We start from the raw sequence: 72,089 nt of genomic DNA, 5'->3' as shown, positions 1-72,089 counted from the left end.
CATGGCCAGGTGTCCCCAGGGCAGAGTTGTGCCATCTCCCAGTCTGGACAACAGCAGATCAGCAGCTGTTAAGGAGGAGAGTGTCTTCCACACCTGCCCATGGACTGCTCCAAGCCTTTGCTCATTGATTCTCACAGCAATATCCTCATGCAAGTTTAGATCTGTTACCTCTATCAGTTACTCCTTTTTTTTTTTTCATAAACCTGCCCAAATGTCCTTCATCTAACAAAAAGTACATCCCTAACAACAAAACACTGTTGTTAAAAATGTACTGTAAGTTTAAATGTGTGCCTTCTCCACCTTCTGAGCTTACTGAACCAAAGCCATCTCCATCGGTGAGGATGCACCAGCAGGGAAAACAAACACAACCCAGTCAGAGATACTGCCAGAAAAGGGCATGGTTTATCTATTCAGTTTAGTCTTTCCTGTCTGAGTATTAAAATCTGCTAGACAAGGTCTCAGACCTCATATGCTGTGAGTTTCCATTCAAAAGGAGCACTGAATTTTGCTCTGCTTATTCTTGTCTAGCATACCTGGTAGTGCACACCTCTCTCTCCAGTGTTTTCTAGTTTTAATTTACTATATTCCAGAGTTCCGAAATTCCACATGAACTAGGCACTCTGTTGGTGTGAACCAGATTTCCTACTGATTCTAGGACATCACAACAACTGATGATCTGACCTTTCAAGCTGACCATCTTAGATTTGTCCTTCCAGGTCTGTCTGGGTAGGAGAAGATAGTTTTTTCTTTCCAGTTTAGGAATTCTGCCCTCTCTAAACTGTTTCTAAAACCACTCCCTGAGATGAACAGAATTATTTCATACTGGTAAGATGTGACTTTTCCCTAACAGCCAGATTAAGACATAGTCTGATGAAACGCAAGGCCTGATGTTTGCTACATGAGAACAATATCTATTTTAAATGTCAATTCATTAACATCTTTACTATAAATCATTTGGACAACTGCAGTGTCTTGGTTTTGTTCCCATATAAAGGTCAAAGTGTTCCAGTGAACAGAATTTCTCTACAAACAGTAGAAGCTAATACTCTGCATGACTAAACACCTGATAAAGAAAACACATCACTTGGAGCAGATCTGCACACAGCAGCAGAGTTCATAAAAATCTTGGATCAGGCTTTCTGATATGCCTGTCTGCAGACAGTATGCCTGAAGGGCAGCAGAAGTGGCATAAGTGGCTTTCTGCCATCATCTCACACTGTATCTTCCCTACAACTTTATCTCAGATCTCATTTTATCTGAAAACCAACAGCATTTATGACAGTAAAAGCACATGCCTTTGTATCTTAGTTTGGTCTTGATGCTTTTTTCAAAAAAATGATGCTTTTTTAAAAAAAAGTTTATGCTTTTTTTTAAAAAAAGAAAATCATCTTAGAAAGACCATTGGATGGTCACACAAATGACAAAACAAAAAGAAAGGTCCAGTTTTGATCTCACATTTATTTTAATCTTCACAAAATTAACGGTTCTGAAGAGACAGAGGGGATGCCTAATCAGGATTATTGGGGTGTTTGTTGCTTTATGGCACTATTTAGAACAGTTTTATCAGGAAAGCTGAACGCCAAATGTACTGCAGAAAGCTTTCAAGACAAATCTTTTGTTTTAAGACCATAAAAGGCAAAAATAAACTGCCTTTTTCTGTGTGATCAAAGACCCAGCATAAGAAGTGTCAGGAGGACCTTAAATGCCAGTTCCTGTACTCCCAATGTGTGTATCTTGGACTTCTTCCAATGTGGGAGCAAGGCAGATTTTTATTTTTATTTTCTTTTTAAATGGAAGAAAGCTGCCAAAATACATAAGGAGAAGGATTAGAGCCAGTTGCTTTTTGTTGGTTCTTCGGTGGGAACACTGCCAGGCAAAAGCCGTATGCTGAATTCCCAGGGAATTTTGCCCTCAAAAGCCAGCTTCTGGATTTCCCTCATTTGGGAAACTCTCCCTGAAAGGGATATTCACATCTAGGAATTAGCTCAATGCAGAATTTTTGTACTGGCAAATTGGCTGCTGGCTATTCAAATCCTGCTCTGCATAGCAGCCTTTGCTGTTTTTTTTCCCACTCTAGGTTGGGATGGCTGGTGAGTTGGACATGTTTTAAAAGCAAAATTGCAGAGCAGCCTGGGTAATCCAAAGTGTGCTCTCACAAAAGCAGGAAGACAGACCATTGCTCCTGGTATCAATAGCTGCTAACGCTGAATCTCCAGGGTCACTTGCCAAGGCTGAACAATCAGCCACAAACACATTATTTCTGTCTTCTTGGAGCCTGTGACGGTATTGCAGCTGTTACCCTGTAATGAGACAGAGGGCTATCTCTCGCTGCTAATTCACCCTGTGCCAAATATTTTCACTGCCTTGTGCCTCTTTGCTCTATTAGGTGGTCACATCAGTGGGGGAAGAAAGGAATATTTCTAAAGGAAGCTGCAACTTCCCAGGATCTCCTTGCCATCTACATAAGCAGAGGCAAAGGATGTGAAAATCAGACAAAAAGATGCAATTCTGAGAACTGTTTTGACATGGCCATGATTTTATCAGCTCAAAACCAAGATAATCTTGGCAGGAATCACACTTCTTATTCTTCATGTGTCAAGGAGAGATTTCCTTGAGACTTTGCAATAAAATCCTGTACTGTAGAAAGGCTAGACCCATGATTAAAACATTATATGGGGCATCTGCATTCCTCTTGCTAGAAGATAATTTTTTACATGTCTGTGTATCACTTCATGCCTTTATACTTCACTCTGTAAAATTGGTACAATAACATTTATGTACCACAAGTAAATTCTTGAGCTGTTTTGAGACATTCAGGGGCTGTAGTGGTAAGAACAACAACAAAAAGTGCTAAGAAATAACTATATATATTACAGATATTGCACAGAAAAACTAAGCAACTTGTCAGACATTTCAGTTGGCTTCAGTAGATAGCAGAGAAAGAATGCAAGAGCATACATCATTATCCAAGCATGAAAGCTACATAATCCACCTTTAACCTACAAACTTCTGTGATTTTGAAATAGATTGTTTCTCTGTTCATTAGTACAAGACATTATTTATCTTTGCAATTAAGTGCAAATGTTCTTATTATTGCCGAACCCTGATGCTGAAATGTAGCTCTTTTAAAGTTAGCAGTAATCATTTGCAATACAGTAAGCAGATGGAGACCCCATCAGAAATCAATGTCCCATTGTAATAGGTCCTGTGTGTCTAGACAGTCAGAGACAGTCCCAGCCTTTGAAAAGATTACAGGCTGAATAGACAAGAGAAACAAAAAAATGTGGAGAAGAAGCCAGCAGACCACAAATGAAGTGTTGTGTTCAGGTTCCCAGTGCTGGCTCCTGACAAAACAGAGATGAGGATGTGCCTGGGGGTGCTGTGGCTGAGTGCCTCACACACCACCTCCCACTTAGGTCTCAAAGTAAGGTCTGCTGAGGGGCTCCTGCTGCCAGTGAGAATAACAGTGAAAGGAAGATAACAGGATCAGCCAGGGACTCTGCAGCGGAGGAGACCTGACATGTTATTTATCTGCTGTCTGCAGGAGGGAATCGCGTTTCTTTTGCATAGATGAATGTGCACAGAATTAACTTCTGAAGATGCAAAATAAGAGTTTCTGGTTTCCACCCAGGTTTACCTAGTGATTACATTAAGTCCAGAGATGATTGTAGCTGCATCTGAATAATTATAAATAGTAAAAACTAATTAGTGCACATACAAAGCACCTGCAGGTGTAGTGGACTTGCTTTAACTAGGTCTTGTTAGGATTTAGCTTCTGTGAAAACAGTAAATATGACCTCCAAAATTGCTTGCAAATTTCATTCAAACTTGGCAATAGTTTTCCCATAATATCTGTGAAAGTATGTGGTTGATAGAAAAGACAGAAACAGTGACAGAATGTCTCCAGCTCCACAGCTTTATCCCACTGGATATTGGAGCCTCCATGCAGGCAACACAATAGGAATTGGGGTTTCTTTTGTTCATTGCATGACTTGTCTGTAAATGCACCCATTGTACCTCATTTCAATACTCCCTTACCTACCTTGATTCTCTTCAACAGCATTGGATTGAACATTCGTTAAATCAGATCTGGGTTTTTTATATGTCTGCTTTAACTGTAAGGGTTGGGTTTTTTTTAATAGACATTGGTTTTCTTCTTAGCATGTTATCCTGAAGCTTTGAGAAAAACCTGAAGTGCAGAAACAGTCCTGTCAATGCTGGCAAAGTCACTTATGAACAAACAAAATCAATAATGATCTGAAAATGTATGTCTTAGGCTAATCTCACTGGTCCAGCACTTTCACAGTGTAATTATCATGAACACACCCTGAAAAATCTGTCCTTTGAACTATCATGGCAGGTCCCTAGGGCTGGGTTTTGCTGGCACCCCAGCTTTTGGCAAGGCCAAGTCGGATGGGTGCTGGGACAGGCTGCTCCTCCTGCATGTCCTGCCTGTTCCTGCCTCCTTTTTCAACCTGTCCCAAGTCTCCAAACAGCCAGACACAAGTGGTGGGAGGTAGCTAAATGTCTCTTGGGGATAAACAGCTCTGACAGCTTGCTGCCTGGATGCTGGATGCTGGTGGTGGTGCTGGGCAGCAGGAGCATTTCAGGACAAGGAATGTGCAGGTCATATGTGGGCAGTACCTACGTATTGCAGATGCCAGAGGAATGTGAATGAATGGTAGAATATTTTTCTTCGTTAATCTGAACATAGAAGTCTTTCAGTGATTCAGTTTTCTCAGAAAGAGGAAATTGGTTTGATAAATCATAGCTTGGTTGTTTGCAATGTCAAGAGATGTAGGAGGTACTGCTTTGTGTATATGTGATCAGTTTAATGCAGCAGACCTACACATCTACATCCAGCTGCAAAAATCACATCAGTGCTGTTGCTAATCACCTGCAAACAAACATTTCCTGAAAGCTTTACATAACAGACTGTGCTATAGGGACATCGTGATTTCTTTTCTGAACAAGACACTGAACCATTGATATCCTTTAACTGATGTGCTCAAATGTGCTGGTCCAGATTGTAGATTAACTGCCCTCAATGTTTCAGTCCAAGGCTCAAACAAATTTCTCTCATTTCACTACAGTTTCAACAGCTGAGTTACATAACATTAAACAAAACCTGGCATAGACACATTAAAAACGGACCATGCCTTTCTTCTAGTGAGGTGGTAACTTACAATTAGATAGCAAATGTCTATGTTCTGGGAGATGGATTTGGGGAAAGAAACACTAATTTCTTATAAGAATCTTAGTCACAGATGAAGACTCCATTTTCTTTAGCACATAACTTTATATTTAAGAGTATGCTTCTGTCCACTTGGGTGTATATTAAATAAGACAGTTTTCTTAATTAGGAAATAAGACATAGTTCTTATAAGTAAGTCCATTTTGCACTTTTCTTATTTGTGTCTGTGTGCAAAACAACCTGTTAACCGGTCTGCTTATAAAATCTGTTTAATATTAAGGACTCTCTACCTTATTCTATATCACATTGCAAATTCTGTTCTCATTGTTGTGCATGCCTGTGACCTTTTGCCTCCAGATTCAGTTGAAGTCCCCTGGGAGGTGACAGAAAAGGAAAAAAAAAACCAAAAAAACTTGGCCAGATATACCAGTGGAGGGTCATTAAATCCTGGTGATCAGCTATTCAATTACAGTCCATTTAATCATACAGCAGCAAAATAATTGGCAATGGCTCAAGGTAAACTAATTATTCCAATCTGAAACTCAGCAGGGTAACAAGTAATCTGTGGATGAGGTGGTGATAGATTTTGAACATCTGACAGGTCTGATCTGGAAGGCTCCTGACAAGGAGACTAATGAAAATCCAGGAAGGATTCTCTTTTCAGCCATGTCAAAAAATGAGGAAAGAAATGGGAGCAGAAAAATAACTGCTGGAAGGAGACGAAAAGAGCACTTTCAGGAGGAAAAGAGGAGAGGAAGGAAGGTGGACCCTTTAAAAGCCTCTAATCTAAACTTTAAGATTACTTGGCCACAAGGCCACAGATGTGGGCTAATATGTACAGTTTGCCCCCTTTTTTGTTGGTGTTTTTCTCCCCTCTGCATTTCTTGCATCAGCCAAAAAGTAATTAGGCTTTCTGGAAATCATGTGTGTCCTGGGAAAACCATGTGGTAGGCTCAGAGAACTCCTGGACTTGCAACTGAGGGAAGGAATTATCTGGAACATGCTGGGTGTCAGCACTGGTCCTGGAGGGTGGCCAGTGAAAGTTTTGCCACAAAGATTGTAGCATGTCCAAGAGACAGAGGCAGAGCCTGGAGTGGCAGCAGTGTTGACACTGGGACTCAAAAGATAGTATTTGGGTCATCATCTGTAGGTTAGAGACAGCACAGACTTTTCCTCTTTTTCAGGTAAGACCAACAGTGCTGTCTGATGAGACCCTAATCAGCTCCACTGCACTGTAGGGCAGTAAATATAATTCACTACAGGGAAAACATACAAGTTAGTTGGGTACTGTTCTGGTACAGGGTGGAAATTCAGATGTTCCTCAGTAAGACCTCAGAAGTCAGGAGACATGCCAAAATGTTTGAGGGAGAGTTTTGAAAGCAGAATTTCCTGGGATGGATGTACAAATCTTGCCTACTCTTCCCATGTGGTAGCACAAAAGCTCGCCAAAATGCAGAGAGGAATGTACCAAAACAACAGAGCAATAAAGTAGAAATTATTCAAGTGGGAGCTGTGAAGAAGTTATCACATCTTGCTCTGTAAGGCATAACCTGGTGAATAGCTGCAAATACCAGAAATTACAACAAAATTTTATCATTAAGAAAAAGTGGTTTTCCAATGCCCCTGAAACAGAAGTCAATAGCTAATGCCAGAAGCCAAAGCTCAAACATTATGAACAAATAACTCAGAATAAAAAATTCAGTGTTTTGGGGAAAAAACCCTCTCTCTCTACAGCAACTACTGTGATCTTTACTGGAGGGGGACAGGGCTGGCAGAGATAGAAGAAAAAGAGAAATAAAGCATAAGCTGAAGGGATGAACTATGTACAAGTGTTTATTAAAGTCATCACGAGAGATGTGGGACAGCTTTGTAATCGGACTACTTGTTTCTTATTCATTGCAATTCTTCTGCAGAAACCAAAGAGGATCATAAAAATGACATAAAGGTCCAGGTCGGAAGGGGACTTCAAACTTCCAGGGAAAGCAGTGCCTTAGATTAGGCTCTCCAACTCCTGTTGAACTGAGTCAATACTTTCATCAAGAACAGTACACCACTTTTCTGGCTCCCATAGCTAATTACTCTCAGGGTGCTTTTTTTTCCCGTTGAAATTGGGGAAGATATCTGTAGATGTCCAATTTGTGGAAATGGTCCTTAAATCAACTTTTCTCCACTTTTGGTAGTTTCACATTTGTTTGTCATTGCTTATCAGTGTAGAGACTTGGGGGCTGATCTCACCCATGAAGACTGATGTGAAGGCAGCACTGAGTCCTTTTGTCTTTCTAGTTAACTGTCCTCCCCCTTCAGCAGCACACCTACAACTTCCACTTTGTAACATACCAGTAACTGCTTTTTTTGCTGCTTGACATTGTTTGCTAATGTAAGCTCTGGATAAATTTTTACTTTCCTAACCACATTTCTTCTTGCAGGAGCAATATTTCTGTATTTCTTTGTGGAATTCTCATCTTTTCTGTCTCATATCTCTCTTTTGTGTTGGAGCTCTTCCAGTGGCTCACTGTTTACCAGGCTGTCTTCTTGTTAGTACTGGTCCTTTTTCTGATGAAAGGTGTAGATAATTTTTATGCTTTGAAAGTGTCTCTGAAAATCTTCCAGTACTCTCTAGTTCCTTTGCCCTCCAAGGCAGCCTCCCATGGGATCTCTCCTAACACTTCCATGAGGAAGCTAGCATCAGCCTTCAGGGTCTTTATTCTGCTACTGGTCTTCCTCAAGCTTCCTTTGCACCTTATGCTTCACAATCTTACAGTCACTATAGGCAAAGCTGCCCAAAAGTCTTCATTATTGGTAAATATAATATCCAGAAAAGCACTGAGGACACCCTCTGTCCTAAGCACAGAAATATAGATGTCTTCTGCACCCCTGTGTTGTTTCCCCAGCAAATACTGGGGTAGCTGAAGGATGGATAGCAGCTTCCATTTGCCACTTCAGTGAACTGCTGATAATTAGATGAAGCCTCTTCTGACAAAGGGGTGGTTTTCTTGCAAAAGGCATGAGCAGAGAGCCTGTCCTGGATGCCTGTGCAGGGTTTGCTGTGGATGCTATTTCTCTAGTAAGTTGAGGTAGAGAAAAAAAGAACTAGAGGTGTTTCCGAAACATGATCATTCATACCTAAGACAGGCCTGATGCAAATGTATGGCTGCAGGTGAACACTTGAGACTCCAAAACATACAGGAGGAAAAGATCCTTTTCACTGACAAGTAGGATAGGGATAGAACTATGAACCAAAGTCAACTGCTGAAGGAACACAGAAGGCCTTTTAATTGTCATTTACTCCGCATCAGGCGCAGAAAGAGACAACGGAAGCTGACTGAACTTGCCTTCTAAGCATAGTTACAGCCCAGCTGCACTGCCCCCATGACAAAAAAGGAGCTGAGGACATCAATATAATTTGGCTGCCAGTGAACCTCACCTCTGTTTGACCCTTCCTACCATTTCACCAACTTTGATGATGGCAGAGAAAGAGCCTGTAGCTAAAATGTGCTCACAAACTCAACTTGTTCTCCTGCAGCAGAACTGCCAATTCGGGTGTTACCACCCTCTATTTCCTAAAAAACACTGTTAGGAGATTGAACTAAGCAGGAATTCTGCTGGAACAACAGAAAGCCCTCTGTTATTTGTATTGCAGCAGCAGCTAAGGGCTCAGATGGAGCTCTCTGCCCATTCTCAGCTGGTAAACCCCGTGTCCCAGAAAAGCAGACTATGAGAGTGGTGTTGTGGAGGACCTGCTCTGTCACAGGGGCAAGTGCACATGGAGCTCTGAGGTTTGGGAGATCAGTGAATGCAAGCAATGAGACCTTATCCAGCAGCCTGAATCAAAACCTGGTTTTGATGGATTCCCCCAACCTGCCTTTTCTTCTTTTTCACACCTGCATGTTGTTCTGAGAACAAACTTGGCTTCCAGTAGCAAACTACTGAGTCAGTCACTTGATCCCTTAAACTGCCAATTCTCAGTACTTATTCAATATTTAATACCAGTATTTGACATTATGTTTCCTAGAGTTGTTACTTTTGTTTACCTTGGTGGTGGAGTATTAACTAAATTAATGTCTGTTAAATGAACAATTAAAAAAATATTTTAAAGAGTCTTTTAAGAAGAAAGTATTATTTGTCTTTTTGGCAATTTTATCAAGTATGCAATCATGTATACATTAAATCAATAGCATTAACACCCAATATATTTTTTATTTACTAAGAATGTTATAAATTCTGTCATACTACAGATCTGAAAAAAACTGTTGTTAACCAGCACGGATAATATCAGTGAAACAGAACTAATTGTAGAGAATTAGAATAATTATTGGGAGTAGAGCTAATAATAATAGAATAAGAATTAGTATCAGATGTAATTCTTAATGATAAGGAAAACAATTGCAGAGGAAGACACTTGAATATGCTATATAACCTCTCCCAAAAACCTCAGTAGCACTTCAAGAAACACGTAAGGAGTACATTGATCAGAATGCATCCCACTGAGGGATGTAAAAAGTTGTTGATGTTTTACCAATATCAGTAACTGAATTTATAACGGATAAACAGGAAATAGGCAAAAATTGTTTATCCAATGTATGGGTACAGCTCAAGCAACCTATGACTATGAAAGTCAGGAAAAATCCAATGGCCAGAAAAGGTCTTATTTATGACCAAGTGGACTTCACTTATCTACTTACTTGTCAGGGAGACAGAAAAAGATATTTGAGTACCACATGTAGACTTGTTTAAACAGCACAGATGAGAGATGAGCTATAACTGCCTATCAATGATTTTATCCCTACAGAAGGATAAATGCCTCGATACTTTTTTTGCTAAGAGACTATTTGAACTGCATATTCTGGGGTTCAGAAAGAAAAGTCTTCTACCAAATATGACTTCCATTGAACTAAAAGTATTATTTGGATCACACTCGTGTAATTTAATATTCCCGTGGAATTCAATTACACTCCTGTGTAATTTAATACAGCAGTGTTAAAATGGTTTTGGTAAAAAAATAAAAAAAAACAACAGAAAAACAACCACTAATTTAATACTACTTCTTGTTCTCTTTGCACCCATTAGAAGTTTTTGTTAGGAAAGAAACTGGCTCAAGAGACTTTCTATGAAGATTGGTCTGTGTGGGATTAGACGCAGACAGTCAGCTGCCTTTTGCCATCCTGGAAATGAAAGAGCAAATGGGTTATATTTTACTTCTCATAAGAAGTAAAGTGGTAATCACAAATTCTTTCTCCTGACAAAGTATGGAAAGCAGAGTCAACTAAATAAATGTATGACTGTGCAACTGAATTTATTAGATCTTATATAGTCCCAATGGGCTTTCGTACTGGCCTTTCTATTAAAGCATTTAAGTTTTGCACTGAATATTCATAAGTTATTGAACGCCATGCATAAACTGAGCCAACAGTGAAACAGAACATCAGGAAGCGATACAATTTAGAAATAATATTATTTCATTACATTTGATTAACATAGGCTATTTTACCTATGTCAATATTCATAATAGCCAGACTTTGTACATATTTGGAATACAGACATTAGTATAATATATGAACTAGAAAAATCAGACTTAAACTAAGAAATAAACCATAACCTCACTTAAGAGTATTATAAGTTAAATTCTTAAATTTTCTATAAGCACCCTGAAGGAGAAAAGTAAAATTTCCAGAATGTTAAGCTTCAGGAAAAAGATCACCAGCTTTTAAAAATATATACATATACTACCATCGTAAGTTTTTTTAAAGTTAATAGCAAACTAAATTGAAGTCTCCTAAAATAATCCTGTTGGCACTAGGATTGTTTAAACCGAGGATGTTGAAGACAAAAAGAAGCTGAGCTGTCATAGTCACCTGACAGTGACTGTGACAGGCAGACGTTTCTGGAGCTTCGATGCCATCTCCTGGATGGGTAAAAAGAGTGCAGTGATCCTGACACATCCAAGAAGCATTTTTCCATTTCCACGGGGAAATATGAGGATAGCGTGCCCCTACAACTGCTGGCAACTAACAAAGTAACTGCAGAATTAGAAAACAAATCCTTTTTAGGACTGGACAGCCCTCTAGGGAGTGAAAGAAAGAGGAATAAAAGATGTAAAACAGTAAACCAACACCTTCCATGCAAAGAGGGAATAACCATTTCAAGAAAAACGAAAGTGGACACTAAATTCACAGCTTTTGAAGAAGTTTCTCCAGCAAGACTCCTTTCAAGACAGTAACCTCTCAGTCTGGGTTCTAAAGTTAGTTCTCTCCTTTTCCTCCTGCTGGATATTTAGAGTGTCTTCTGCAATGCTGGAAATCTCTGATGAGATCTCAGCACTGCTTGAGCCATGGCAACCAGCTGCAGCAATTCTGCCTGGCTGATGTGCTGACTAGCTGAAGCAAAAAACTCTTGTGTTTCCATATATGGGACCATGTGCTCTGTCCTGTTCTCAGCAGGTGTGAGTGATTTGCTCCATATGAGTGCACTGGGTGGCACGTTTACGCAGAAAAGGATGTAATTCACGTGAACAGTCTGTCTCTGGTGCTTCACCTGGAAATATAAAAGCCCTGTCTCTTTTAAGAAGCAGCACTGCCGAAGTTTATGGCCAGTTTAGCTTTTCTGTCTCTCACCATGAGGTGCTGTTGAACATGTACTAGTTTTGCTCTCTTATCAGCTTCATTCTAAGTGTACACATCCAGGGAAGCAGAATCCTTTCAGTTTCTCATCTTACAGCAGCCATGCACCAACATTGATCAGGAGAAAGAATAACTTTCAACTCCTGAAAATCTTTTACTTTCTCTTCTCAGTGCCAATTAACCTGGAGAGCACGGCCTCTCCATTGCATCTCACCGAAGCTTGGTTAAAGTCTCCTTTGCCTGATCTTTGATGTTTGCCCTTTATGCTCAACTTGAATGAGTTTATGCTCAGCTTTTAAAGTTCTTATCTCAAGCAAATTACCTCTTTCAGGCCTTTTGCATGCCTAATAATCTTATTTGTGTGTGACAATTGTAGCAAAATTGAAGTTTCACTGTAACCACCAGTATGCAAGACTTGCAAGTAACCTGACATACAAGTGAATGCTGCATAAATTCTGAAACAGAATTGCTGCTTTTTTGGTCCTCTACTTGATCTCAGAAAACACCATTTAGGCAAGAAAGTATGAAGGCAAACCCAGCAAAACCAATCAAAATTGATTTCCCCCTTCACTGAACCTGTCCTCTGACAAACAATTAGTGGATTACTTATTTCTCGTTCTCACTGATGGTAACTTAATTTCCTCTTTCATTTTGATTTAAAAAAAAAGTATAATGAAGCTAATTTTTAAGTCACTGCGCTTCACAGAGAGGACAGAACCACAGAGAGGACAGAACCACAGATAGCTAAAATCAAAACCATTAGCTGATCATTTACTTTGGGCAGGATTAGTAGGCAGGCCTTTTTACTCCCAGTCAGACACCCTACCCACTCCTCTGAACCATGTCTTAAGCTTGCAGTTGGAAACCCAGGAACACTGAGGTAGAAGAAAAAATTTCAATCAGCTGGGAGCAAAGAAGCAAAAGCATGCTACTAAATCCTAAGGAAATCAGCCCTCTATTTTATTCATATTTAATTTTATGGGTAGCCATGTGAAATCAGAGCCAAACTTGGTATCCTCATGAGTACTGCAATCCTTCTCTGCAGTGCAGAGATGGAACAGGTGTAATGGGAAAGGGCATATGAATTAAAGGTGACATACCCTTGCCTCAGTTAGCACTAGAAAAGGCATCGCCTGAGGAGTTCAGTAGTGACCAAGCCCTAAATGTGAAATAGGCAGTTGGACAGGTAAATCCATCTGTGGGCTTGGTGGATTTTGCAGTATTCAGTTTGGTAACAGCATCCTCGGAACATGGTATTTTGCAGGCACCTGGTATTAGCACTAGCTACCATATGCACAGTAATCCTGGTGATAAGATGGACATCAGGAATACACACCATACTCACAAAAGATGTGGCACTGAAGTGTGCAGTGCAATCTCTAACACTGGAGTGACACTTATGGCTTTGGGAGACAGGGAAGGCCCCTTTGAGCTAATAGACTTACCTAAAAGCTGAACTTTCCCCACCAAGTCTGGCAGGTGGAGGGAACAATCTGTTCATCTGTTATGCATTCCAACCTTTCGCAACTCTCTAATTATTCCATCTGCCATCGTTGAATTGTTTGCTGAACCTTGAAATTGGGCTAGTAAGTAGTGCTCAACTGGACTGCGTACTGCAGTCAGCTAAGGATCTGTGCAGATCACTCTTAAACATAGCACCCTGCATGCTTCTCAGCCACCTAATGAAGCAAGGCAGTGCTTCCCAGCCAGCCTGCTGCCCCATTAGCATTCAAAAACTTGCTGTGGCAGTTGTGCGCAAATGCCTGTGAACGCCTTGCTAAAAAATGACACTGACAATGTACAAGGGAAGGTAGAAGACTCTGTGTGTGTGTGTGTGTGTGTGTGTATGTGTGTGTGTGTGTGTGTATGTGTGTGTGTGTGTGTGTATGTGTATCCACCTGTAGTTTAGGGAGTGTCTGAACACAATAACACCACATAGCCCAAGTCACCTGAAGCAATACAAAACCTATGCTTGCCAGCAGAGTTTAGGTTGCACCACCTTCCATTACACTAATATAAAAATAATCTCGAGTGCAAAGAGCCATTACAAAATTTTGGATGTTCTGCTCATATCCTTTGCAACCAGAAGCAGTATCCATTTAACTCAATGTCATCTTAGAAATAATTATCAGCACTAGCATAAATGGGGATCAGTAACATTGAGGTATAGCAAGTAAGAAGCTGACTGTAGGAAGAATAGGAAGAGGAGGCCCAGGGAGATCTGCAGTGACACAGAGGATCATTAGTTTGGGAATAAGTTATTTGCGAAACTCTTAGGGGACTCACTGGAAATTTCCTTTAATGACAGTGTTGCAAAATGTGGAAATACCTTGCAGAACCTTAGTGTATTAGCTCAAAGTTTAGTGTCCACATGGAAAAAGATGGGCCTCTGAGAAACTGGAAGAAGGTGTATAAATGTAAGCAGTATAGACTCCAAACTTATCCCTTCAGCAGCAAGAGCCAGAATTTCTGCTCTAATCTGGAGATCAGTGGTTGAAAACTGCCAAAAGAGACAGGCAAGTGTGTGTAACTGGTCCTAATGTATCTATGTGCCACTAATAAGAGAGTGCTGTGAGACGGAAAAAGTCAAGTGATTTCACAGGGAAGGTGCAAAGCAAGATCCAGAATCATGCAACGTAGGCTCCATCTCAAGTCCAAGGAAGATTAAATCAATTTAGAATGGATGGAGAGAATGAAACTAAAATAATCATATGAAAGAAGGCAAAATTACGTAAGTTTGGTATATTTAGTCTCACAAAGTGATAGCCAAGAGTAGCACAATTACTGTGCACGAATACAAATGAATGCTGAAAACCTGAGTGGTCATGCTGGCCCAAGACCAAAGAGGTTTAAACTGATCCCAAACACATTCTACTGGGGAGAGGATGACATTCAGTATCAGAAGAGGGAATTTCTGACTCATCATAATTCATTGCTCATAAGGACATAAAGGACTAAAATACCCTTAACCAAACAACAACAACAACAAAACTCCTCACTTTAATTTGTTTAAAGATTTGTTTCTAGGAAATAGGGACTCCTGTTTGATCTTATGGCCCTGTCTCATATTCCTTCATTTGACATTTGAGCTAGAGCACCATGTATGGCCACAGAACTAGAGTGTTCCTGCCATGGTCGAGTTTCTGATCTGTAGCTCTGGTTCTCCTGCGGGACTTCATCCACTCTGGCACCAGCTGCAAGGGAAAGGCCAGTAGGGTGATTTCTGCATGGTGCCAGGGGTTAAACAGATGTGGACCAGCCTGGGTTGCTCAGGGTCCCAGACAGCCTGGCTTTGAACACTTTCAGGGATGGGGCATCCATAGCTTCTCTAGTCAGCCTTTTCTAGTGCCTCACTACCATTTAAGTTAAGAATTGCTTCCTAAAATCTAATTTAAACCTGTCCTCTTTCAGTTTAAAGCCATTCCCCCTTGTTTTGTCACCACATGCCCTTGTAAAAAGTCCTTCTCCAGCTCTGTTGTAGCCCCTTCAGGTATTGGAAAGTGCTCAAAGGTCTCCCCAGAGCCTTCACTTCTCCAGGCTGAATAATCCCAACTTTCTCAGCCAGCCTCCATAGCAGAGGTGCTCCAGCTTTCTGAGCATCTTTGTGGACTCTTCTGGACCAGCTCTAACAGGTCCACATCTTTCCTGTGCTGGGGAGTCCAGAACTGGATGCAGTACTCCAGTGGGATCTCATGAGGGCAGGGCAGAGGGGGAGAATCCCCTCCCTTAACCTGCTTCCTGTACTGCTTTGGATGCAGCCCAGGGTGTAGTTGGCCTTGTGGGCTGCCAGCACACACTGCTGGCTCATGTCAATCTTTATGTCCACCAGAAGACCCCCAAGTTCCTTCCAAGGCCACTAGATTGGAAGGCATGATCTGCCATGCAGGCTGTCTTGTATCACCTCCTTGTCTTCCATGTGCCTTAACATTGTTTCCATAAGGGTCTGCTCCATGATCTCCCCAGGCACAGAGGTGAGGCTCACTTGCCTATAGCTCCCTGGATCTTCCTTTCTTCCCTCTTTAAAGACAGGAGTGACGTTTCTTTCCTTCCAGACACCCCGGACTTCCCCTGACTGCCATGGCTTTTCAAATATGATGGAGAGAGGCTTGTCAACAACATCAGCCAGTTCCCTCAGGACCTGGGGTGCATCTCATCAGGCCCCACAGACCTGTGCCTGTTTTCTTTTATTTTCTCTCATATCCAGGGTACAGGGAGGTGGGTAAAGGTGATCCCCACTGCTCAGCATCCATCAGGGCTCATTTGGGCACTGTGTCCTGTTTGGAGTCCCAGGCAGGAGACACTGACAGACCAGAAGAGCTCAGGGGAGGCCACTGGGACAGTGGGATTGAAATAATCACCCTGAGAGGAGGGTCTGTGGGGCTGGGGCTGGTTCAACACGGAACAGAGATGGGTTTGGGGCACTTCACAGCACTGTCTTGTGCCTATAGGGATGAGATCAAAGGGGTGTGGCCGTGCTCTTCCCAGTGAAGTACAACTCCTTGGCAGGAGGGCAAGAGACACTGACATCAGCAGAGAGTAGAGAGGTTCACCACAAGATTACAACGGGAAAAAATGAGAACAATTATGCACTACAGCAGGAGCCAGAAGAGGATATGGATCTTTGGAGGTTTTCAAACTCTGGCTGGACAAATGTCTGAGCATCAGAGTCTGATTTCATTCTTGAATTCATTCTTTTACTCCAAGCAGAATTTTGGGGTAGAAGCCATCAATGTCCATGCAAACTACAGTACTTTTGTGGTCTCTGTGACCTAGGAGTTCATATTGTTTTACATAAGGCTTTATGAGGACAGAGTAGCTACACATAGAAGTGAATTCCTGCTGAATCCAGAGGGCTTACTCCCCAGCTGTCAGGTTACACATATGCTAGGAAAGCAACACACTGTAGCAGCTACATTACTCCACAGCAGATGGCCTGTACAAGCTATGAACACTGTGACAAACATCTCAGAGCACAGAGTACTGTCCTCTTCTATCTGCCAGTCAGTATAAAGGGAAAAGTGTTGGAAAGTGCATGCTCAAAATCAAGTAATGGTCAGGTCTTAACAGAGAAATCTATTTTGGTGGAAATGATTAGTCTGTGCATGTAACTGTACAACTCAAGGCAAATTTGTTTACATGAGTTTTAACTGCATTTTGATTAAATTAAAATACTTTCAGATAACCACAGTGATGACTGTAACCTGTTTAATGACTCATATAAAAATAAACTGATCTAATTTATTCATAGTAGGCCCAGCTAGACCTGTAGGATTTGATTCATTACTTTTCAGATAAATATTATTCTTGGAATTGATGTTCCAAATTAATTGCTGGTGATTTCTGATGTCATTTCCATGGGAGCTTTTCATGGTGCACTCACCAATCCATTCTGCAACTGCTCGGTCCCACCGTGAAGGTGGGAAGACCCACCCTCTGACAAGTGTCAAATCACTGGAATAGAAATGGGCTTCCCTGACTGCCTGCCTTATTTGCCATTCTGATGTCTCATGCAATAATTCATCTTGTTTTGGAAATATTCAGGTGTCTGGCCTTTCCACAGCAGCTCTGTAGAACTACAAAGGACAATAGACAGCTACTGGCTTCCATTTGTCCTTGTTATCACAGGACAGGTGAGGACAAAGACAGGACAGAAACTCAAACAAAGCCTCAATATTAGAATAGTTGGCAAAGAGTCTGCAACATTGTAAAACCCCCTTACAGCCACAAGAGCCATCCCTGCAAACAGACACAGACATCAGATAACTGTCTTCAGAGGCACACATTGGCAAGTGTCAAACTTCAATAATTTTTATTGCCTCCCCTTTCAGCTGTCCAGCAGGCCAAAGAAACCAGTGATTAAGTAATGGAACTTTTCGTGGATAAAAAGACTTTTGCATTTCCATATACAGTCTCTTGAAGAACACAGCATCCAATATCTAATTGACAAATAGTTCCTGCACACAGGGATTTACAGAGTTTAATTCCAGTGCTGATCTATAGTTATGTTCAGGGCTTTGACACTGACGGGATAAGCTTCCAGAGTCATGGCTGAGCCATGGCTGTTAAAAGCCTGGAAGATAACCTCAGCTTTTAAGTGCTTAGGACAAGAAGCAGTATGCAGTCTTGTACTCAAGTTCAAGTCCCGTTTGGCCTTTCTGGGCAAACTTCATATCCTTCAGCAGCAAAATGACACTGATATGACTGTAAGAGAGCCTGTAAACAAATAAAATGATATATGAAGAGGTTAGATTCCAATTGCAGACAGTGTTAGCGTGAAGCTGGACTGTCAGCAGCAATGCTCCAGGAATAGCTTTCAGAGGCAGCGTGTCTTGCAGCCACTCCCTGAACTGAGATTCCTCTCCTCACCCCTCATCCCTTGCTTCCTAAATAAATGATGTAAAATTAATTAACAGTGATTTCAAATAAGTAAGTTCAAGTACTCGCTGTAGTTACTGCACCTAAATTCTTTGTATAGGGAAAATAAATTAAAATAGAAGGTTTTGCAACCGAATGAAAACATTTATTCTATGTTCAAGGAAAATTTACAGAATAGAGTAAGCCGTAAGTAAATTTTTTGTGGGTTTCTCCATGCCTGGTACTGATTTTACTGATGGGAAACATCACCTAAATATTCCTAATACAATTACTACACCCACATAATCAGCATAATAAATATATAAGCGTGTCAAGATGATAGTCTAATGCACTTGTCATGCTGTTATTTTATAGTGAATTCCCAGTGTTCTTGGCAGTTGTTTGAGTGCCAATCAGGCTAAAAGGTTAACAACAGAAAAGCAATTGCTTTCAAAATAAAAGACCTCAAGTTGAACCCCTGCATAAAAGAAATCTCAGTGCCTTTTTATCACTAAAGGCTGGGTTTCATTTTGATCTCACATTAGCTTTCTGTCAGTGTGTGTGAACTACAGGTGCTTCTGTGTAGACTCCAGTGCTAACATGCATGGTGTCCAAGTACTGATGGAAACTCTAACAAGAATTTCCATGCTTTTGAGCATGCTGCTGAAAATGCACACAATGACTTCCCCTATCCAAGGGAGTAGCACTGCTTCAGAGTGAGATTTCTCCAAGTCTGAAGGCTCCAGTTGCTTTTTATGACTCTTTTCTTTGAGATCATGAGGTGTGCAGATATGAGAGAGCACTTAAATCCAATGAAAAGTAAGATCCAGACCCTCTTCTACCTGCAGCTGGTAGTGGCTGAAGTGGTTACAACTACCTTGCTGCATGTTACCACTGCCCCCAGGGTCACTGTCTAATACCTCACTGTCTAATTAGCTGATTACCCTGGGCAGCTGCTCTTTACTATTGTGACAAATGGTGTGAAGCTGCACAATAAATGAGGACGACTGTGAAAGGGTGGCAGCAGTTTCATACCTCAAGTAAACCCCCAAATTATTTCTGTAGCAAAAGAAATAATGCTGCCAACTGCAGACAGATAAACCTCCTGAGAGCACACAGAATTAGATTAAGGGTGAATTAATTTACACTGTACCAATTACTGCAAACTGGAATCTAAGTACTGGTTTCATTTAGTTACGCCCCAACCTCTCTCAGTGAGTTTTTAAAGGGGCTTAGGTACTTTGATTCAACCTGGCAGTGCACAGGAGAAAACAACAAAATTCTCAGGTTGAATGACAAACTTTTACTTGCAAACTTTAAAACACTGAGGTAGAATTAGGCACCAGGCAAATTTTACAGCAACATCCAGTCAAAGTAAGGCACTTCACAAATTAGCAACTCTAGCCCATACAACTTTAAGTTACCCAAATTTTGAGATAAAGAAGTTAGGAGAAGAAAAAGACACACATTACCAGTGTGTGCTTCATTTGATCCAAAGCCCCTCTAGACTGTGCTGCCCATCTAGACCCCTTCTACGCATCTACCTGTGTAACAACTCTTCCTATTTGCCCCAGTGTTTGCCAGAGAAACCATGGAAACTTTTACCAAAAGTAGGCAAACTGTAATAATATGCAATAGGGCCTTCTTTTGTGGCTAAAGAGGTGAAACGTACATAAAATCTGAGGTGACAACACACAGATATGTACTCACTGATACTGTTATGCACAGTGAGTTCTGTAATAGCCAGGGTTTTTGAAGCCAGGAGTGCGTTTACAGCTTTGAACAGAAATGTGTAGAAAAAAGTTTCTAGGAATCACGGACAACCAGAAAGAGCTGAGGAGGACAAAGCCATGGCAAGCATGAAGCTGGAAAAACTGCAGCAGGGAGATCAAGTTACTTCAAAACAGCAGTTCTGAAAAATCAAAAGTAATTGTATGCATTTGCCACCAAAATGTCTTTTCAACTCTTGGGTCTTATTCAACCCAAGTTTTTTTATTTGCATAGAAGAGGTTTCTGTGCCCACTGAGACAGCATAGAAACCGCTGTAAATGAAGTTAGTAACTGTGATACTCTAGTCTGAACACAGGACAATTATCCAAAGTACTTCAGATGCAGAATGAAAAAAAAACACGCAATGGCTGTGAAGGAGACGCACTATGAAACTAGATATTGAGAATAATGGGGGGGAAAAAAACCTAACCTTTAATTCTGCAACTGCAAGACCAGGAGAGTCAAGAACTGCCAGATTTTATGGAGCTGAATGGGCTCAGGGAGAGGAAATACCAAGAATTTGTTTATTTATTATATTCCCCATACAATGAGTTGTTCCTGGAACACTCAGAGGGGGAAAAAAAAATCACAACTTTTTTTTCTTTCTCCTTTTTTTTTTTTCTTCTCCCTCATTCTATTTCAAAGTTCAAATAAATCATCAGGAAAACTTCATCCTTAGCAGTCACAGCCTTTGGAGTTGAGTCCCAGTATTTCTGAGGCTTTTACAAGCCCTCACAGCAGAGCTAAACAGCCATGGAGTAAATGAACCCTCACCGCACCACGGGCAGAACTGCTTCACACTCTACACAGCAACCACAAAAAGCAGAATGCACAGTTTACATTTAACATATTCTGAGCTGAAAAGGGTAGTGAAACTGACACTCAGCAGGAGGTACTTTTATTTGCATGTGAAGATCAGCTCTTACATATCTGGACCTCTGAATGAAAAGTTTGAAAACATGCCTTTTATCTGCCACGAACAGAATTAGATCTGGTATCTGGCAACACTGAAAGTGAACAAACAGCATATTTTAAGTTGTAACTATTCATGCAAAAGACAGCCAGGAGTATTTCATATCTCTCTCTCTCTCTTTTTTTTTTTTAAATGGCTCACCATGCAATGCAAGCAAGTTATTCTGCAATGCCAAGAATGCTGGATTCCTACTAGCAACAGTCAGCAGTTTCTTTTTGGTTGTGAAAGCCATAAGAGGCTCTGGCTGTCTGGCAGCTGTGTCAGAGCCCGAGGCGGACGCTGACAGCAGCAGCACCTCCAGCTCTGTGTGTACGTGTAACGTGTACCCATTCCCACAGCCCCGCAGGGAGAGGGGTCTCCCACTTTCCCTTTGCCTGCTGGCCCCTGCTCTGCCACGCTGCTGGGAGGAAATGGTTAGCAAGCCAAGCTTACTATGTTAGAATATGTTTTTTATTACAAACATTAGGCTGATAATGTGGCAGAGCAGAGCTTCTCCAGCCATTACACAATACTAGGAAATTTGGAGTTTAATTACATTACGGTATTAGGCTAGCTTGACATCAGTATCCCCTTTTGCAGAAAGACAGCCTTGTTTACAAAGAAAATGCCTTGATCCCAAACCTGCTGATGGAACAGGTTATAAAAAGATCCCACACCTGCCCTTGGAAGAGGTTGTAAGGGGGAAGATCCCACACCTGCCAATGGAAGAAGCTACAAGGAGGGAGATACCACCTTGCTGATGAGAGAGGCTATAAGGAATGGGGGCAGGGGTCTTTTTTACCAGCATAGCCTCCTCAACTTTATTTGTAGCAGTGCTCTCCCCCTACTGCCTAAGGAGCACCAGGGCAAATAGAGTTTAATAACCCATCAAAAGTCCACACTAACTACTGAAAGACTAAACTACTAAGCTCATCATGAGTGGGCAGCGTTTGCTCGCAGCTCAGAAAGCCAAATGAATCCTGGGCTGCATCCAAAAGAGTGTGGCCAGCATGTCAAGGTAGGTGATTCTCCCCATCTACTCTGCTCTTGTGAGACTTCACCTTGAATGCTGCATCCAGTTCTGCTGTCCCCAACACAGGGAGGACATGGAACTGTTGGAGCAAGTCCAGAGAAGGGCCACAGAGTTGATAAGAGGACTGGACCACCTTCGCTGTGAAGACAGGCTGAGAAAGTTGGAGCTGTTCAGCCTAGAAAAGAGAAGGTTCCATGGAGACCTCATAGCAGCCTCCCAGTACCTGAAGGAGCCACAAGGAAAGCAGAGAGGAACTTTGTGTCCAGAACTGTAGTGATAGGATAGTGAGTAATGGGTACAAATTGAAAGTTAGATATAAGGAATAAATTCTTCACTGTGAGGGTAGTGAAACATTGGAACAGGTTGCTCAGGGATGCTGTGGATGCCTCAACACTGGCAGTGTTCAGTGCCAGGTTGGATAAGACCTTGAGCAACCTGGTCTAGTGGAAAGTGTCCCTGCCCATGGCAGGGGAAGGTTGGGAATAGATGATCTTTAAGGTCCCTTCCAACCTCTTAACATGCTATGATTCTATGAAACCAGCACTGCCAGAGCTGAGGTGCTATAAACATGAATGTGTATTAATACACTTGTGTAACAAGTGATAATCAATTTATCAGCACTGTATGTCTGGGCCCCTCATTTTAAGAAGGACATTTTGGTGCTGGAGCAGGTCCAGAGAAAGGAATGGGACTGGGGAAGGGTCTGGAGCACCTGGAGCGGCTGAGGGAGCTGGAGGAGAGCAGCGGAGGCTCAGCCTGGAGAAAAGGAAGCTCAGGGGTGACCTCTCTCCCTGCAATTCCCTGACGGGAGTGTGGAGTCGGGGCGGTCGGGCTCTGCTCCCAGGGAACAAGGGACAGGATGATAGAAAACGGCCTCAAACTGCACCAGGGGAGGCTTAGTTTGGACATTACGAGGAATTTCTTCACGGAACAGGTTATTAGACACTGGAAGGGGCTGCACAGGGAGGTGGTGGAGTCATCGTCCCTGGAGGTATTTAGGGAAACACTGAACGCGGCGCTCAGCACCAAGGTCTGGGTGACATGGCGGCGTTCGGTCACTGGTCATCGTTTGGACTCGATTCCCTCAGAGCTCTCCAGCCCCGTGACTCTCTATGTTTCCATTCCCGTGTGTCTGTGCGTGTATATTTGTGCACCGCCCCCGGCGCATCCCGCCCTCACACACCACTGCCGCCTGCGCCATTGCGGGCGCCCCGACGGGCGCGTGCGCGTCTCGCCCTCCCGCCGGCACCGCCTCCTTCTCCTCCTCTTTTTCTCCTCCCCTTCCCGGCCTCTTCCAGGGGACGGGACCCGGGGCCCAGAGCGCGGAGATCACCCGCCGCCATGCAGATCACGCTCAAGACCCTCCAGCAGCAAACCTTCCGCATCGACATCGACCCCGAGGAGACGGTGCGGATATTCCTGGGCTCCCTCCACCCCGCCCCGGGACGCGGCGGTGGGGAGGGATGCGGGGATCCGTTCCTTCGCCCCCCGGGGGAAGAGAGGGGGATGGAGCCCTCCGGTGGGGATGGTGGGGCATCAGTGAGAGGATGGGACCGTAGGGGTGGTGCAGTGGAGGATTTCTGGGGGTTCGAGGAGGTGGGGGGAGGGAGGGAGGGAGGGAGGTGTGAGCGCAGCAGGGGGTGATGCGGAATCCCCTTTACCTCGGGATGCGGCTGGGTGAGGGTGACTTCCCATCGCTCAAGGAAAGGGGCTACCGCGGCCAAAGCCCCTGGCGGAAGGACTTTATCCCTTGTTTTGAAGGAGAACGCCCCGGAGGTGGGAGGTGAGATAGCCCAGGAAGTGGGAAAGGGAGAATGGCCCGGGAGGTGGGAGAAGAAATAAATAAACTCATGTAGAGCTGGGGAGGAGGGGAGCACTACAAATAGCAAAAGTTTTTCCTTTCAGGAATCGAGGTGCCCACACCCATGGATTAGCGGGTAATGGGCACAGATGGTTTATACTGGGAGTACTCGGGTGGGGGAGGGCGGTGCAGCAGAAGGCAAACGTGGTGGTCCTTCGCATGGATTCCCGCCAGGAAAGGAGGTGCTGGGAAAGCTGTGGGGCTTTTCTTGTGGGACAGGAATGTGTGTGCAGGAGAGCAGCTCGTGTTTGCTCCCAGGTGCATCGCAGGTGCGTACGCTGTGCTTGGTGCAGGTGGGTGAGTGCGGGAAGGGTTTGTTGTTTTGTCTCGCAGGGTGAGCTGCAGTGATTAATTAACCTGCAGGTTAATTAGGAGGTGAGGGAGTGCACGGGAGACTGCTGACCTCGGTGGAGCGTCCTGCAGAGGTGTTGGGCCGTGTGGTGGGATTCACAGCAGCGTGAATCTCTCTTTGGTGTGTTTACAGTGACTGTGTGTCTCTCACGATGCTGCGAGCGGGGAGGAGACGTGTTGTGCGCTCAGGTGAATGTTTTCTACCGGCCCACAGGAGCCTACTGAAAAATCCTCAGGGAAATGCAGCGTTCCGTGATAAGAGGAAGGGCCTATAAGTTAGTTGGCAGGGTTGGAAGTTGCCTTGTCATCAGCAGGGATGTTTGCTCTAAGAGCCAAGCCCAGGCACAGTTGTGGCCTTGGTTTGAAAAATTTGAGGAGGCTGGCAGGTGAAGGCTTGCCTGCAGCAGCCTTTCATGTGACAGGTGGGCAGCGAAGCTCTGGAAACTATGGAACATTGTATCTGCTTTTATAAAGTCTGTTTACCCTCTTCCCTTCCCATCTTCAGAAGAAAATAAAGGATGATTGTTAAAGTTGGACTAAGAGCTCATTTGTGCAAGCAGTGTGGCCGAGGGATGTGGCAAATGTCTTGGAGAAGCATGTGTTAGAAACCTTCAAATATTTAAAACATCTGTTCTTCCTGTTACTGAGTAAGGACTCTTCATCTTTTCTCCTGCTCCCTGTATTCACTGAGGTCCTGGGAGGTGAATTCAGGGAGAGGAATGTTGCCAGTCAAAGCCCTCACCAGTTTATGAGGCAGTAGAATGCAATGGCTACAGGTTGGATTGTGGGAAATGAGACTGCACCCTCTGTTTACAAATGTAGATGTTCTGGGAGCTCAGAATAAGAATGCTTCTCATGAGCATAATACTTCAGGTCTTGGCCAGGAATGGATGGTAAGATAGAGGAAATATGGGTAGGATTTGAGGAGAACTTTGTTTTACAGAGGGCAGGACGAAGACTTGACCTGTATGGGTAAAAAAATATATAAAGTTTCCTTGGCATACTTTTTAGAAAATTATGAAGAAATTATTGTTGAAAGTGTTTTGTTACAAAGCATAGAACTTAGTAAAGAAAAGAAAACTTTTGAGCCTTCATCTAGAAACTGAATCTTAAAATTGGAAAATGCTTTGAAATGTGTTAAGTAAGTGTTTCAAAAGTATGTGCTTGGAAGTTCTCAGCTCATTTTTGGAAAATACCAATTTTAGCTAAGTGCTAGTTTTGCTAAGTGCTGAATTTGGAGGGTTTGTATTTGCTGCTTGAGGCTCCGTACATGACTCTGGCTTCTTAGATTAATTTTCTAACATCTTGAAACAAATGTGTTTCGTGGAGTTTAGGAGACATTACTTTTAGTCATTGGACCATGTGTGTATTTCTCACACAGAGGTAGGCTTGTTTACTTGGAGCTGTGCCCTTTACTGTGACAAGGCCAAAATCATGTAGTTGTGATAGACAGAGGAAACCTGTTGCTCCAAAGTTGGATTCTGGTCTAGCAATTTCTCCCCTTATTCTCGATACCACATTAATCTGAAGAGACTTGATGTTACGGTGCAAGGTAGCATTCTAACAAGAGTTTATGCTTGTAACTAAGAGTTGTCATTAACAGTAAGGAATATTTAAACAAACCTTCCAGTGAGAATTTGAAACAACACATTTTCTAATAATTAGTTAGCCTTGTTGTGACTTTTTCTCAAGAAACTGATCTTTTTTCCCTGTTAAATCAGACAGTTGAATTTTAAACTTGCCTTCTATCATGTGACTTAAATTTTGGTTTAGTTGTGTTTTAAAGTATTGGCCAGCTGAGTAGTTTGACTGAACAAAAACTAGACTTGAAGCCATCCTGCTTGCCAAAGTGCTGGGTGAAGACTGTCAAATATTAGGACTGGCTAAAGTAGTTGAAAAGGTTTAGCCTCAGGCCCTGTTAATGGGGAAGGCTTGTCATCAAATGGAGAGATTTTTGCAGGCATGGCTGTTTTTGTTGAGTTTTGGGGGTGCCAGTGTTGCACTTGGGCTCTGTAGAATAGTGGATCTAACCATGGTGATCATTCTGGTGTTCCATTCAGGGTCCTGGGCATTCAAGCTCAACCAGGAAAAATGAAAGTGTGTATCTATCTGCACAAGCTGCTGCTTCTGTTTGTTGAATGTCTGTAATACATTGAGCATTATGTTAGCAGCAGGTAATAAGCCCCGTCTGACACAGATGCAGGCCTGTGTACCCAAATCCCTTGTCTGAGGTGACAGTGATGACCTTGTAGGCTTCTAAATGTAGCAACTCTGTTGTAGTTATCACTATGTTGACATGAAGCAGGCTTTAAAAAAATCTCAACAAACACTATTAACTTCCTTTGGAAATGAAATGCCAGGCAAAAGTAAGTCTGTCCTGTTTGATTTTCAGCTCCCCTCCGCCATTAACCTAAAAACCTGTTTGTCAAAATGCAGAGGGGTGCAAGGAACATTCGGGATGTCAGGAGTCTTTTGGCCAAGTCTCTGTGTCACATAATATAGGCTTTCGCATTTCACTGTTCCACCACAGTGTTTGAACACCCAGGGGAAGCCAGCTTGTTTAATATTATGTCAGCAGAACACTGAGCTGTGGGAATTTGAGCTTCTCTGTGTTCTGGTGCATCCATAATATGTTTATGCTCTATTGTTAAACCTGTTTGTGGGGATTTTTGGATCTTCAGTGCTAGAAGCTCCTGGTCTTTAAGTTTAGAAATTTAGGCTGGACACTACCTGAAGTTCTCTTAAATGTGTGGGGAGTGTGTTCCAGCAAAAATGGAGCGCGATCCAAAGGGTATGTAATAAGGAAGAAGTGAGGTTTGGCAAATACTTCATTTTTTCCCAGATAAAATAGGTATACTGCAAGGAAAAAGATATACTGCTTTCATTTTTCAAAAGGCAATGCAATAACAAAGAATCTCTATTTTCTGGTTTGTAGGGAATATAAAAAACATTTTGGCTTTGTAACAGCAATGAGGTGGTACATATGAGGGAGGAAGGTACTTAATAAGTGCATGGGGGGTGTCTATGGTAAAAGGACAAGTGCTTTAATTCTCTCTAGAGAGTGCAGTCATAAATTTATGGATTAGTACAAACTATAGTCTGAAGGGGTAGGACAAAAGAGAATGCTGTTCATGAACCCACACAATTTTATTAAGTTACATCTGTTTGTATCTATGCTTTATATTGAGAGCTATACTAAAGCATATAGTAAAAAAAGGAGATAAGTATTAAAAGTCTGTGTAATTTTAAGGCATACTTTGCATCAGTTCTTGTTCTGTTAGGACTAGGAAAGATGCATGGATACAAATAATGGGTTCTTGTAAAATATATCAATCATAACTGTAGGCTTCTGTTGAAAAAATCCCTCCTGGTCCAGCAGAATAACAAGGGTTAACACTATTCAGTATGTAAGTGAACAAGCTGTAAGTAGTAGAAGTACTAGTACATTTATTTATCTCATTTTTCTTTTATATAATAGAAGAAGATATAGACATAATAGATTTAATTTTGGTCATTTCAGTTTTGCTGAATATGTCATTTATTGTATTTGTTGGAAAAATTAAATTTACAAAGCAGTTCTGCAAGAATCAGAGACTGTTGCTGGGTGACATAATCAGAGTTGACTTTAAGGCTTGTAACGTATGAAGAAGTATGAACCTACTCCTACTATTTCCTTCCTACATGTCTCAAGACAGGTTAGTCCAGCAACAGTTGTGGATAAGAGAATTGTATGTGTATTTCCCTGAGAGTTTATAATTTTTAGTGGTTAGAGGAAAAGTGCTCTCCTGGTTCCTGTTCAAAATCGAGAAATACCCTTTTGGGTTAAAGATGCCTTTCTGTTTCAAGTCCTGGTATTTTTCTCTAAGTATTCTTTGATTTTAGAGTGAATATTTTTTTGCTCTTCTAGAGGATTGTTATATTGCTCTTGCATCTCTTCAGGATTTTATTGGTGAGTGTTTGTACTTGCACAGTCAGAGGAGGTGTGAAGTTGGAGGGTTTGTACTTGCTGCTTGAGGCTCCGTACATGACTCTGCAAAATCGTAACTTCAGAGATTACCAGAGTAAGAGTATCACAGAGCATTTCCTTTTTCCCTGTTATTTTCATACTTTGCAGACTGTAGCATTTATGAGAGTTGTGTTCTCTGATAATTCATGTTTATTTAATAAACTCTCTGGGGTTATTTTTTGCTACTGCTTTGCTTTGGTAGATATTCCTTTTCCTGCTTCCTGGCTAGAGTTAGAATTTTCAAGCAAGGGAAGTTGTTCTCATTCTTAGCTGAGGAAGACTAGGCTTTCACATGTTCAGGAAAATTTTCCTTGGATTCTATTGAGCATTCTAATATAATTTCCAAAGAACTTTGGGCAGGATGACACTTATTTCTTTAAAATTTAGTAAAGGAAAGGATAAGATAGGATAAATTACTTAATACAACTAAATTATTTTATACATATTAGAGTATGTTTTTACATGTTACCCATTTTTCGTTGCATTGGCTCTGACCATAATTTTACAGCTGTTTCATTTATAATGTTCTTATCCAGTTTAGCTGTCAGGAATGAAAACTTAGCTTTGTACTTACAATAATTTTTCAGTATTATGTGCTCAGCAATCCAGACTTTCTTGGAACATCATTCCCAACATGGCCAAAAGACTGAGAATTTAAATATACAGGTTGTACACACTTAAGGATCGTTCTGTACATACTTGTGTCTTATATTTAAAATCTATTTTACAGGTATGATTGGAAAGCAAGGATATGTGTCCTTCATATGGATAGCAACAGGCTGGAAGGTGTTCCCTTTGAAACTTGGAATATGGAGAGTACTGTTGATTAAAAAGAATTACAGGAGCAGATGATTGTGCTACTGGCTAGCCTCATTGCTGCCCTTGTACATACAGGGGCGTGTTTACCAACAAACCCTTTGAAAATATTTTTGTTGAATTCCTAAAACACAGGAAAATACTTTCCTGAATGAGTATCTACAGGTATAAAATAAAGTGGTGTAAACTTAGAGAGCTGAAGGATGTGGCTGACAGTGTCTTCTCCCACAGAGGTTTGTGTCTTTAGTCACAGCTCCCTTGGATGGAGTGTATTCACTGAAACAAATCACTCTTTAGTTTACAGGACATGGGGATGTGCAGCATGTCTTACCTAGTCCCTATAAGGGACCCAGATTGCTGTTCTTTGCATGCTGCCCTGCATGGAGTGCCAAAAGAACAGGAAAAGGAGAGGAAAGGACTTGCCACTGCCATGAGCACACCCAGCCAGAGTGTTGTCTGTAGGCTGACTACAGACATTCCTCATGTTTTTGTGTCAGGGGCACCTCTCCAACTGGTTTGCCAGTATGCAATAACGGAAAAGGCTTTTTTAAGAAGTGTCTTTTCATAGTTACTTGAAATGTCTTGTCAGTTATCTTCATAATCAAACCACTGTGTTGCTTTTACATTCGTAAATCAGTTTGTGTTGTAGAAATTGGCTGCGTAAAGGTACAGGAGGATTGTTCATGCCAATCAGTGTGACCAGGCAAGACTCCCTTACTTAGAGAATGTCAGATTTCTCCTTAAAACAAGCCTTTGTGGGTTCCTAGGCAGAGCTTTCTGCTTTTCTTGGAGCTTCAGATAGCTGAAAGCTCTGCTTTATGTTGAAATTGTTGTGTTCCTGTGTTAGTACAAAGCTGCATGTGCACAGCTCTTTTAGTCACCATCTTGCATCAGAGAACTGGCTGCTAGCGTCTCCTCTTTTAGGCAGGGCTTAGATCACTTTGGAAATGCAGGATGGAAGTGTGTAGAGGCGAATTCTGAAATCAGAAATTAATGCTGTTGATCTCTGTGCAGTATATAACAGCAACTGCTAGATTTATGAATTTCACCTGGATTTAGATGAGCTCGATTTTTGGAGATTAGACAGACAGAGGTAATTGCCCAGAAAGTAAAATGTCAGAGCTAAATTTGGATTTTTACCTTACCAGTTCCAGACTATTTTTCTTCCAGACAATGCTGCTGCTTTGTATACAAACTCCAGCACAGTAAATACAACTAGTAAATATGGAAGTTTATGAATGCCTTATCCTGTCTGTGAGGTTGTTTTTAAATGTCAGAGTAACTTTAAATGCCTTGTTTAATTGAATACAATTGAGGTTTTTTTTCAGGCACTTAATAAGCTCATAAATCTGACTGGCTTCACAAGACTCTTCCCAATTATCTGTTGGAGCGTGAAGTAGGGCAATAATCTGTTCATGCAACCACCAGTATGGTCTCCTGACTAAATATGAGTGTCCTGTTTAGAAAGGCAATACCAGGGAACAGTAAATGTAGGTTTGTGTCAGAAAAATCTGCTTTTATAATTTGTAAAAGGAAGTAGCTGGAACCAAATGTGTTCTTACCAGTAAAAGTACTGCAAAGCGTTGACTTGTGAGCTGAGTAGTTTCTTTTCCTCTGGAGATTTCAGTAGTAGGCACAACATTTGTTGTTAATTAGTTGCTGATCATGTAGTTCGATTAAGGGTAATAAAACCTGTTGCACTGGTCAGTTTGTTGCTTCATTAGCTGGTTTATTGTCTGACATAACTTCATTGTCCTCACCTGACTTAGAGCAGTGTCTATATGATAGTATAATGTATGGTAAATGTGTTTGCAAGGGCAGTGGGAGGGGAAGACTCAGGAATATTATGCCTAAATTCTAAACAGAAGCGTTCAGACTATTGTATCCTCCCTCAGGGAGAAGGGGGAGAGCAAAGCCTTTTGGGCTGAAAGCATTTTGTCCGTGTCTAACCATGTCTTTCCCCACAGTCTGGGAGAAACCTGTTAGTCTATTACAGAAAAAGATGAAGAATGGCAGAGAATTATAAGGTAGATTAAAAAAAACTGTTTCTTTGTTAAGAGAAACAGTTCAGTTGGTAGTGGAAGTCCTCCAGAGTTCGTCTTGTATCTGTCTCTTCACAGTCCTTTTATTCACTTGGTAAGAATTTGAGTCAATGTACTTACAACAAACATGGGTAGAGCCCTTCCCAAATCTTCGTTCGTGAACCCTAGCCATGAAGAATTTGAGTACAAATCAATAGAAGCGTGATGGAACTGAAAGAAACAAGGTTTGATTTTAGTACCTGGCTTCCTGATTGAGGGTCAGACTTTTGGAAATGGCTTTCAGATGAGCAGCATAGACTAATTGAGTCAGGTTTACTAAAAGGTTAAGCCCTGAAGATCACAGATCCTGTAGTGATACTTCTCTGCTACCTGTGTGCTAGCCGCCTGTTCCCAAGGGGAATGAATTTCCACCAGATCAGATGGAAAAAAAAAGGGATGCCTGGAGCCTGTGGAAAACTGGGACTCTCACATGAAAGGATGCTAAAGGGCTCTTGCCTAGCTTAGCTCACAAGTTTTGGTAGTGTTGCATAAATGTTTTACACCAATAAGCACCATGGGAGGTGGGAAGGCTATACCTTCTTGAATTGTAACATCAGCCCAAGAACAAATGCGTATTAATAATATATTAATTGATTTGGGCTGGAAATTAGGAAAAGGCTTCCAAATCAGAATAAACTTTGTAGCAGCCTTGTGATAGAAGTAGCAAACAACCTTATTGGTCGTCAGGTGGATCAAATTCCTGATGAAGCTTGTGGTGTGGAAGGTTGGTTTGTGGCTTGATGTCAGAAGAGATCCTTTTCAGTTTTGTATTCAGTTTCTCTGCAGATCTTGAGGAATACAGCAGTTTATCTTGCTTGTGTAGTACAGTCTGTGTAAAATATAAATTAAAATTGATGAAAGTATACTGTTCACTTTTTCATTAGGATTTTTGAAATGTGTCTTTGAATAAACTGATTATTTTTACCTCTTGTGTAAGCATATGTATCAGGTAGGAGAAATGAAAACTGGTGTGAGAGGGAAGGGAGGGTATTTGCTCAAAGGGAGCTGCTTGTCTAGATGGAACCCAAGGTTATCTGGAGAAAATTAACTGCAGGGAACAACTGGGCAACTTAGCACTGGTGACTTTGTGAAACACATTTTTAGGATGCCTAGCTGGGATGCAGTTAGGAACTGTTATTTCTTCAGAGGACCCCAGTTTTTCAGGTAGGAGTTGATCAGCTCTAAATTTTAATTACATGGCATATATTCCTGAGGACATGGAGTTCAGTCTCTCAGTAGCAGGGAGAGTTTTGCATCTAAATTCATAAAGGACAGAGGAAGATCACCTTGTCTTGTAAGTGTGATGTTTCTGAGTCTTTAGAGTAAGTGTTTGTAGATGAATTGGTGCTCATTCTTAAAGGTACTATCATAAAGTACAGGCTGCCTTTGAGATGCTGCGAAATTTATTGGGGCAGAAGAAAAATGGGATTCACTGAGGACTGAAATACATTTTGAACTCTGATCAGATTGAATAAGGCTAGGTAGCCTGAAGGATTTTTTTATGGATCTGTATTTATGAGAAAAATACATCATAACTGTGGATTCAGAAGTTGACTGTATATTTTAAGCCTGCTTTCTCAGTTTGACAGATCAGTGTGCTGAGTGTGCTTTCCCAAAATTAATTTTCACTTAACTGTGAACCAATGGCTATGCTGAGGTCTCGATTCTCAGCAACCCAATTTGCTAGTGACAAAGTTTAGGATGTGGCTTTTTTCAACAGCTCACTGTACCAGCAGCTGGAAGATGCAGCGGTCTTTCTGAAGAGCATTGAGAGGGCTTTAATTCTTTTTTTTTTAATTTCCCATTTAAAATGGAGCATCTATTTAAATCCTAATGAAGGTGGTTCAGACTACTGTGTCAGACACACAGGTTGTCCATGAGGCTGAGTCTGCTTGTGGATGCCGAGTTAGTTTTCCAAGGTGTAATTCTGTGGAAGCTGAGGGTTCATGCTCTTGACGGTCCTCAGCACATGAAGGATATGTTAGAGCTGGTCCAGAGGAGGCCACAAAGGTCAGAGTGCTGGAGCACCTGTCCTATGGAGGCAGGCTGAGAGAGCTGGTGTTGTTCAACCTGGAGAAAAAAAGACTTTGTGAAGATCTCGGAACACCTTCCAGTACCTAAAGGGGGCTTACAGGCCATTGACTTAAGAGTTGGACTCCATGATCCCTCTGGGTCCCTTCCAACTCAGAATATTCTGCGTTCTGTGATATAAGAAAGATGGAAACAGACTTTGGAGCAGGCTTGTTATGATGGGGCAGGGGATAATAGTTTTAAACTAAAAGAGGGTAGATTTAGACTAGATGTGAGGAAGAAATTTTGTACAGTGAGGGTGGTGAAACACTGGAGTAGCTGTGGACACCCCATCCCTGGAAGTATTCAAGGCCAGGTTGGATGGGGCTTGGATCAGCCTGATCTACTTGAAGATATCCCTGCTCGCTGCATGGGGATTGGACTGGGGGATCTTTACAGGTCCCTTCCAACCCAAACTATCCTGTGGTTCTGTGAATACTGCTTCTTGTTCAGCCACTGTCATAATGAACACATTTATTTTCTCAATTCCCTTGGCTCCATAGTGTAAATGGAAGTTTGCCTATGTCTGGAGAGGAGTGCCACCTGCCAAAAGGGGTGAAAGCGTAGCCCTGTCATTTGTCACAGACTTACACAGAAGGTTTTGGAAGAGAACAGTGCCTCAAGGCCACTTGGAGTACGTCAACCACATTGTAGTAAAGGGAAGCACTGCACATGAGGTGGACAGCAAAGGCAAATGGAATTGTTGGAAAATTACTATCAATATTTCACTACAGTAAATATCTGAACTCCTTCTTGTGGATCCAGTTATTGTATAGTAATTAACATGTGTATTTAGCGTGTCCTGACCTAGACTATCACAGTTAGCTGTTCAGACATTGTTTGAGAGTACAGATCTTGGTTTTGTTCCCCAGAGGTAAAAGGCTATAGTGTGGAATAGAACTCAAAGTAGAAATTTGAAACCAGTAGCTTGATTGATGCAGTGGACATGAAACAAGCCTTAATTTTCTTCCTGAAAATAGATTACACTTGTTTGTCACATTATATTTGTTACAGATTTATGACGAATATGGTAATGGGGTATAAAAGAAGTAGCTTTGAGACGTTATCTTTGAGTGATTGATACAAGTGCATAAATATAAGAATAGGTAAGCAGAGTGTTAAAAACTAGGCATTTGAAAACATAACTGGCTTTTAACATGACTTAGGGGATTAATTTGCCCTAGAGCATGCAGGACATTTAACTGGAATTGCCTGAAGTATGTAATAGTTGAAAGCTCAGGAAAAACTCCTTGATGGCTTATCCATGGCCTAAGGAAACTGTTCAGTCATAAGGTAAGTGACTTCCATCCTTAGTAATTGAAGAGGAATTAACAAATTATATTTTTAGTTTTCAAGGAAATACACTTTAAAAATAAACTTAAATCCAGGGATAGGACAGACTTCTGTAAAGTAAGTGCATGAGAATGATGATGCTTTCAGCAAATCATTATTAAAATAAGTTATGGTTTGACTGTCCTCAGGACTTAGGGATGGCAGTGAGCTGTTTTTAGTTTTCCTATGGAAAAGCAACTGGCTGGTTGGAGACTGATTCCTAAGCACTTGGCAAGTGCTGGGATGTCATGTATGATACAAATACCAAAAGCATCCTTCCTTCAACTGCTGAGGAAGAAGAGTTGGCTTCCGATTTTGGTGTAGTCGCACAGAGGGAAGCAATATGTTGTGGTCTGTATCTTTGCAGAGTTTTATGAATAAGGTTTTTTGAATATTCAGGGAAAAAAACCCTTTAGAATATGGTGTTAGCTTGTAGCAATAAGTTCATAACAGATTGGTTGTCTTTGTTTTATGTGTATTGGAAAGTCCATAAGAAAGCAAGAAGAATGACTGTACATACAGGCAGTTTGTCTTAAAACATGACTTCAGATGTGTTAGTGCAGGAATGCTTCTGCAGGAACATTGTTTATCTCCTCAGGACAGCACTGTGGAGTCTTCCAGGAGAATAAGAGTGTTCTGACATGTGACAACAGTGTCATTTGAGCTCTGAATGTGATGCTGTGAAAGTGTGGCTGATACATCAGTGGCTCCTGTAAGCAAGTAAATGTGTAGGCTTAAAATTGCTGTGCAAAAGTTCCAGAAATTACAGTGGAGGGGGAAGAGCTGGAAACTACTGGAAACTACTTATTTAAGATGAGCGGCTGAGCAATTTGCACAAGTCTTTGCATATTGAGACTTCAAGGTTGAATGTCATGGTGATTTTACCAAAAAGAAAAGCATTCCTGGAAGAGAATATTAAGATGATGAAAACCTTCAGCTGTGTATAGCCTGAATGCAGAGAAAGAACAGGGCAAATGGGTCAGCAGATGAAAATATTTTTATCCCCCAAATTTTTCAATTTATTTTTTCATTTTGTTGTACACTTGTACTAGAAACTTCTCATGGAGAAATTATTTATCTAATTTGATTAAGCGCAGGAGATTATTTGACAAGGGAACATATTCCTCTACAAGTGGTTACAGTGACATCCTTGCAAGGCTGATACTTAAGATATGACTGAAACTACTCTTTAGTATTTAAATCTTAAAGTATACTGAATTAGGTTTGTATTGTGAACTTTTTTTTTTCTTTTTCATTAAGACTGTTTTTGTGCTTTAGGTAAAGGCACTGAAAGAGAAGATTGAATCAGAAAGAGGAAAAGATGCCTTTCCAATAGCTGGCCAAAAACTAATTTATGCAGGTAATGGATATTCTGAAAATACCTTATACGGATCTGCCCTATTTTATGTTGTTCTTTGACTTTGATGTGAATTAAGTCTGCTAAAGGTTCTAAGAATTGAAATGTAGACAGGTTAAAAAACCCCACAAACACAAAAGCAAACTCACTGTCAAAGGGCACTCTTAATTTTGAATTAGAATCTTTCAGATTTTATTACATGTGCGTCTGTTATCTTTGCTCGTATAGCATGATGTCTTGTGGGTAAGCTTGGTGAAGAAGAAATAACTTCTGTTACAGGAAATCAGGATTTAAGCAGATCAAATCACCTGTTCTGGGTTAATTCTTTCGTTTTGTTCAATTTATTATGTGTATAGCTGAAGCATTTCTGTATATACCTCAGAGAATTAAAAATCAGATTATTTCTTTTGGGTTAACAGAAGAAACTCACCACGAAATCATTGCTGTACAAAGGTACTTCCAGTACTCTTAAGCTCTGTCACTAGAAATGAGTATTATTTACTAGGAAAAATCAGAATGTCAAAAAAAAACCAACCATGAAATTAACTTTATTTGAGCTTTAATTGACCTTGTTTATTCATTCTGCCAGTTATACAGAAATCCATTTTTATTCCTCACTTCATATCAGAACTTAAGTTCTATTCCAGTACTCCCTCTAGTGTTTTTTTCTTCTAAAACCAAGCTTGAAAGAAGCTTTGCTGTTCTTTTCACCTCCCTAATGTACTGCTTTGTAACCAGTGTTGTTTTTCCACTTCTAATAAGTCACTAATTTCAGTAGAGAGAGGGTAATGGCAGAGAATTTGTCTCTCTTTGTTTGTACAGCTCCTCAGGACTATGTTTCTGAGCAAGTTTTATGTCCCTTATGCTTCAGTGAAGGGAATGCATACCAAGAACATGAAGGTAGAAGTTGCATGTATAATCAAGAAATGTGAACAAGGCAGAAGGCTTGAGATATGTATAACACTCTTAATAATAACACTCTTAATATTTTGTTTCTATAATTGCAAAAATCAAGGGCTGCATAAGATTGTATGACATGAGTGTTTTCTAAAGTCAGAATGCATTTGCAGTATTATATAATCCTCACAAGTAGGACATACAGGAAGTGAGATGTAGAATAGAAGCCTACCCAAAGATTGATTGTAATTTTTTTTTTCCCTGGAGAAGAGTTACAAGGGTATATTGATGACGTTTTTCCTTTTGTTAAAATGAGCTATAGAACTTTCACAGTTTGGTAAAGCAAAGTGATACCCCAAGTGGACCTGATTAGAGGCAGATCTGTTGTGTTGTCCTCTGTATTAGGGTAAAGTCTAGAAACCCTGAGGATGCCTCTATATATTTAATATATATATATAAAAATATATTATATGCACAGACACAGATAGATAGATAAATACGCACACATACATTTATGGAAGCCTTCCCCAAAATGCCTATAAACCAGAAATCTGTAAGTAAACCTGTCTAGTTGTGAGTCAGATGCTACAGGTGTTGCTGTAACTGCAGTACATGTAATACTTCCTTGCATCTTTGACTATGCAGGACTGGTGGAACCAGTAGGGAGTAGGACAGTGCCACCACCTCTTTTGTGTTCTGGGTACCATAATTTGTATGTATTGCTTGATTTCCTTGCAATAATCAGGATATAACTATCCTGCTAGTTATAGCCAAAGGGTGTGTTCCACCATCACTGAGAAAGGTTATGAAAATGTGTATTTTCCTCCTGAAGTAGAGAAGTGGTCTGTGGCACATCTTCAAAAAATGAATCAATTTAAATTGTAAAATATTTCCTGAAAATTCTGTAGTAGAAGTAGATTATATGTATCTTGCAGAAACACTTTTCTGATTTGTGGTACTGCCTCTAAACCAGCTTATCCTAACAAAAAAAGGCAAAAAAGCACATGGCTTAGTGTATTTCTGGGTTGTTGTAGACATGATGCAAATCTGCTTTGTCACAGTACCACCTCTGCTTGTGAAACATCAAAAGTGGTAGGATAACAAATGTTTCTGGGTTTGTCTGATGGCTTTTTTATCCTTCTGGCAAGGTAGCAAGTTATGGAATGGTTCCAGCTTTTCTAATGTTTTAGCCTTCTTTTAAGAGCAAATTGTTAAAGTTGCAAGGTCACAAATTTGTTTATTTCAGGTGGGTAATGTTCTTATCTGAAGGCCAAACAGAAGATAAGCAGAAAGGAGTTTTCTTACTGTGACTTGAGTGTGTAAGCAGGCATAAGTTATTCAGTCAAGCTTTTTATATGCTATGGCCTTTCTTCTACATTACTTTTATCTGTGTTAAGGGTCCAGTAAATCTTACAAGATTTAACACTTCTATTTTAAATGTTCTGAAGCATCTTCAACACTTAGGGCAACAGCCTTCAAGCTGATTAGTAGTGTGGACATCACAGGAGGAAAACTGTAGCTCCATTGCCAAAGGTTAATAGCCAAAACACTTTTTGTAGGATTATTTAATATTTATAAATCTTTATAAATATTTATAAAACATGTTTTCATGGGGTCTTTGGAATTGTTTTTATGAGGAAATCCCAAGATTATCTGTTGATCTGCTAAGTAACTTCTTAATTTCTGTCTGTTTAATTTGCCAGGTAAAATCCTTAATGATGAGACTGCTCTTAAAGAATACAAAATAGATGAGAAGAACTTTGTGGTGGTTATGGTGACGAAAGTGAGTAATCATTATTTTTTAATAGGAAACTTCATTAATTTCATTTTATTTTTCTTTGTGCTAAGTGATTGTCTATGCTCATCCTTAAAACCAGTGAAATTGGATCATGTGCAAGTTTTGGTCAACAAAACTTTACCTGTTTTTGCAAATAGATAAAAAATATTGCTTCACAGCCCTAGTTTGCCTAGGCTGACTGTTGTTGCTGTTCTGTGCTGAATGTTTATGTCAAAGAAAAAATATCCTAATGGCTGGTCTTACTGTTCATTCTTTCTCTCTGTTATTTTTACACTTACATTATTAACAGGAAGAGGGGAACCTAGGTAGTTTATTGTTAAATCCACTGAATAGAGCTCTTCCAGTCTTGCCATGCTGCTTTTCATAACTCATGGTGGTTTCTTTTGTCAAGCTCAACAGCATAAACCAGTAGAGGCAGGATACATATGCCAATCAACAAACCTGTGAGTTTTGAAAGACTGCAGTGGCAATTTATAGGGAAAGGCTGTGACATGTATTTGAAGCATTTCTTCTCTGAACCAGTTGCCAGATTGCTTCCAGGAATCAAGCCATTGATTTTTTAGGCATTCCAGAGCCTTGTGATCTGAATAAAATTTGCTTCATCTCTGTCTTGAGATACGAAGTTAATTTTGGAGTTAGAGGTTCTCCTTCTGACAAAGAAAAACCTTTATGTGAGTTTTGCCTGCCCTTTACTTCTGTCTGGTATTGGCTTATTGAATGTAATTGTTGTTGCTGTCTTCTTGAATGAACAGCTTTATAGGCTGTGGTTTGCCTCAGAGGCATTTATTAGTACGGGAAAATAGGTGCAGATGGATTTCAGAGTCCAGTTTTCATTTTGTTGATAGCAGAAGGCTCCAGGGAAGTTGTGCAATTGCCATTCCTGGAAGTGTTCAAAAAAATGTGTGGCTGTGGCATTCGGGGACGTGGTCTAGTGGTGGGCTCAGCAGTGCTGGGTTAAGAGTTAGATTCAACCATCTTAGAGGTCTTTTTAAACCTAAACAATTCCATGATTCTAAACACAGACCTCTGTGAGAAACTGCTAAATGCAATACTTTCTGATCTAAAGGACCTATGTTTTGGGCATTTCTTCAGCCTTACAGTCTTTTTGCAAGTCTTTAAGCTCAGTTTCCATTTCCTGATTCTGTTGTGGATAAGACATGACTAGTCATGTAGGCACAACCAACTAACTATATCTGATGCTCAAAACGTTTTTGTATTAAGGGTATCAGAATCTAGCAGAAAATAAAGCCACTTGCATTTCAACTGTCCGTGTTTTTCTGTGAATGCTTATTAAAATGTTACTTGTTGTGCTTGTCATGTTGGAAGCTGTTCATTCTCAACCTCACCTCTCCTTTCAGACAAAAAGAGGAAATAAATGTTTCCTACTTCAAGAAAGCATTGTCTGAAAGTGTTGCACCTTGAATAAGTAGTTGTCTTTTGTTAAAGTTCAGCTATTTTGTCTTGGAAAGGCAGGGACTGAGGTCAGTTTTGTCAGCTCTTAGGGATATTCACGGGTAAGGAACTACAGTGAAAATGTATTTCCATATCTTATCTGGAAGTTACATACATTGTCAAGAGCTGAATTTCTGAATAATGGGATTAACACTGCATCCAAGCAAAATTCATGTTTCCATTAGAGATGTGAAGATTGAATCACAATTGCATACAAGTATTAACTGCTCTAAATTTGTTGCTGTAGATTTGGTAGTCTGTGATTCTGTTGTATCCTTGCTGCTCACTACAGAACTTCTGAAGTAAATTTCTGAAGTATGTGAAATGTTATTTATTGTAGTGCTTTGAATGTAAAGATTGCATAACTAAAACTTGTTGCAGGTGAAGTTTTGGGGTTTTTTAATCTCATTTTCCATCAAACAGCATTCATAATGAAATGTGATTTCTCTCTTTATCACTTTTTTCCAAACCTGAGTGGTGAGAAAACCTTATGCTTGTTACACCTGTCAGATGTTTTTTGACAGTGCTCTTGGTTTCTTCTTGAAAATGTGCTTTTGTAAAACACAAGATTGTTTTCACATTTAGAGTATTGTGGTCTATAAATATTTAGATCTTATCTTTGTATTTTGCTTTATACTCAGAGTGTGAATCCTTAGGTGTCTAAATAAGTACTTCAGTGGTGCTCCTAGATGCTTACCAATGAAATTCTGTTTAAATTGCATTACAGATTTAATGTCCTGCAATGTTTTAATGTTATGCTTGATGTCGAAGCAGCAATATCAAACACAAATGGTCTTAACAGAACCTAATCAGTGTGTTGATTGTAGAGAGCAGGGGTTTGGGAGTTTTGTGCTGTGTCTGAACTCTATTTTCCTCCTGTAGCCCAAAGCAGCAACTGGAGTCACTCAGCAATCAAACGCCACCTCCACTGTTGGCTCAACAACTGCAGCCCCTGCACCAGCCCCTGCACCAGCCCCTGCTCCTGCCCCTGTGCCAGCCCCTGTGCCAGCTCCTGTCTCTCCACCACCAGCACCAGATGAGGCTGCCTGTGAATCTGCACCTGTGAGTACCCCTCGAGAAGAGAAGTCAGAAGAAAAACCACCTGAGGCAGCAGCTGCTGTCAGTCCATCATCAACTGACAGGTATGAATGAGCCTCCAAAAGTGAGGCTGCTGCTTCTAGTTTTGATTTGAAGTTTCCATTACAGTGTTAGTCTAGTCATTCTCTCAAATCTATATAATTTTTCTCCTTTATTGACTGTAATTTCAGTCTCTGACTCAAGTATAACATTACTAATCGATCCTAAGAAGCACCCCATCCCTCCCTGCTTACACCTTCTCCCATGGGAATTGTGGTCTTGGGAATAAACCCGTGGAGTGGAGAGCTAAATGACACAGGACTTGTACTCCCATTAGGCATTTCAGAGTTACTATCACACAAGTTTCTTTTCAGACTGAGGATATTCACCTGTGTGGGAATACAATTTTCACGAAGCTCTTAAAGGCATAAGAGGAATGTGTCCTGTCCTGTTCATAAACCTCTTTGTTTTGAAACATGTTGGCTAGATTTGAACCATAACTTCCTTATTGCTCTATGAGTTTTTTAATTTCTGGAAAGAGCTTTTTCTTCCAAAATGTAGGATATGGTATTGCTCTTTAATCATGTAATGCTTTAAAGCTACAAGTTTATTTTTGGCCCATCTGCAGATAGTTGGGGGAATTGGAATAACTTTTAACCACAATTCACTACATTCAAGAAAATCAAATGGAAGTTAAGTTACAGGTTTCATTCGTGTTGTATGCTGTGGCCTTTTTTTGCTCACTTTAAGTTGCTTAAGTATTGCATGGGATAAAAATGCTAACTGGAATTTCGTGGCCCTTGAAGTGCTGCATAGCATCAAATCTTCATTTTTCATACACTGGTTTTTAGTTATTAGTGTGTTAGTTATGTGAATACTGGTGCATAAGATATTAATTTTTGAAATGGTTATATTTAAACACCATCAGTTGGTGTTTAAACCTTGATTTGACAAGGAAGCAAAACTTGCAATTGCTTCTATCTTGAAAATGTCATCATAAGTTTTTTGCACTAAATATGCCAATTGGTTATTTGATTTTGCAATTATGATAAATGGATATCTCTTAGAAATGGAACACAAATGAAGCTGCCTTTATCAGTCAACTTAATTTTTAAAAAATTTTAATAGGTGAATTTCTTCTCATTTTTTTCTGCTCAGTTAGTCCAGTGGGTTCAAAGATTAATCTTTGATACCAAAATAATGTTTTCCCTTTACGGATTGCAGTGTTTTAAACTGCAAAGGGAGCCTCAGTGTACTTAACAGGAATAAAAAAAATAATTTATTATGTGTATTAAGATTATCACCTGCCTTGATTTCAGTGAGTACTGCTTGTTTCTGATTTACTTTAGAAGTCAGATAACTAAGGCTGGTGAAGATTTATTGAGCCATGGCCAGGCAAGCTGGTGTCCTGTTTTGCCTTTGGTCTTTTTTGGTTGTTAATCTCACTACTGACAGATGCTAGTGAAGCATTCCTGTTGGAACAAATTTCTTCTTGCATAAAGACACAGATCTCTTAAATGCCTTGTTAGATTTTTTTTTTTTTTTTTTTAGTGGCATCTTCTGAAAACTCATTCAGATTAATCTGATGATCTTTCACTTCCTGATAGGAGTTGCCAGCTCCAGCAGCCTGATAAAAGTGAAGCTGGTGCTTCATGTCCCCAACTCTATCACATATCAAGACTGAATATGAATTTCCAAAATACACACACAATATGTATATTCCTGTATATATGGCTGGCTGCTTAGGTCAACTCAAGCAGGAAAAAGACCATCACTCAAGTAAGATACAACACCAGCAGCTTCATCCTGTTCCCCTCTGACTATTTTAGGACAAAGCCCACTTCTGCAAGATACATATGTGCTAACATACACGTGAACAATATTAATTTCTCCAGCAGCTGGCCTTAGAGAGACTGTTTTGGTAGCAGGCCCCTGGAGTTTGCTACGTTTTTGGCACCTGGGCATGTGATTGCCTTGAGCCCTGGAAGGCTGTTGCAGGCCCTGATACTCAGATTCCCTTTGACCTGCATGTAGCCAGCCCCCCATTGGGAAAAATTGTTAGAAATGGAATTTAATAAGGAAGGAGGATGGACTGGGGATGAGGTTTAGGCCACGGCCAGGCAAGTGTGTTTATATATGAATCGGCCCTTTTTCTCTTTTTTTTTTTTTTAAATTCTCTTGACCCTTGCATTTCATCTGCAGGGTGCCTTGATGCTTTCCTTTCCCTACCTTTGGTTTTTCCCCTAGATTTCCCTTAGTAAATCTCACACAGTCTCTTTTTCCTGGCACCCCATGGTGAGTTGCACTACCCTGTAGGCAGTACTGCCAGAAGGAGTCCTGTTGGCCCATCAGGGGTGTCACCCTGAGACCAAGGGGGGCTGATGCTTTAAGTTTGCGGACCTAGGACAAGTCAGGAAAAGGGCTCCCTTGGCTCTGACTGAGTTAACTGGGATTCTTCTGCCTGGTGGTGTTGCCTCTGTGTTCCTCGCTGTTGATGGAGGTGAGCCTTGTAATTTAACAGCTTTGATAACTTGAGATGGAGTAATTGCAAATGTTAGCAGTTTATATTCCTGGGAAAGCAGGATACTGAGATTTTAATAAGTGCTTGGCACTGACCCACTTGGAGGTCAGACCGGTGACTGTGGGGAAGCAGTTAGTGAGACTGCTGTGTGCTTTTGAAAATCCACCTTGTTCTCCCACCCTTTAAAGCATTCAAGAAAGCAGATGGCTAATCCCTCAGCAGATGGGCAAGAGCCAAACTACTAGGGGTAGCAGGGGGGAGGTTGGCCTTGTGTTAAAAATGGTAGCATTGTAAGTTTGTAAAATCTGGTCTCTCTATAGGACCAAAAGAGGACTCTTTGGAAAGCTTTGTTGGTTTTTTTAGAAACAAAAGGGGCTATTAGAGTTACAGCTGCTGCTGCCTTTTTTTTTTTTTTAACAGGAAATTTTCCAAAGTTTTGTAATTACCATTGCACTTGTCTTCATCTTACAGTACAACAGGTGATACATCTCGATCAAATCTTTTTGAGGATGCTATAAGTGCACTTGGTAAGTGGAATGTTTTTTTTAATGTAGACATTATTTTGGTGCAGCAGAGACATGACAGATTAGCAGATGTTGACATTTTCTTCTATATCTGTCATTGTTAAAATTATAATTAAAGTACCCTTCCGTAAGACCTGAAGTTGATATCTTGGAACCAGCTTCAAGAGCTTCTTTACTGAAGAATACTTCCCTCCATATATTTTTATTGTGTAAAAGGAAGATCCTTATCATCCCTGTTTTTCTCCCATTTGCCTTAATTTCTCTTCTAACTATTCACTTTGAAGTGGCTTGAATAGAGGACTACATGTAAATAGATATATGCTTTTCACTTTTGCTCCCCAGAGTGCAGGTTGGATAAAATGGCTGCCTTTATAATTCACTTGTTCCAGCTTTGAAAGTATTTTATCTTTTGACACATTTAGATTAGATAAATTTACCAGATCTGCTGCTACCTGGGCTAAGGAATGAATGCCTCCCTGTACCTACAGTTAATTCACTTTTATTTTGACAGTTTAAATGTCCTTGTTTCTCAGTAGAACAGACAGAATAAAAACAATAGGAAGGTCTGCTCCTCATTCATGCTGATTCTGGTTGCTAGGAAATTTAGGCAAACCCACAACTCCTTACTCCTACTTAAATTTTTGGATTGTTTTAGAGTGTAGCAAATTAAGGCACAGAAATAAGGAGGAGGTGTCTTTTGTTTGTTTGTTTTGTCTTATGTCTGTAAATATGAAGCTGCAATTTGGTACCAAAGAGTTTAAGAAGAGAGTTTCACTTACATTTTTGTGTAGGGTTATGTGGGTATATTGGATGCAGGTGTTGTGATTAAGCAGCTCAGAGTGATATAGGTCAGTAGTAATGTTTTACGTCTATTAGTGATAGTGACTAGATTCAGTCTGTCTAACTGCAGCTTAGGTCTTAGGTGACATATTGTTTTAGAGCTGAAATAGCTGATAGATACTGTAGGAGACAACCAGTTGAGTTCTGCTACATTTTTGAAGTGACTGCTGCTACCAAAGGTGCCTCGTTAACCATTTGTTGTACCTTGGTGGCCAAAGTATGGTCATCACAAATACTCATATTAACAGTATTGATCAACAAGTTAAATTAAGGTGGTGGTCTTGATTCAGGTCTCATCAGAAATTAAAAAAAAAAATCCCATATCAAGAGTGTTGCCTCACTGTCTGTTTTATGTGGAAGTTCTGTGATTGTTGTCTGGTTGTAAAGCCACGTGTCCCTGACAGTTTGGAAATAACAGGCATTGAGTGTAATTTTCTGGGTAAGCAAGCTGGTAGTGTTATAGGCCAAAAAATTTTCAAAGGCAATAGGCATGAACTGTGTCATCCTTTTTCTTCAGAAACTGTCCTAAAAGGAATATGCATAAATTCATGTTGTATGTTTTCACAGCCACAGTTGGATCCTAGACATATTCTAACTATGGCTTCTCAATTACATTGTCTGAAGTTAATTGACTTCACTTTGAAAACAGGGATTGCTTTCTACTGATTTGATTTTGTTTAGATTCTGAAAACTGATGTGGCTTTCTATGCTACGTGAAGATCTACACGTTTTGCAGTTCTTGTGCAACTATATCTTTCACTGGAGCAGCCTGAGCTTTCTTTACGGCATGGGATGAGAATTATTGTGATGAACTGGATTTGAGAGTTAATCCAGCTTTAAAATGTTATTTGAAAGACAAAAGCAAGGAGCAGAATCAGTTCAGCACTGACCTCAAACATTTTCCACTAGCACTGTGTAGAGATAGGCCTGACTCTCTATCATGACATTGCTGGTGTGCAACTTCTGAATTATTATTCTTGATCTTACTTTTGCCCAGCTTGTGTAGTAGTAGTAACTAACTATATCAACAGGTGTTCTGTCTGCTGTTGGTTTTCTGTCTGCTTGATTAGTTTGTTAGCAATAGTAAGGGTAAACAAACTAGTCCTGCATAAGAAAGAATGTGAGCAGAAGTTTAGCAGAATCATTGTGTTGGAACAATTGTTGGCTGAACTTTTTTTGCATCTCTAGGTAAAAGTTTAGATGATAGGGTTTTTTGGGGGTTTGGTGTCAGTTTTTTTTAATATCTGAAAAAATGAAGGTAGAAGACATGAACTTACCATTCCTTAAACTTAGGTTGGCACTATTACTTTGAAGCCCAAATAACAAATACTCAGATTAGTCAAGGGTTGTAAATCCTTTATTTATGGATAGTGCACAAGTGTCCATGGGCTAGGGCTTTTCTTATTGTTTGTTCTTGAGCATAGTGCCCTACGCCATACATCCACTGATTATTTAGAAGCATTTGTTAAAAACCAGGCAGTGGCATTGTGTTAATGTTGCCTTGAGTTGAACACCCTCTCCCTAAGGGAGTAAAACTTGATGGTTTTGTTGGTTCTTTTAATGGTGACTTACTTGTATTAACAGAGTAGCTCTAGCAATATTTGTTTTCTCTGTGTTTTTTAATTAATCCGTTGTTTTTTATGACTGTAATTATTTTACTCTCTTACCACTAACTTGCTAGTTGGAGTCAGTCAGTAGTAGTATTCCACTGAGATCAGGAATACCTTTATCCAGGGAAAGAGATAGTATTTTAATGTCTGGGTTTGTTTTTTTTCTTTTAAGGAAGGAAAATTAAATGGATTATGAAAAGAGATAATAATCTTCCCTACAGTGAGATTAGTGTAGTGATCAGTTGCCCTTAAATTGCTCATGTATAGTGTGTGTACCCATTTGTCTTAATGGCTGCAGGTATGGGACAGTTTTTGTCCGTGTAAGAGATGGGGGATTTGATGTGATGGATGTCTAGTCAAATAATAAATTGAATGAGATATGAATTAAATTAGGTAGCTTAGTCTCACTGAGGTCTTGAGTGGCTTTCCTAGATACAACTTTAAAGTCTTCTGGCTGACTTGAGTTGGTCCATGTTAAATTGATTAGATTACTTTGGTCATCATCAACAGCATGTAGCAATGTATAGCTGTAACTTGGTCATCACTGTTTGTCATCAATCTAACAATAGCATAGCAGAAAGTCTTTATTTGGGAAAACCTCAATGGCTAACAGTTTAACAGGCAGGTTTCTGCCTCAAAAGTTTTGATTTCCAATTTTATGCTGCAGGAGGCTTTTCTTGATTACATGAGGAATTATTAGCTGTGAGGATGCCCTTGACCTTAGGTGAAAACTTGGAGAGAGAACATTATTTCAATTACAAGTACAGAAGTGTCACAAGTGCTGCTTTTGTCAATAGAGGTTTACACTGTGTTCATTACCCTCTCCTATTTCCAATCAAATTCATAACGAAACCACCAGAATATATTTGGAATTAAAGCCACATGGCATATTTAATGTGAGCTTCTCTTTACTTTTCAGTGAATGACTCAAATTTGGGTAGAAATGAGGTTTTTTAATTGAAACATTTTTGTGATTTTTTTTTGGTCTTATTCCCCTAAAATGGTGGTCATGTGACTTCTAGTGACAGGTCAGTCCTATGAGAACATGGTGACTGAGATCATGTCAATGGGCTACGAACGAGAGCAAGTGATTGCGGCACTGAGGGCCAGTTTCAACAACCCTGACAGAGCGGTGGAATACCTCTTGATGGTGAGCAGCTGCTTTACCAACACCTTATTCTTTCTGATTTTATATTTTCCACATAACTTTCACTTTGATTTACATGTTATTTTGAATATTAACCAATCAGTGAGAGTAATATGTTTTCACAGAGGAACAGCTTCTCCAGGCAGAGCATCTGTAAGGATCAGATTCAGACTTTGGGGGTCATGATGTGTTATAGAAAACACCGAAGTCATCCCTAACCACGTCTTTGCTTTTACTATTTGTTATATGGATATGTATGTAAATTGTGTTCTGTTGCAGTGATAGTTCTAAATGCCAATGGCTGACTCAATGATTTTGCATCACATCTTAGTGACATGTGTTAGTTGATCAGTTGTACTTTTAGATTAGTATCTATAGCATCACCTAGGCATTTTTTAAGTTCCAGTTCACTGTTTTTGCTAATAATGCATAGTGTTCTTAATATACTTTCCAAACAGCAAATTTCGAGTTTTTTGAAGTGTGCTTAATTTAACTGATGTTTTAATTTAAGCAGTGTTCTAGAGAAGAAACAATTTTTGTTTGATAAATACAGTTTGAAGGGTGAAATGAACTTCACTGATGTGAGAGGAAATAGAAGAGTAACTTCACTTTAATGGAAACCATGTGTGTTGTTTTAGGGTTTTTTTTGGATTATTTCTCATTGCATACTTCAATCTGACAGGTGAATTGTAACCACCATAGAATCTGTCTGTGATCTTGTTGCTTAATCAGTATTTCCAGTGCATTTAGTTTTCACTCTAGCATATCGTTCTTTTCCCTGATGGTTTTTCCTTTTTTCTGGACAATCTGAACTTTATTAGAATTGGAAATCAGATATCTTGGACAAGTCCTTGCAAAATATCTGTGGATTGAATTTCTAATCGATTGATGAGAAAACCAGCATCTTTACCTCCAGTTATAAAACTTTGCTTTCGTTAATGAAGTTCTTCTTCAGTAGCTACAACTACAAGTCACTGGCATGCTTGCTACTTACATGAGGGTACTCAAGACTTTGTAACCTTCAGATTTTAAACTGACAACAAATGTTTTGAGTACAAGAATGTACAATTCTCATCTAGCATTAGGCCACAAGGGTGAATGGAGTAGCTCCCAACTATCTGCCTTAAGTCTGCAACCTCAAATTTTTGTTTTTCATGTCATAAAAATGTTGATTTTAGTGTTCATCTAGTCTGTACATACACTATAAATTTGGTGTCTCCCCTAAGTGTTGGGTTTGCTGTGTGTGTGCAGTTCTTGTACACTCAGTCTGATATTTCCCTCCTCTGTCTTATTTCTGTTCAGGAAGTCAAGAAGAGAAACAAAACATCGCTATGATGGAGTTCAGCATGTCACATCTGCCAAATAGATTTTCTGACTGGCCTGAGCAGTTAATTTCTGCTCCTTCAGTAGGTTCTGTGTATACAATGAGTTCTTCTCTTACATAAGGTGGTCCCTTTATGTTTCATGTTGTCCTCCACTGAGAATACCTTTTCTCTGTTCTTCCTCTTCTTCCTGCTGGAAAAGGAAGTGGGGAGGAACAGTGTTGCTCTTGGAGACCATATTAGCTGACCTACTTCTGTTCCCCTTCTAGGAGAATCATGTTGCTATAAATGGTCTTTCTAACTGTTCTTGATCTGCTGCGTTCTAAACATGTTCCTTACTGTCCTGCTGCATTAAAAAAAAAAAAAAGCTTATTTTTGGTTAATACAGGTCCATTAATGACACTGTTCTTTGATACTCTGTTACCTGCCTCCAAACTATCATCACTGTTATCTTTGTTATAATCTGCAGAATAGGATTTAGGGTGTTGAGGTCTCTAAGTGTATACAATTGTCCAGGTTTAAAGAACAAGTACACCAAAGGTACCTTAGAGTGTTGAAAAGAAAACATCAAGAGACTCGCTGTGCTTAAAGCATAGCTGTTCCTCAGGTGAGCCCTGAAGATTCTGCTTATTGTCCAGAGTTCAGGTGACAAGCTGTTCTGTTTTCATGGCTTCATCATTGAGGATCTAGGTGTAATCCTGTGTCTGAGTGTGGTCATGGAAGGAGGTCTCAATTCCAAAAGACGCTCTTTCTATACTCCAGACTCATCTCTGGAGGCATTTACATTCAGATTTCTTTGACCCCAGGATTTTCTAACCCCTAATTGGGAAGGAGTCCTGTCGTCTCATCAACGACCAGACCACTGCTTGCAGCCTCTTAGTTTGGAAATTTTTAGGAACCATTTTTCTGTGAGGATAGTCACACACTGAACATGTTCGCTGGAGAGATGGTCAGTATCCTGTGCCTGTCAGTGTCTCAGAGGGGTTTGAACAATGCCCTTTAGAGGCTTTAACTTTTGGTCAGCCGTGAATTGGTCAGGCAGTTTGACTAAATGATCACTGTAGGTACCTTCCAACTGGAACTGTTCTGTTCTCCGCTCTGCTCAGGGGCCGGACCTGCTGTGATTGTTACCCTTTGGAGAGCAATGTCAGCTAAAAACTGCTATAGTGCTCAGTTAAACAGTAAATAATTATTTCATCCACTGTAAGGCACCACTGGACTTTTTTGCTGCCCAAGAAATGTGTATATTCAGTATAACTTGTGTGTGAATTGATACCACGTTTTATTCTTTGGGTAGCTGCATGAGCAAGGTCCACATGCCTCACTAGTCTTGTCTGATTACAGCTGTACACAGTCTCTGTTATCTGGAGAGTGACACCTCAGGCTTGTATTTAACAGTTAAGGTGATGTTCAAGATGACAAATAATTTCTAAGTGAATTTGTTTCAACTAGTTTACATAGTGCTTCTACTCAAGAGCAAACTTAAGGTTTGAACGAGCACATTGTTTGATCTGAGCGCAGATTACAGTGATGACTTTAGGCCTGTGAATAGGTGAAATCAGCTAACAGTTTCATAAAATTAACCCAAGTTGTTACATTATACTTAGTTTCCCAGAAATGACTGATTTGATGGGAAGTTATTTAAGCAGTGCTCTGTAAGCCACTGATAAGAAAGAATTACCTCAGAATTACACTGTGAATGGAATTTTCCTTCCCCTCTGTGGAGGGAGGAATGTATAGCAAGGTTACTGAACCATATAAAGGTAATGAATGAAGTGTGTGACAGGGAAAACTTGCATTTATTCCTCTGAGTGGCTTAAACATGTATGTGATGATTAGGTGATTTATACCTTGCTGTGCTTCTTATCATACAGGTAAGGCAAAGTTTTGCCTGGAGCACTGTCCATTTCTCCCTTTCTAGATGCACCTTCCATATTAGCTGTATATTTGTCCTTTTTGTTCGGCTGTAGTGTTGAACGTACCACGTTGCAGCAGGATTTTTAATCTACCTTACCTACCAGGCTCGTGTTGCCTAAAAGACCACAGAGAAAAAAGACTCCAGCCAATTCAGTGTATAAGATAAGATAAAGAGACCAGGTCCTTTAATCTCAGGCCTAAGGCCCAGGGAATACATACCACGTGCACACCCTCAGACAGTGGTTCTGTGATTTTATAATAAGGCCCAGGTTCTACTCCCTGACATGCCCCTTCAGGAATTGGGTCTGGGGGCGTTTGGGACCCCTTCTTCCTCATCCTTATCTTCTTCGTAGCACGCACAGTCCTTGGAGTTCTTCCAAAGTTCTGGGCTTGAAGGTCATTGTGTCTGTGTGATATCTTCTGGTCTAGGCCTTAAGGTGTTTTTCTACAATTCTACCTTGAAAAGAAGACCAAACAAGCTAACGGAATTTTAGAGGGATTGATATGAAATGGGATAATACGGTTGGGTATGTGTAAACATTATGCTACAGGGTAAGGGATATAATACAGCTACATTCACTACACATCTACTTCTAAAATCTATAAAAGTTTAAAAATCAAAAAAAAAGCTCTGAGGCATCAGTCCCCCCCTTTAAAGATGGACAAAACTCAATCTTGTCCAAACTCTACCACTTCTACTTTCCTGCCTGCCTGAGGTCTGTAGGGAGTATGCAGGTCCCAGACAATTCCCAGGATGTGACAAACTTCCTTCGCTATTGTTGCAATGAAATGTGTCCCTCTATCTGATGATGTTCTTAGAGGAAACCCCAACCTTGGAATTATATGGTTGAGCAAAGCTTTTACCACTTCCCTTGCTGTGTTAGTGCGACAGGAGTAAGCTTCAGGCCATCCACTAAAGGTGTCATCCAGTACCAGTATGTACTTGTATCCCTCCCTGGGTGGTAACTCAGCAAAATCTATTTGCCAGTAATCTCTGGGAAGGTCCCTGGCCTTTGTTACCCCTAGCACCACTCTCTTGCTTGTATCAGGATTGTTTTGCCTGCAGATTTCACATTTACTTACAATGGATTGCTCAGCTCTGGTCATACCTGTCCCTATTACTACCTTCTTAAATGTTTTAGGTTTTCTGTTCCCCAGTGGGTAGCCTAATGTTCCTGCAGAACTATCTCCCTAAGGAGTGGGGGTGTGACCACAACCTGTCCTGTAGGTATAACAGCCCATCTACTTTTTGATTTCAGTGTTGAGGGACTTAATTAACTGGTGGTCTTTCTCATGATATTTTGGGGTGAACCCTGTCAGATCGATTTACTTCTGTGGTATTACTGTTAGGATACTATTTCTGCAGCCCCTTTTGCTGCCTGGTTGGCAAAATGATTTCCCAGTTTGGGAGTTGTTTTCCCCTTTTGATGTTAACGTGGTCAATAAGGTATAGGGGTTGGCCACTACTGGATGTATATCCTCTGTTATTTTGTTGATTTCCCTTAGATCCTGCACCAATTGATAGCTCTTACCATCAGCCTTTTTTACTGGTAGGACTGGGGGTATTGTATTTGGATTCACATTCTACCAATAACCCAAATTTAATCCTTTACAACTTTCTAGCTTCAAAGGGTATTGGTTTTGTCTTACCAGTGTTGCTCCTGGTTTGAATGTGATGCTTTCAGGTTCTGCTTGCTTGGACCTCCCAGGACAATTGCTAGCCCACACTATTGGGATGACAGCATTCTCAGCCTCTGCAGGGATCTCTCCGTGGTACTCCTGTATGCAAAAGGCAGCTGCCTTGATATATTTAGTGTCAGAAATTATGACTTTTATTCCCTGCCCCTTGCAGAATTTAATTTCAGCTTCAAATTTCTCCAATAGATCCCTACCCAGTAAAGGCTTGGGAGAGTTTGGCATATAGAGGAATTGATGAGTTACCCTGTGCTTTCCCAATTTAAATCTCCAAGGTTTAAAGAAAGGCCTTGTTTCGCTTACCCCTGTAGCACCAACCACCATTACAGTATAATGACTCAGTTTCCCTTCCAAAGTGTTTACACAGAATATGCTGCCCCTGTATCAACCAAGAATTCCACTTCTTCCCCTCCCAGCTTAGCTACAACAAGAGGTTCTGCTGGGGAAGAATCCTCCGGTCCCCTTCAGACACCCTGTCCATCCTGGTCCACAGCCAGTTGAGGGACTGGGTTTCCACTTCTCTTCAAATCTGGACAATCCCTTCTCCAGTGCCCTTTCTTTTTGCAGAAAGAACACCGATCATTCCCCTTATTTTGCTGGCAGTTGCATTTACAACACTTGCAGTGGGCATTGTGCTTGTGGCGTTCCTGGCAGTTACTGCATTTGTGGGGTGTGTGGCAGTCATCTGCCTCCACCTCCAGCACTTTTGCCTTGCCTTTCTGATCCCTATTCCAATACACTGTCCAAGCTATATCCAATATCTCACTGATCTCTTTCTTCTCACCTGCCTTTTGGAACTTTTTCCTTATATCATCTGCAGACTGACCTATGAACAAATAGATCAAATGTTTTTTCCCAAGGTTTGAGCTGATGTCCACATCTGTATACTTTTGTAGGACATCTTTCAGCCTATTCAAGAAGTCTGTTGGGGATTCATTCTTGTCTTGCTTCACCTCATACATTTTTGTCCAATTTACTGCTTTTGGAATACCATGTCTTAAACCATACCCCACCCAATGCTGATAGTGTTTCAACGCTTCCCTCTTTTCTGGTGAATTGGGATCCCATTTTGGGTCCTCTGGGGGGAATATATCCTTAAGTTCCCCTGTGAGTTTTCCAGATGCTAGTAGTAGCTCAATCCCAGACCAGGCAGCTCGCTTAACCATTTTCTTCTCCATACTATTAAGCAATGTATCCATCATGACTTTCAGGTCATACTAGTCCGGATTTTGTGTTCTTACTGCTCTTTCTACATAATTAGCAATTTTTTCTGTGTTTTCTCTATATACCTCCACTGAGCCCTTCTATTGTTGTAACTCAACCAGAGAAAAAGGAATTTTTATCAAAACTGGTCCTTGGTTACCCATGGCCTGTCTCAGGGGAGCCTCTATGACAGTTTTCTCCTTTCTTGTTCTTGTTCTCCTAGCCATCGGGCTTGGATCCAACACAGCCTCACACACCCTTCTCCCACTTCCCTTCGCAGTTGCCGAGGAAACCTTCTCCTTTGTTTTTGGTTTTACTACGGGAGCTTTTTCCTCCTCCGAGGTACTGACTGATTCGTCATCAGAGGCTTCTGTACCTGTGTCAGTGAGATCATTATCTCTAGTTTTGAATTTCATGCTTGAGGGGTCAAAGAGGGGGAAAACCTTGCCTTTTCCTCCTGTCGGGGGCCAAGAATGATCTACTCTTTGGTGTAGCCGTTCGCTGATGATATGGGGTAAAAGCTGGAAACGCCCCTGGGGCTGCTCTTCTAGAATGGAAAACCCTGCATACCAAGGGGGGCAGTCGGGAATGACCGCGCCCCCCGAGTACCCGTGGGAGGGTAAGGATCATAAGGGACTGGGAGCGCTAAAGGGCAAGAGGCGGCTCCAGCTCCGCCCACAATGGTGGATCCGGAGGCTCCGGTGTCGATTGGGGCAGTGACCCCGGCTGCAGGCACCGCCTCCATTCCTCCTCCTCCTGCAGCTCCGGCGGGAATTTTGCCTGTAGCTGCTTAGGTATCGTGGGCAGCCATGTCTGCGCCGGTCGCAGCCGAGGGGCGGTTTGTGCTTGCGCCTGCCGCGCTCCCCGCTCCGTCCGTCAGCCCCGTGGCAGCTCCCACGGCTGTGACCGCGGTCGCCGCTGCCGCCGTCCCGTCTGCCAGACTTGTGGCAGCTCCCGTCGCGCAAGCGGCTGTTTGTCCCGTAGCGGTGGGTCCCACCGCCGCCCCCGTGGCGATGGCTCCGGTAGCTGCTGTGGCAGGCGCTGTCCCCGCCAGTCCCATAGTTCCCGTGATCCCCGTCGCTGCTGCCGGAATCGCCGCGGTGACTCCCGTGCCAGTCCCAGCCGCTGGCGGTCCCGCGGCTGGACCTGCTCCCGCTACGCTGGCGGCAACGCCGGCGGCAGCACCTACAGTCACGCCTCAACCCCTCTGGCCGTCTGACCAGCGCTGGCAACCACCCCCGCCTGTCCTGTGGCGCCCGGTGGGACCTGCGCCCGCTGCGCCTGTGGCAGGTCTCGGCGCCGCTGGTCCCGCAGAGCCGGCTGCACCCGCTCCAGCAGGAGTGGCTCCTGGGTTTCCCCCTTGCAAATTGGGGGCCATTAAAAGATCTAAATCCTCGTCTGTCAGGCTTTTAACGTAAATTTGACTGATGGGATCACCTTTACCACGATCTTTCTTCTCTCCTCTCTCTAAAACCGTTTCTGAGATCTCTGCCTCTGCAGGGGCTTTATCTAATTTATACTCTCTCTTCCATTCTGGATGGTTTAAAAAGGCCAAAAACAATTCAGCATACACTACTTCGTTCCATTGCTCCTCCTTATGAAGGGTTGACATAAGTTGTAACACTGTATTCATTTGAAAAGAGCCAAACTTCGGCCAAGTCTCCCCTTTGAGCAGCCTGTGCAAAGGCTACATATTTATAGAGAGCCTGCATAACTCCTACCTCTTTAAAGATGTTTCAGGGCCAGTCAAATGCCTCCAGTGCTGCAAAACCAAGGCTAAAGTCTCCTCTTGGAACTCGACACAACCCATGATGACAACTACCAGGCAGGAAAAAGCTTCCCAGCACCAGATTTGAACTCAGGATTACCCCACGAGCTCCCTCTCCAAACACCACCACCAACTTCAAGCCAGGGCAGGCAGGGTATTGTAATGCAGAGAAAGGCATCCCTTTCCTTCTGGCTATACCAAGCCAATGCAAAGCCTCTGAGTAACCACAGTGGTAGGCTTCACTGTCCCTGCCCTGCCTTTATCGAAGCTGCAAGGAGGGGTTCTTCCACCCACTTCCCTTTAATTGTCCTGGGCTTCTGCCCACAGACTGGAAAAACAGCAATTTATGCAACAACACAGGCCCAAAGTCTCACTTCCTAGCCTACCATATTCCCCTGTTTCCAGGAAAAACCCCTTTGCAACTTCTAGCAAAATTACCCAAAGGAGCTGCTCTTTTATCTCACCTCTGTGTGTGTGGTTCTGAGGAGCTGGGCTTCCCAAGATTGGTGCGGAAATTCTCCAAAATATGCTGGCAGAAGAATAATTTCCTGCAGGATTATGTTTCCTGATCCGGAGGAGTTACAGGTCCCACTTTTCCACCTTTCAGAGTGCCAAAACTGTTACCTAAAAGACTGCAGGGAAAAAATACTCCAGGCCAATTTAGTGTATAAGACAAAGGGAGCAGGTCTGTAATCTCAGGCCTAAGGCCCAGGGAATACATTCCATGTGAGCTCACCCAGACAGTGGTTCTATGATTTTATAATAAGGTCCATCCAATCCCAGATCTGTCCAGCCTCAGTTCTGCCCAGTTCTACTCCCTGACATGCCCCCCGAGGAATTGGGTCTGGGGGTGTTTGGGACCCCTTCTTCCTCATCCTTGTCTTCTTCACAGCACGCACAGTCCTTGGAGTTCTTCCAAAGTTCTGGGCTTGAAGGTCGCTGTGTCTGTGTGATATCTTCTGGTCCAGACCTTAGGGTGTTTTTCTACAATTCTACTTTGAAAAGAAGACTAAACATACTAATGGAATTTTAGAGGGATTGATATGAAATGGGGTAGTAGGGTTGGGTATGTGTAAGCATAATGCTACAGGGTAAGGGATATAATACAGCTACATTAAAATCTACATTCACTACACATCTACTTCTAAAATCTATAAAAGTTTAAAAATCAAAAAAAGGCTCCGTGGCATCACTTGACAAACCTCTTTGTTGTCTGGCTAAACTGAAATTTTGTAATATTTCCATCCGCCCCATTCCTTATGTTTTGTGCTTCCCAAACTGAAGGATGGCCTTCTTTTGTGTAACTTCTCTGGGCTTGTTGTCATACAGGATTTTTTCTTGGTGTCTCTCCCCTGCCAAGCTGTCTGAGTTTCCAGGATTCAGGGAAGAAGGGCTGAAAGGACAAATTTGGTGCAGGAGTTCAGTGACAGTGGGGAAGGCAAGATTAGGGTAGAAAGTCTGAAGGATTCCCATGCAGGAGTAAGGTAGTAGGGTAAGGTGTGTCTTGGTTGTATAACCCACATTCTAATTCACTATGATTGTTCTTTTTAGCTTTGTCTATTTCACCCCCCTGAGCAATCAGTTCCTTTATAAAGTTTTTTGCACATGGAATATAAACAAAAAGCAAGTTAAGTTTTGTTGGTTTGTTTTTAACTGCTAACACTTGATGACATAAAGACCTTTTCACACTTAAGATACAGTAAAGGACAGTTTTGCATTGGGGAAGGAGGTCCCAGGAGCATTGTTCTTACATCTCTTCACAGTTTCCTCCCAGATTGTATGCCATTGATAATCTCAGTTAGCATTGTGTACTGCAATTCTGTTGCTGTAATGTTAACTTCTTTTGCATAACACTATAACATATTGTAACTATATTTGGGTTAACTTTTTCACTCATATGAAATATCTTGGAGCAGAATTCAAAGCAAGTACTTTTTATGGAGTAAAACATGTTTTTAAACTGATGCAGTGAATGCTTTACTACCTTGCTGTACAAACCACACATTTTTCTCATTTTTTTTTCTCAAAAAATAAAATTGCTCTTTTCACAGTGTTCTTTCTTCAGTTGTAAGTGCATACCTATCACAGCATCTTGCTTTGTATTTGCAGTGAAAGCATTAAAGGGTTTTTTGTCCCCTTCATTCTGGAAAGCAAATATTACATGCAGTTGAAACAAATATTTTGTAGCATTCTGTAGGTAATTGTGTGAACTGTGGCTTTAGGGTATACCTGGAGATAATCAGGCTGTGGCTGAACCCCCTCAAACACCAAGCAGTGGTGCCTCTCAGTCTTCAGCAGTGGCAGCAGCAGTAGCAACTATACCAACGACTACTAGCTCATTAGGAGGTAAGAAAGGTTATGTTTGAGAGGACGCAATGAAAACATTGCGCTTAATCTTTCTCTTCTTCAGTCAGTTTTAAATTCCTGGTGCTTGTGAACTGATCAATGGAGCTGGGTAAGAACTGCATCATGGAAATTCCAAATGTGGTACTTCCTTGGAACATGCAGCTTGATATATGTTGATACATCTGCAGTGAGGTTTCAAAAAATGCAGTGAACTCACACAACTCCTTTGATTCAGTATTCTGAATTTAAGTGTAAGACCACAAATGTGGGTGGGGTTGTGTTTTCTCTCACATAAACTCTGGCTTTCTGCTTTGTGGATAACTGGGCACTGTTGTCCATGGCTGTACTTATGTATCTGCCTCTTGGAATCTGGAATATCAAGGGAGAAACCTGCAATTAGTCATGAAGTGTAGCACCTAAGAGACTTGTAAATGACCTGGGACTCCTCACGGAGCACATGGACAGTGGTTGGTGCCTGCTGAAGAGAACTCTGTCTTAAAGGGAGATAAATACATGAAAGGAGCATTATGAAGGGGAAGGGAAGCTCTGTTTTAGGCTGTGGCAGAGATGGAGTTCAAGATACAAGGTTTGATAAGAAGCCAGAGCGTTAAACATACAGATTGTAGTGACAGGCACACATGACATAATCCATAAAGAGGTAGTGGGGGATGGGGTGTTTCAGAGTGGTTCAGACACAGTTCAAGGCAGTAAATAATATAGGTTGTATGGGAAGGAAAGACTCTCTTGAGTCAGAACTGACCCATTGCAGTAGATAGGAAGCTCTGTTGTAGATGCAGAGACAAGGCAGTAGACTGGGTAGATGTCTCTGATTGAGGTTACTCAGAGATGAGACAAAGAGAAAAATGCTGGAAATAAAAGACACAAGGCTGTTGGATCTTAAAATTGGGTGGAAAGAAAATGCATTGTTTAACCTTGCTTAAACTAGAGTAAGTCAGTGTGAGGAAGCAAGCTTTTCTGTCCTTCAGTGAGGAGTGTATAGTCCTATTTCTGTCTAAAATTGCAGTGTAGGTATGTATTTTATTAAGATTCTTAGTAACTTCTTTAAAAACCATGTTACCCCTTTTGATTTTTCAGGACATCCCCTAGAGTTTTTACGAAATCAGCCTCAGTTCCAGCAGATGAGACAAATTATCCAGCAAAATCCTTCTCTGCTACCGGCATTGCTACAGCAGATTGGACGGGAAAACCCTCAACTACTGCAGGTGAAGCTAAAAAGAAGAAAATAATGCTTGCTAATTCTGATTTAGCTTTACAAGAGAGGCATATGTTGATGTTACCTGGGATAATGTGTTACTGGCAGTTACAATATCCTATTGTTGGCTTTTCAGCAGTTGTTGCTGTACAGAACATATTTTCTATGACATTAGAAATGAATCTGAGACTCTTACTAGGAGGGTGCACCGGGGTCAGGAAGAGGAAACGATCACTGCAGTTGAACTGAAACATGAAATTGTGTTTCTTATGGTTAGATGTAATGAGTTTTCTTGATGCACTTTTTACACATTCTTTTGACTACTTGCTTCCCTGAAAACATTTTTACTTGTCTGTTGGCAGGCTTAAACATGAGTTATTTAAATATGTGTGTTTTCTTTTATTGTTCCATGCATCACAGCAAATAAGCCAGCACCAGGAACACTTTATTCATATGCTGAACGAGCCAGTTCTAGAGTCTCGCCAAGGCTTAAGTGGGAGTGATGATGGTGCCAGCACTGGAGAAGTAGCAGATGCTGGAAATGGTCATATGAACTACATTCAAGTAACACCGCAGGAAAAAGAAGCTATAGAAAGGGTGAGCCTTTCTTCTTTGAAGTGTTTCTTGGCTGTTGGTGTAGGGTGTTGACTCTAGTGCGTGCTTAAGATATGACTTAAACTTTTCTTATGCTGAGCAGTTCTGCTTCATATTTGATATTTTTATACTTGGTATTTCATAGCTGTTTAGTCCTGTTTCAAACTACATCTTTTCCTGCTTTATAGCAATTAAGTCTAAAATGTCTTAAATCTGCCTTACTAGGAAGATGCAGAGCCTTTTAAGTGATCAGAGACTGTTTGTGGTAATTAATGACTGAATTGTTTTCCCTCAGGAATGGGAACTCAGGCAGAAATTCCTCTTGCAAAAGCCTCAGCCAGTGGTGTTCTAGATCATTCTGTGATAGGTGTCCAGGTGCAAAGATCTGTCTGCATGAGCACTGTTTGCAAAGTGCTTGGATAGTAAGAAGGCTCATAGTTAAGTAGATTAGTTCAAGTCAAAACTTCACCCACATATTTGTCTATCCATGGGAATTATTTAATTATAGCTTTCTAAAAACAACAGGTAAACATGTCTATAAAAATGCTCTTGGGGGTGGTATATTGCATCATAACTACTGTGTGTAACATTGACTAAATATGGCTTTATATAGATGGCAACACCACTGAGATCTTTTTCTTAGGAAAAATTGCAAGACTTCTGTCATACTGTGGTAGTGGTTTTGTGTCTCAAAGACAATGTTTTTTTTCCAGCTGGCAAAGCCAAAGGTTATGTAAGGATCATCGGAAAATAACTGTTTAAATATAGGTGTCAATTCTCTAGATCTCAAGGAAGTTAACAATTAATAGGATTAGTCTGATAAAATTGTTTGTCCATGTACTTCACAGATCATGCTCTCTAATCTGCTGCATATCCTTTTAAAGCCATTTTATGCAGTAGAGCATTATTACCTCTACAGTCTGTTCTAAGACCCAGCAGAGACCTGTACTCTTCTTCCCCTTACTGTGAAACATACCTCAGAATTTTGGGAACCTAGTATTGCAGCTAATGCAGTCATGCTGTTTGTGGCAGAAAATAAAATCTAAGAATGGTTGGCAAGGGATAATAGGATACAGTTCCTCACAGTTATTTGGTCTGCCCTATACGTGAAATGCAGGTGGTTATGAGGATTTTAAGAAAAATCTCCACATAGTTGTATGTACTTGCCTTTGGCTAAAATAAGGTTTCATTTGCTGACTGCCTTTAAGTGCAGGCTAAACCCATTCCCCTTGGCACAGTAATAACTTCTATCCTGGTGTTCTCATGCCCTGCTGTCACTGTGTCCCAGGCATTAATTAGTTTCTTGGCTTCTTCCTCTCAACTTACTTCTACTGGCTGCAGTGTGCAGTCAACATTTTTTTTAGATGTGAAAATCCCAGTATAAACAATTGAAAGTATGGCTTAATGTGATGTCTTGAACTATCTACTAGAGATCCCAGCCTGGAAGCTCTTGTTCCAGACAGCTTTTGTTAAAAGTTCTTTGGAGCTTTGTATAATTGTTTGAAATGGGCATTGTTTGAAGGGGTTTTTTTCTGCATCAGTGCCATGTGCTTTTACTTCCTGACATTACTGTGCCCCAGGTCTGTTTTAGTGACTTACTATGTCACTAAAGAAGTGACAGTTTTTTGGTGCTTCATTAGACTCACTCATCATTTTTTCAAGTGAGAATTCTGTTTATTCAAGGCAGAGGCAACACCTTATTTTTTGCTCACTAGAGGCTGCATTGGCCTAGGCAGCAATGTAGTTTTCAAGAAGGCAGTAATTGCTTAAATGACACCTCAAGACAACTAAACATACAAAGAAGCTTAATATAAAAAAAATGTACTTTCTAAATGTGTTTCTTTTCTTCAGTTAAAGGCATTAGGGTTCCCCGAAGGACTTGTGATACAGGCGTATTTTGCTTGTGAGAAGAACGAAAACTTGGCTGCCAACTTTCTTCTACAACAGAACTTCGATGAGGATTGAGAGAACTTTTTCTATTTCACGCCTCACGCCAGTGCATTACACTAACTTTGTTCACTGGATTGTCTGGGATATTTGGGCTTATATTCATAATGCTTGGTGTAATGGTATATAGGGGGTGGGTGGAAGGGAGAACATAGGAAACAAAGCAAAGGAAGCAACAACTATGTCTGCTTTAAATTAGCAGATGCAGAAAATCGCACAGTGTAAAAAAAAAAAACAACCAAAAATCAGCTTCTGCAGATAATTAGTTCCTTCTGTAAACTGTAGCTTAACTTTTTCTAGATTTTTCACTCTTACTGTACTAGTTCCAGACATGTAGTGTAATGCACTGCTTCATATTCCTTTCCACTTAGCACTGGTATTGGAGGTAGGTTGTGCTACGTAGATCCTACAGTCTGTATTTCGTGGCAACCCTGGGGAGCAGCTTTGTGAAATCTTAGAAGATCTGAGCATATATAATCCTGAATGCCAAAATAAGGATATTTGGGGTTCTCTTTTCAGCTGTTTGAAAGTAGTGCAAGAAGCACAGTATTTTTGTCTAATGCTGAGTAAAAACAGTGTTGGCTTTTTTCCCAAATGAAAACCCATTTCAGTTAAAAGTGTCTTGATTATTGAGAAACTCCACCCCCTTTTTTTCCCCCTCAAATTATCTGAGAAGCTGTATACATACAGATAAAATTATTATCCTGTTTACATATTTTCTTTTGGGGAAAAAAATATAAATATGTTCTCTCTATGTTGCAGTAAAAGTTTTAAAACCAATAGGTTGCATGTTTGGTTTTGTTATATGCACTCTAGTGAATTGAATATTCTTTTTCTGCCAGCAAACCAATTGCAAGCTTCATTTTTGTCTGCTGCAATGAGACTTTATCAAATCAAATTTCACTGTCACAACTTTGTTGAACCAGCTTTTACAGTACAGCTATAAGTGTTCTGTTGCTCTTGAGTAGATTGTGATGTTCCAGCTATTTCTGTTAAGTAAGGACTTTTGGGGATTTATTCACTTTATAAGGAAGAGAAGTCCATAACTTGAGATACCAAGTGAGCTATCAGTTTATTCCAACCCGAAACAATCGGCACTGAAACCTTTCTATTGAAAATAAGCTCTGATTATAGAGTTTTGAATCTTACTTCTAGGCACCTACTTGTCATTTATTTTGTTTAGTCATAAAGTGTTAACAATCTTTTTTTTTAATGCACATTTCCTTTTAGAGATAATTCTGCCCATCATTGCAATACTAAGAATGAAATGAAATGCTAATGTAATCTAAAGATGTTACGTGCAACATTTCCTGAACACAACTTGGGGATAGTTTGATTTTTCTACTGTTGTAGTCTAGTTAGCTGGATTACAAATTTACCTCTACAAATAACCAGGAAAATCTTATTACTGGTACAGCACTGAATTCCTGTACCACTAATGATATTAATGATTTAGTGGTACAACTAAAAAATTATTTTCTGCTTAGGTTGTCTATTAGTGGATTAACTACCTAACTACTACTTAAGCTCAAAGTACAAATCAAGTGTCTTGGAAAAAAGGAGTGAAAAAGACTGAAACACTTTTATTTTGTTTCTTCATTGATTGGCTATAGTCTGTAAAAATATTACCTGCACAAAACGATTAAATGCATTAAAGTCTTTTGCTTTTTTTCCTATTCCTTATTTCTGTTTTCATCTGTGATATTTTTCCAGATAGTGTGTATTGTAATTATTCAGATTTTATTCTTCTAAAATTTCATAGGTGTATGTCATCTAAATTATCAGTAACACAACTCAAATCTATCAGTAGGATATGTGATACTGCTAAATAGAGAATAAGTCTTTCATAATGTGTTCATTTTAGAGAAGTTAATGTCAATGCCTGAGACAGCCAGTAGACTTCATCTAAATAAGATTCTCAGTTTGTATATGGACTGAGATGGATTTTGATTTAACACTGCAGGCCAAAAGGGGCTGTTTGTTATCTGTAAAAGGACTAGCTGTCAGGTACTTGAAAAAATGCCAAATTGATACAAGGACTTCTTGAATGTACTTTACTATATAGCTAATACCTAACTGAGAGAAAATCTTTTAGTCTGTGGGAGTCTTCTGTATTGATCAAACTGCTATCAGAAGCAACCATTCCTTCTTTAGGAGGCTGGAGAGTAAAGCAAGAATGTCTGGGTGTTTCAGTCCGCTCCCTACAATTTTGATTTCTGAAATGTTTACTTATTATAAGTGTATTTGAATTAAAGTCTGTTGAGCTTGTTCTTTGTTTAAAAAAAAAAAAAAAGCTTTATTCATTTGTAACTTTGTATGCTGAGTGACTGAGAGGGTTTATGGCTGCTCTGTTTGAAGCCTTACGAGTAATGCTGTTCCCATTTTTCCAGCAGTGAAACAGTGTTTTTGTGACTTCTGATGAACAACAGGTGTCTGACCTTAACTTGCTAGCAAAACCTGTTACCTGTCCAATAGCAGGATGCTTGCCAGGGAGAACCGTGTGTCTCTCTTTTTAGTTGCTGCCAAAAGGGAAGAATACATGGAATTCCCGTGGTGTTGAGAAGGTGTGACCTGAGCAAGCTTTCTGGGTATGTTGTGCCTCGCTTTCTTACCAAGTACTACCGGGAGCTGTCTGCACAGAGTGCTTTTCCTGCTTCTTTGCTGCAGACCCTCTTAGGGATTTGGGGATCAGTTTCCTCAGGGCTTTCTGAACAGTAGCTAAGAAAATAAAGTATTTCTTCCTAAGTTTTGGTATTGGAGTCCTTACCTTTGTTGTAAAACTTCTGAATATCTGCTTAGTCAAAAGCTATTTATGATGCACTTTTAATTGGGATTAAAAAATTACTCTGAAGTCATACTAATTCTGTAGTTGTCTATTCTTAAGTCCTTTGTGCACATTTTAATGCTGTGGTTCATTGACCTTGTCGAGGGTCATCTGATGAATCCAGCTACAGCCCAAGCAGTTTGATTGATTATATGCTTTGTTCTTACCCCACACTAACAGAACTTTTTTGAAGGCAAACTGTGACTCTCATTTTGAAACATCAGATTGAGCATGCATTCATTCAAGAATGCATGAATGAATGAAACTGAGACACACAGTCCTCAAATAATATACACAGACCTTACACCTGGATATTTCATTTGGTTTTACAGATATTTGGAGGCATCCACATTAATGTTTAAATTTTTATTCTCTGATTTCTCTTAAGTCCAGCTCATTGTACAAAACTAACCCAGAATTTCTGCGCTTGAAAATACTCTGTGGGTCAATGGAAACAATATGGTGTGAGTTGAGAGAACATCTTTGTCAGTTATATTTTTAGTTTTTCCTTGCCTGGTTTGGGTTGCCAACAGTGTTCTACACACTCTCTTCTGAAAACATTATTTTGAACCTACAGCTATGTGATTATGAAGCCACAAGTTACAAAATTTTGTGACTTCACTGATCTATCCAGAAAAGTAGGCTTATTTAATCTGTGATTAAATGGTATATGGGAATAATTTAATTACTCTATTACCACAAAATACATGATGGATCAGCATTGCTGCAGGCTGTAGCTGATGTTGCTGACTGGTCGAGTGCCAGTGCTGTATTTATATATTTATTTATAGAAGATGTGACCTGTGAGGGGGAGAACAGGATGTGAAACTTCTTGGTTCTGGTCAGCACTTAACTTCTTTCCATCATCCTCATAGTGACAAATACTTACTGGCTAGGCAAAAGAAATAAATATTAAGAACACACCCAATTTAACTCCAGTTCTAATCAAAGCACATTTTATGAAGACACTGGCATCTGTGGTGTTTCCTACTACAGTAGAATTAAGGAAGACACACACGTTCTTCAGTAATGGTAATAGTCTAGAAAAGGAATAGTAGACTCTGAAGATACTTACCTCCACTTCATCCCTTTGCTTTGCCGTTTTCCTTTGTGAGCTCTTACAAAGCAGTATCTGCCTTATACTTTCACCTCCTGAAAGTCTAGTACTAAAAACAGGATTTAATGTGTTTTGTTTTGTGTGTACCTATGCAGTTTGTGCCTAGAGACCTAGAGTGCAAAGTTTCTTTCAAAACAGTTGTCTATTTTTATATGGCTTAACACACTGATGCAAATACTCCGTGGTGCTGAGGGCAAGGAGCAACATCCTTGAAATTCTTGTTGCCTGAGATAAGAGATTTTAGATGTGACAGTCTAGGAGTAACCAGATATTCCAGCAAGCAGCCGTTTGCCATCCCAGGGGAAAGGTTGGTTGCTGCCCTTGTAATGCGAAGCACTTGACTTCAAATATGCAGCAGCCAAAGATGAGAAAATAAGGCAACGTCTCCCAAGTGTCTGTATATGTAGAATTGGTCAAGGTCTTGTACAATCAGACACATTTTTAATTATATCTTTGAATTAAGCATTCTTCTTCCCACACCTTTGTCATTACGGTAAATCTTTGATTTTTTTTCTTTTCATTATTGGAGAAAGTATGCAAGTTGCAAAGGGAGTGATATCAGCCTCTGTTAGAGAATGGGAGAAAAAGATTTCAGAATAGAAAAAGGAATAGGAAATGATCTGTCTTCGGGGTGAGATGTGAAATAGGACAATGAAGTGCTGAACACCTGGGATAGAGATCTCTTCTGTAGGGAAGCTGAAGTGAGGAGTCCACACCTGGAAGAGGCAGCAGTGTGTGTGAAAGGGCATGCCTGGAAGAGTTAGAAGTGTGTTAAAGGAATGGATGGTGTGACAGGACCAAATAGAGAGTCAGCTGATGTTCATTAGCTGGTGGGACTTCGTATGTACAAATATGGGTTAGGTTGATAGAAAATTTGGGAGCAGAACTAACATTTAAGGAGACTTCAGAGAAATTATCAGGGTTTTCTTCAGCCAGTAGCTTTTGTGTAGTGCTTTGCTTCTAAAACCAGCTCTGAGAGAGGTGACAAAGAGATTATAAAACAACGAGGGCAGTGAAAAGAAACAAACTAGTTTGTAGCTTTGCAGATACCTGACAGACAGTATGTAGTCTGGGGCAGTCCATCTGCACTGAGGTGCTCCTGCTTAAAGGTAGAGAAAAAAAAGTAATTTGATTTTTATTTCTAGTTACATTTACATTGTAAATGTACAAAGACCTGATATGCTCTTTGAGTCTCTTGAGGAGCCTTTGTTGCTTAAAGTGAGAGGAATGGCTGATCCTCCTATAGTGTGCATTTCATAGTAGCACTTTACATGGAGGCTTCCTCTGCCTCCATGTAAAATATCAAATTTCCCTTTGGCAAAGGGCAGGATTATGCAGTACATTACTGGAACACTGCTGCAGAGTTCATTTGGACAACTGTTTCTGATGAGATTATGCCTCTTTGAGCATGATTCATGATCCATGAGTGTGTGTCTTGGACTGTAAACTGTCTCCTGTGGAAAGCTTCCACAAAAATTGGGAATACTCAATCTCAGAAGAGCAGCAGGGTTAAGATGAGAAGCTATTAGAATATATTAAATATGAGCGTAAATAACAAATCTGCATAAATAACGTATAACATAACTATAAATAACAAATCAACAGCTATTTTTTGTTCAGCTGCAGTAAGAAATTAAATTGTTACTAAATGAGTACATAGCTATATTGTTTTTCACATTTCATGTAATTTGCAGTAACTGCCTCACTGGTACACAAATATAAAGGAAACAGAATACACAAAAGGCCGTTTTCTACATCTGGTTAAGTGTCCATTCAGTGCCTATGTTGCCTTTGAAATCTGTGGCAAATTGCCGTTCCTAAAGCACTGAACCTCAGTTTGCCATGAACAAGAGTTGATTTTGCTCACATGCAGGACAGCAGGATGGAGAGATTGATATTGAAATCAGCTGTTTGCTGTGACCATCTGTGGGAGAGGTATTTAAATTCGTACATTACTGTTGGCGGTGGGGAGCCTGGTGATCCAAATACAGAATTTCCTTTGCTTCAGAGGTGTTGGAAAGGATCTGTTGCTCTGCAAGGTTGTTAAACTGCCAAGTTTGTCACTTATGAATTGTATATCCTACCCCGCTTAAAGGGAAGGCTAATTGAAAGCTAAGAATGCAAGTGAGGAGCAGGGAGAAGTCATTGATGAGGTGGTAAGACCTTGGCCTGTTTTTGGGAACAGTCACATTACTTAAGCATTCTTATGCAAAGTGAGGCTGGATTTGAAGGCACGAATTTGATGCAGCCATATCTGGTGTTGATGCTGTCAGGCAGCAGACACAAAGTGGTGTTTTTAGAGGGAGAAATACCCTGTTGCCAGGCAGGGTGGCAAGAAAAATATGTTTACTAATGGGGCTGCTTCTAGTGCATCTTCTCTGTATTTAGATTTTGAAATTGAGGACTCTGATGCTGCAGTTTTGTTTCATGGCTGCACTGCTGGAGGTTGTGGTGTCTTTAGAATGCTGTGTTGTGCCTTAATAGGTGCTATCATACCGTAATACTACCTTTTGTGTGGATTATAGCTCAGTGATCAGGCCTGTGCCTACATTTGCATGATTATGGTTTGTGGGTGGAGAAGCTGCAAGCCTGTCATCAGATTACTCGTTCCAGCTGAAAAAATTCTCTCTACGTGGCTGTCACATCATCTTCATGGCTTGCATGGAACAGTTAGTGTTATTTTGCAAGTGACTGGATTTTTGTCCCTCTTCTTCTCCTCAGGAGTTTTGCTTTATGGTAAGTGTGCTGGTTTGGGCTGGGATAGAGTTAATTTTCCTCACGGTGAGAAAATTACAGTATGGGGCTATAATTTGGATTTGTGCTGAAAGCAGTGCTGATAATAACATAGTGAAGTTTTAGTTATTGCTGAGCAGGGCTTGCACAGCACAAAGGCCTTTTCTGCTCCTTACTATAAGGGGGCTGAGGGTGCAAAAGGAGATGGGAAATGTCACAGCCAGGACAGCTGATCCCAACTGACCAAAGGGATATTCCAGACCATATGGCATCAGGCTAAGCATATAAAGTTGGGGGAAGATGAAGGGAGAGGGGGAGACATTTGGAATAATGTAATTTTGTCTTCCCAAGTCACCACTACATGTGATGGAGCCCAGCTTTCCTGAGGATGGCCAAACACCTGCCTGCCCATGGGAAGTGAGAATGAATTCCTTGTTTTGCTTTGCTTGTGTGCAGGGCTTTTGCTGTTCCTATTAAACTGTCTTTCTCTCAACCCACAAATTTTCTAGTTTTCATAATCTGCCAGTCTGGTTTTCTTCCCCATCCCACTGCTGAGGGAGTGAGTGAGCAGCTTTGTAGGCTTAGTTGCTGGCTGGGACTAAACCGTGGAAGTGAGAAGAAACATGTAATTTAGAATACTGAGACAAATTAAGTTTTCTATAGGCTTCTCTTTTACTAGATTCTGCTATTATCCAGCCCTGTGTGTTTCTAGACACTCCTGTGCTCTGAAAAGGGCTGCAATTTTTTCTTTGGTAGAAACAGTAGCAGGGTCATCATTATGCAATGGCGTTAATCAGGTGGAAGTATCATCATGGCTAGGCTTTGTGAACGAAGATTTGGGGAGGGATCTATCCACGTTACTTGCAAGCGCGTTGGTGGCTGAAAAGGCCAATAGGAGATAGGCTTGTCCGGTTGCAAAAGGCACAGCAGAAAGACTCCTTAGGTGGTATATTCTGCAAGACACGATTCTTTCTGCGTTGTCTTTTCTCCTCAAGGCTGATCCTGCGTGCTTTCTCAAAAGCATCAGCAGCGTTATAGATGGTGTGTCTCTAAGGTGTCCCGATTGGAGACCAGAGTAGACCAGTTATGGTGGTCAATATGGCCAAGGCTGAGATGTTGTTTCAGGGAGTCCTTGTATCTTCTCTTCGGGGCTCCTCTCTTGCGGCAGCTGGTGGCAAGTTCACCATAGAGCAGGATCTTAGGGAGATGGTGGTCCTTCATCCTTGAGACATGCCCTGCCCAGCGCAGCTGTGTTCTCAGTAACATGGCCTCAATACTTGTGACTGCTGCTTGTTCTAGAACAGATGTATTGGTCACATAATCTGACCAGTGGATGTTTAGGATTGTACGGAGGCAGCGTTGATGGAAGCGTTCTAGGAGACGCAGGTGGTGGTGGTAGATGACCCATGATTCAGATCCATATAAGAGAGTAGACAGTACAATGGCTCTGTAAACACTGATCTTTGTACTTTTCTTCAGGTGTTTGTTTCACCAAACTCTTTTATGAAGCTTTCTGAAAGCACTATATGCCTTTGCTAACCTGTTGTCTATCTCTCCGTCAATCTTACCATCTGAGGAGATGGGGCTACCTAGGTAATTAAACTGCTGGACTGATTTGAGCTCTGATTGGCCAGTGGTGATGTGGGGATGATGGGGGACTTCCTGAGGTGCAGGTTGATGGAGAACTTCTGTCTTCTTTAGACTGACTTCCAGCCCAAAGAGCTCAGCAGCATCTGCAAAGCAGGATGTTAAACGCTGCAGAGCTGCTTCTATGTGGGTGACAAGGGTGGCGTCATCAGCGTAAAGCAGCTCCCGGACAAGATGGTTTTAGGTCTTGATGTGGGCCTTCAGTCGCCTTAGATTGAATAGGCTTCCATCAGTATGGTATCAAATGTAGATACCATCCTGATCATCAAGGTCTGCCGTGGCCCTTCGGAGCATCATGCTGAAAAAGACTGTGAATAGGGTTGGAGTGAGAACACAGCCTTGTTTCACACCATTCTTTATTAGAAAGGGCTCAGAAAGTGCATTGCCATATCTGACTTGGCCGTGCTGATCCTCATGGAGTGAGATGGTCATTTTGAGGAACTTGGGGGGACAACCTAAGCGTTCCAAAATCTGCCACAGACCTTTTCTGCTCACAGTATCGAAAGCCTTGGTGAGGTCAACAAAGGTTACATAGAGACCTTTGTTCTGTTCCCTACACTTCTCTTGCAGTTGTCTGAGAACAAATACCATGTCCGTGGTTCTCCTGTTGGCTCTGAAACCACACTGACTTTCAGGTAGAATTTCTTCAGCTCTAGCGGGTATTAGTCTGTTCAAGAGTATTCTTGCCAGGATTTTGCCAGCATTGGAGAGCAGAGTAATACCACGGTAATTTGAGCAATCTAATTCCTTTCTTCTTATACAAAGTGATGATGACTGCATCTTGAAGGTCTGATGGTAGTTCGCCTAGTTCCCAATGGCACACCACAAACTTGTGAAGTTTGGTATGGAGTGCAAGGCCCCCATGTTTCCAGACTTCGGGAGGAATTCCATCAGCTCCAGCTGCCTTGCCAATTTTCACCTGCTGTATGGCCTTGAGGGTTTCTCCTAAGGGGGGCAGTATCCAGTTCATACTTCACCGGTTGTTGTGTGATGGACTGAATTGCTGAGTCTTGGACTACACGGTTGGTACTGAAAAGAGTCTGAAAGTGTTCAGACCATTGATTCAAAATGGAGGTTTTATCTGTTAGAAGCATTTGACCATCAGTGCTGAGTAGAGGGCTTTGGACTTGGTATGTAGGCCCGTATGCTGTTTTCAGGGCCTCATAGAATCCTTTGTGATCACGTGTATCTGTACATTACTTGAGTTTTTTCAGATAGATTGATCCACCACTTGTTCTGGATGTCACGGAGTTTCTGTTGGTGGAAGTATGGGTTGCTTAGTTTTAATCCTGCTGATTAAAACTGACCCCAGCCACTGTGTTGGTTGTCCTCATGTGTTAACACTCAGATTTTGTAATTGTGAATTAGACTACACTTGGGAGATGAAGAATAAACAGTTCAGCTGTCAAATTAAATTAGCACCTACAGAAGTGTAGATAACACACAAAGGTGACCAGGTATCTTGTATGGTTGGCTTATAGGGTAACTGGGAAAGGGGGGAAAGGGACAAAGTGATTCATTCTGTGTTTGTGGCAAGAGAAAGTGAAATGTTTGCCATGTTTTCTGTGGAGCTCTGTTGGGACTGTAGCATTGGAAAGTCCCAGGTTAGAGAGCCTAACAACATGTAAATGAGGTGTCTGAAGAAGGTAGATTTCCGAAGAAGCCTTGAGGGTTTTTATAGGCATACAAAAATATATGTGACTTGCAGTAACAGGGTAGATTTAAGTTGCTATTTCTACTCAAAATTGTGTCACTTCTGTTATGCAGTGTGTGACCTCACAGTGCCAGATTGTATGCCTCTTTCTGAATGGAGACTGTTATCCCAAATCAGAAAGCAAATAAAATTTCAGAGAGCTTCACAGGAGAGGTGGGAAACACAGCCATTTGACTTTGTCTAAGAGAAGAGACTACAGTTTGGTCCTTGCTTGATCAGAGTGGTCCGTTCATCAGATCTGAGCAGTTTAAATATATTAAGGACTAGCAATTTCACTCAGAAAAAGTAGTGACTATGAAGGAGGTAGTATGAGGGCTTTGGAAATATTAGCCATTCTCGTACATTTTAGAACTAACTGTAAGTCTTATTTATGCCCTTTATTATAAGAT

General features: G+C 40.9%; 1 protein-coding gene across 3 annotated transcripts; it reads left to right on the top strand.

Moving 5' to 3' along the window:
• Window positions 1–23,182: 23,182 nt before the first annotated feature.
• RAD23B (RAD23 homolog B, nucleotide excision repair protein) lies at window positions 23,183–64,520 on the top strand. Of its 3 annotated transcripts, none has more exons than XM_017806201.1 (10): window positions 23,183–23,327; window positions 35,716–35,797; window positions 38,395–38,474; window positions 40,824–41,083; window positions 44,011–44,066; window positions 47,536–47,663; window positions 57,788–57,911; window positions 59,007–59,134; window positions 59,545–59,721; window positions 61,570–64,520. In XM_017806201.1, the coding sequence occupies exons 1-10, from the start codon at window positions 23,262–23,264 to the stop codon at window positions 61,681–61,683; spliced, it is 1,215 nt and encodes a 404-aa protein (XP_017661690.1). In that variant the 5' UTR covers window positions 23,183–23,261; the 3' UTR covers window positions 61,684–64,520. The 3 variants fall into 3 exon arrangements, with proteins under 3 accessions (XP_017661690.1, XP_017661691.1, XP_017661692.1); XM_017806202.1 differs by lacking the exon at window positions 23,183–23,327 and adding an exon at window positions 27,759–27,827; XM_017806203.1 differs by lacking the exon at window positions 23,183–23,327 and adding an exon at window positions 35,076–35,149.
• Window positions 64,521–72,089: the final 7,569 nt, after the last annotated feature.

This window comes from Lepidothrix coronata, unplaced genomic scaffold (genome assembly GCF_001604755.1).
Source record: "Lepidothrix coronata isolate B3197 unplaced genomic scaffold, Lepidothrix_coronata-1.0 Scaffold14, whole genome shotgun sequence".
In the NCBI taxonomy this organism is placed as follows: Eukaryota; Metazoa; Chordata; class Aves; order Passeriformes; family Pipridae; genus Lepidothrix; species Lepidothrix coronata.
This window is presented reverse-complemented; position numbering and strand designations above follow the sequence as displayed.

Bases quoted from the DNA above. Each gene is read 5' to 3' on its own strand.
- RAD23B (XM_017806201.1), top strand. From the start codon at position 23,262: ATGCAGATCACGCTCAAGACCCTCCAGCAGCAAACCTTCCGCATCGAC. The intron at 23,328-35,715 runs GTGCGGATATTC...TTTGTGCTTTAG, and splicing joins ACATCGACCCCGAGGAGACG to GTAAAGGCACTGAAAGAGAA. The intron at 35,798-38,394 runs GTAATGGATATT...TTAATTTGCCAG, and splicing joins CCAAAAACTAATTTATGCAG to GTAAAATCCTTAATGATGAG.